General features: G+C 39.6%; 2 protein-coding genes and 2 long non-coding RNA genes across 9 annotated transcripts; 2 read left to right on the top strand and 2 right to left on the bottom strand.

Moving 5' to 3' along the window:
- Positions 1-19,439: 19,439 nt before the first annotated feature.
- Positions 19,440-27,684, top strand: LOC112567054 (probable U3 small nucleolar RNA-associated protein 11). The gene is made up of 8 exons (XM_025243550.1): positions 19,440-19,590; positions 20,102-20,163; positions 21,038-21,140; positions 21,489-21,605; positions 21,943-22,033; positions 22,365-22,435; positions 25,991-26,092; positions 26,853-27,684. Exons 1-8 carry the CDS (start codon positions 19,528-19,530, stop codon positions 26,937-26,939), a joined length of 696 nt encoding a protein of 231 aa, XP_025099335.1. The 5' UTR covers positions 19,440-19,527; the 3' UTR covers positions 26,940-27,684.
- A 1,112-nt stretch (positions 27,685-28,796) lies between these two features.
- LOC112567052 (PC3-like endoprotease variant B) lies at positions 28,797-39,015 on the top strand. 4 transcript variants are annotated; one of them, XM_025243547.1, is made up of 12 exons: positions 28,797-29,166; positions 30,291-30,477; positions 30,912-31,013; positions 31,186-31,383; positions 32,046-32,192; positions 32,665-32,747; positions 33,521-33,609; positions 33,902-34,074; positions 34,696-34,938; positions 35,450-35,550; positions 36,194-36,409; positions 36,847-39,015. In XM_025243547.1, the coding sequence occupies exons 2-12, from the start codon at positions 30,298-30,300 to the stop codon at positions 37,763-37,765; spliced, it is 2,451 nt and encodes an 816-aa protein (XP_025099332.1). In that variant the 5' UTR covers positions 28,797-29,166; positions 30,291-30,297; the 3' UTR covers positions 37,766-39,015. The 4 variants fall into 4 exon arrangements, with proteins under 4 accessions (XP_025099332.1, XP_025099334.1, XP_025099333.1 ...); XM_025243549.1 differs by lacking the exon at positions 28,797-29,166 and adding an exon at positions 29,316-29,470; XM_025243548.1 differs by lacking the exon at positions 28,797-29,166 and adding an exon at positions 29,676-29,909.
- LOC112567056 lies at positions 38,658-44,173 on the bottom strand. 3 transcript variants are annotated; one of them, XR_003099734.1, is made up of 2 exons: positions 42,544-44,173; positions 38,658-41,306 (listed from the first exon to the last, which is right to left on the bottom strand). It is a non-coding gene; the product is annotated as an uncharacterized LOC112567056 (long non-coding RNA). The 3 variants fall into 3 exon arrangements; XR_003099733.1 differs by lacking the exon at positions 42,544-44,173 and adding an exon at positions 41,802-41,912; XR_003099732.1 differs by lacking the exon at positions 42,544-44,173 and adding an exon at positions 41,664-41,790.
- Positions 44,174-58,099: 13,926 nt separating this feature from the next.
- Positions 58,100-59,280, bottom strand: LOC112567057. Its single transcript, XR_003099735.1, has 3 exons — positions 59,199-59,280; positions 58,492-58,572; positions 58,100-58,219 (listed from the first exon to the last, which is right to left on the bottom strand). It is a non-coding gene; the product is annotated as an uncharacterized LOC112567057 (long non-coding RNA).
- Positions 59,281-64,992: the final 5,712 nt, after the last annotated feature.

A 64,992-nucleotide genomic window follows, 5' to 3' on the forward strand; every position in this document is an offset into this window, starting at 1 on the left:
CTTCTGGAAAAGGACTAAACCTTAGCTCATCCTTCAGTGGAGACGCTGGACAAACATTTTCGGCATGATAACTCGAACTAATCCACAGCCCCATGACATCTTTCTACCGGGCTTCGAGTCCTTAAGACCTGGACACTCCCATTTAGACTACCTTTGTCTCTTGATTCAGTCGCACCCAGCGGGCCAGGGACGATTTCACGGCCAGTTGTAACGGTCTCCATCGTGTGGGTCCGTTTGGCGGTTCCAGTTCTTGGCATTATTTCACCATTAGCTGCAAAAGCCACAATCTCGTTTCCTGCTCGTTTAGCTCAAACAAACACTGATTTCCATGCAAATTTCTTATTTGGCGCACAGCCGGGGATTTGATGGAAACTTTTGGGACGGGAGCGATGGCCAACAAAAGAGGATTTTTCAAACACAGACTTTCACGACTCATCACAGGCAGGCAACGCCTAAACACTGGTCCTTCATCTTCAAAGAAAATGTGGTCGATGTGTTGGGGGAAGGGGGAATCCCGGCGTTCGTTACTCGCTAAAAGTGTCAGAGAAACAGAAAAACATTGTCGGGAGCACCGTCGATATTTTCTGGAACGAGATTTCAAAAGCTTCGTCGGACACCCGCCTGACACGGATCGAAGAAAGGGACAACACCATGTTGGTACAAGCCAAATCACGAGAGTGGTTGTCCCTGTGAATGGTAGAGAAAGGCAAGGCAGCGTTAATGAAGCCTGCAGATGTGGAGTCAGAGGTAGAGGCTAAAGTCTGGCATCAACCAGGCCATTTTGGAACCGAGGAAGTCCTGATGGCAGATGGGGGAAGAGAGGAAATAAAATCTGGCGAATGAAGACAGTGCAAGTCTGTGGATGCCCTCGGTCAGGCTGCAGCATTTACTCAAGTCTGTGATTACTGTTGCACTAACGATGACATGTTTATCGATGTCGAGGTCGTCCTCAAAGGTGTCGTGGTCATCAGTGTTTTACAGATTCTGGCAAAACTACATTCGGAATAATAATATTAAAAATTTAATAAGTTTTCGAAATTAGTTGCTGGTAATTAAGCTTGAAAAAGCTTAAGATCGCACATGATTATTAAAACATGTAAAATTTTCTTTTCAAAATTCCGCCTCTTAAAACGTACCAAAACTGAGAAGAGAAAAGAATTATTGGAATTTATTGCACCACAATGTGTATATCTGTAAGTACAGATAGGTAGTCGCTCTTTAAGCACACTCATAAAATGACATTTACATAAATTTGTCTTCTTTCATTTCACATTTCTTTTTTTATTCCATGTCACAAAATTGCACATTTCAAAATTAATGGCATAACTACATATACTGCATTATGATACAAAATCGAAGGACACTATATAACAGCTTTTATTTTAATTGAAATATTTTAAATAATTTAAGAATATTTTAAATAAAATATGAAAAGTAATGTGTGTATCTAGAATACAAAGGTGAGTTACTTATTAATTTTTGCAGTCTTCAGCAAGAAGAAGAAAGGATTTCTAGCAGTAAAAAACTACACCTGTGTGAAGGTGTCACAAGTGTCCCCGGTATCACACATCCTGCAAACTCCCAGAAGCTTCCCCAGGTAAAGCAGCAAGTGGTCCAACTAACTCGAAGTACTTTCGGAAGACTTCGAATTACATTTAGAATTAAACTTGCAATTACACTGAGAGTTACACTGTTAGAATTACTCTCAAAATGACACTTAGAATAACACTCAGAATATGAACTCTGTCTCTGATGTCTACGAGAGATGAACTTCACTATCACTGGTCTTGGTCTGTTCTTCAGTAATTTTCTTCTCTATGCAAAGTTGAAATTGTGTCAGTGTCAATGCCCGATTGACCAAGTCATCTATTATATTATTATTATTATTATTATTATTATTATTCAACAAGCATTACAATTAAGAACAATATAGCGCTAGAGTCACCAACATCTCTTAAACTAATGAATTCTTTAACGAAAAGGTTCCAAACATTTTTATGAAAGGTTAACCAAAACCAAAAGTGTGTCCAAATGTAGCGTCAAGTAGAAAAACAAAATCAAAATTACTTTGGCAAAAAAATATTATGAAAATTAAGCAAATACAAACCATCAAACTAAAATAGTTTCAGTGCAGTATTACCCATATAATTCTAGGTACAAACTCTTTGGCAGAATATATGGGGCTGCAAGAAAACAATACCTGCACCCTCCGTGGCAGCGAAAGGGAGACAATTGAACATCATCAATCTTTTGGTTGGAGATAAAAAAAAATAAATTCATCAGCGGGGCTGACAGACTACATGAATTACACTTGTATGGGTCAGAGTATAAGAAAGACTTGTTTGTACAAAGACCTATTGGTTAGCGAACTTTTATGTAAACTTGTAACATCCCGCAGTAACAAGAAATATTGAGTTGTCTCTCCAATGTTCTATGTATAACTTTGGTGAAATTAGTTCATGAACATGTATGTACACAGATACATAGGCTTTTGTCTAATTCATTTGTAATTTTTATTGTCTTCTTCTGAATAGTAAAAATAAATAACAACCAATTTGGAAATTAAGACTTTTACATAAAAGTAGTTTTAAATCGAGAATGAGAATATCATGAAAACACCTCTCTTGTGTTTAACTTGTGTCTTTCAGACAAAATTGTACAAACCTTACTTCACACAATTGACTATACATACATGATGCTAAGGTAATTAAACTATTTATTCAGTATATATTGGTGTGTTGAGCCTACCTATTCCAAAAAGAAAAAAAAAAAAATAATAATACCAACCTTCTAAATTCCTACAGTGAGCAGATTAGCAAAACACTGAGTGACGAGGGGACAGAAGTAAGCAAGGTTAAAGAGCATGGGGATTAACTTGAGCACTGTTGGGAATGGCATTATCTTCAAATTATAATTGTCAGGTTTAAATTAGTAAATTTAAAAATGTGAGATTCATTGCATGATAATTGGCTGTTTAATCATGCATATTGTGCAAACAAGATTGTCTAGAGCAAATTATTCATTTTGTATTCAGTGTATAGAGCTGCACAATTGGTCGATTAAAAGAGAAAAATGGATATATAGACAAGCAGACAGTTATAGATGGGACAGATAAAGAAACAAAATGGTGGAAAATGCTTAAATAACACTTAGAATTACACTTTGAGGAACACTCAGAACTACTCTCAGAATGACATTGTGAGCTACACTCAGAAGTACTTTTAGAATGACACAGGTACTCTCACAATTACACTAAAATACACTTAAAATGTGAGCTTGTTTCCTCTTTACTTATTCAACATACAATAATAATTATTATTTTATTAATTATCTACCAGTATTCTTAATCGCTCGCTTGGACACAGCCTGAACACACAGAGATAACCGAGACTCTGAACCAAAATGAAGGGAGCTTCACGGGAGGAGGGCAAAAAGGTGTCGTAACGGCACCTTTTGTAATTGTTTCCCTTTTCCTCCGTCACTGCCTGCGCATGCCTGGGTCCTGGCTGCTCCGTCGCGCCTCCCCCAACCTCCCGTCAATGCGCCGCCGTTATGCCCGCGCACGTGCGCGCGTGCTTGCGCATGCCCGGGGCCAGTTACCCGAGTTCCGGAGGCCAGCCAGAGCCGCTTCTGCTGCAGGCGGATGTGTGCTATCTCCACGCCGTCGCTATGATATCAAATTTCCTGCAAAAACACTTCCATATTGTTTGGCGGAGATAATGCCGTCTTGTCCCCGCGACTCAAGTCCGACCACTCCAGACCCAGTAGCAGGACGACGTCTTCGCGGAGGATGCGTCTGTCCCCTTGCTTGCTCTCTCCAGGGGAAAGGGGCTGGAGGTGGGGTGGAGGTGTGGGTGAGAGTGGGGCGCCGAGTCGTGGACACCTCCTGATAGAGACATCTCCGTGCAGCTTGGTGTCTTCATGCTTCTTTCCTTCAGTCCTTTCTGATCCCAGTGTTCCCACTCGAAGTTGTAATCAAGATTTTCCTTCGAAACAGAGTTTCAAAACTCAAACCTCATCTTTCTCTCGTCCTTGCAGAGACTCGTTTCTCTTTTCTCTCCATCTCTTTATCTCTCTCTTCCTTGCTTACTCTTTAGTCCATTTTTCTACGCTTTGCACGCCCTCTGTTCTGCAGCACCCCCCAACTCCTAATCCACCCCTACCCCGCTGTCACCGTCCGAGCCTTTAAAAAAAAAAATTCCACGACGATAGCAGTCAGGTCTAGTCCGGAAGAAATCAATTTCTTTTTCTTTGTGGAAAGTGATGGGTAAATTGGAAATTTATTAGATAACGCAAATGAAGCCGGAAGCTCCCCGAATGAAAGGCGATGATGAAATCGTCATTTGTGGAGTCGACGAGACGCCATGTCAGGAGCCGGTCCCTCTTGTGCTCATTGTCTTGAACGTGTTCTTCTTTGACAATGACTTAGCGTCTGACCAAGTGATGGAGTCTGGAGGAGGCCGAAAGGCGGGCCGGAAATTGCGTCAAACCTCCAGCTTTGCTTTGTAGTTTGGGTGGACGTGATCATTTAGTGTGTCTTGACACACAGTGCTGCCACAAAAAATGGTCTGTGTGCTTCGTTTAGCGAGACGAAAGCGAGGTGGAAGTCACGAGTTCATTGCGTTTTGGCGCCATCGTTGCCAGCGAAAAATAGAACACAATAATCGTTTAACAGTACAGGAGTGTATTCGCAAAAATGAAAATCTTCTCAGTCGACCGTCGTTGTCATCATTATCATCATCGTCATTGTCATCATTTTTTCTTCTCTTCTTGACCCTCCCTAACCAAAATTGCCTCCCCTTTTAAAAGTCTGGGAAAGTCTAAAACCGTCTTACTTCATATCCCATCATATTGGAATGTAAACGGTTTAAATAAAGGCAGTGAACGCAGAATACGTAGGTAAGATCACACGAACATCCTGGCCGCACGACTATTGCGTGTAATGGCTGAGCACCCAGCCACCCGGCCACCCGGGCAACCTTTTAGCTACAGGTGCGATGATTAAATCATACCTGTCTTCTGCGTCAAAGAAGAAGAAAAAGCGAAAGAAAAAAGCTTGCCATTGGTTCTGTCCTCAAAAGGCGTTTGCCTTGCCATTTTCTTTCCACTCCCCATCCCGGGAGTTGCAGGAGGCCTCAATAGTCCATTAACTTCGTAGTTAGACATACAATGTGCCCTGTGAGCTACTTGACCGCAGTTCTCAGCAGGCTTTCTTTCATTTGTCTGTTGGCTGACTTTAACTGGATATGATTAAAGGTTGTTTGACTTGATTACCGCCGAGTGAATCACCGCTAAATGGTGCATGTGTGAACACGAGACACCTCAGCCAGCGAGTTCTTCAAGTGGAGTGTAGCTTTTGCATACATTGTGTGGAGGAAAACTTCAGGAGGTCAGAAAAGATTTTAGTTTTTCTTCGTGTGCTCCCATCCCCTTCCCCCTTCTCTTTCTCTCTGAGCTCGGCAAGTTCTGTCTCTCCCTTTCTCTCTTCTTTCTCTTGAGTTATTTCGGCTTCGTACTGGAAGGTGAAATTATTTATCCTTTTCATGTCATGATTTTCAGTTATTTATGACATTTGCTATTTTTACACTCGTTTTCTTATTTTTCTACGACGATTGTAGAGAGCCGATTGTATGAACAATTAAATCACTTCGGTTTACTTTCATGGTCTTCTCTCTTTATATCTATATATCCATACTTATCTGTCTCTTCTCTATTTGTCTCTCTCTTCTCATTGTTAGTTTTTGGACCTGACAGAATAATGCTACAATAGGGTCTTATGTTTGCCTGAATGCCTCGTCCTTCTGTAGAAACAGGTTTGGAAGACCGGCACATGCCCGCTAATATTAATACAATTTGTAGTGTAAGTCTACAAAACTGCTTCATAATAAAGGCAAAAAAAAAAGAAAGAAAGCAACCATTACATAAATAATGGATTCAAGGTTTTGTAGAGTTTAAATAAATGCAATTTAAAAGCAATCAAGTTTATATTTTTTTCATGAAGCTTGTGTAAACTGATCTGAGAAAGTCAGGGTCGTCGACACCTGGTCCTGGAAGACTAATAGGCGGCAATGGGCGGAGCAAAGAGTACAGCTTCACACCTGTTCGGCATGAAAACCTAGACGGTTGAAAACTGTCCTGCGCTATCTGCTCATCTCTTCCTCACTAATGTGTCGTCAGCTGACGAAGTGGTCCAAGGGGAACGCACTCTGCAAGTCGTTGACGTGGCTTTTTGGCCGCTGAAGTATCGCGAGTTCCATCAGTTAGGGACGACATTCCATTTGCCGCGCCACGCTTCTCTGACTGACACCTTCCCTTCTTTTTGGACCAAAAGAGTGATGATGTGAAAGGGAGATAGCTCTCGTAACTTCCAGTGCGAGGCGGTAGGAGGTACGGGACGGCCATTGTCGCGCGAACCTGCAGAAAATAGACGATAAAGGTCGCGAAGGACGGAGGGAAAAAAATCAAATTTGTTTTTAAGCCTCTAAAAAGATTTTCAAACGCTTTGGTAAGCGTCCCAGCATGGCTTCCACAAAACGTGGGAATTGAAGCTGCCAAACGAATCCCAGAAGCCCTTGGTTGTTGTTTTTTTTATTTTTTTTTTTTTTTTTTTAGTTATCTGCTTAATTAAGAAAGCAAGATAGATTTGTGTGCACAAGCCCTCGTGAACGAGACACTCGTCAATGATGTATACGCTGTAGGCAGGTCGTAAATGTTAAAGTCTACCGACCAATGGGTACAAAAAACAAACAAACAAACAAAAAACAAAAACAACAAAAAAACAACAACAAACAAACAAACAAACAAAAAAGTCAGATAACAGAATCAAACAACATACACAGTAACTTGTAGACATTCGGAAAGTTCGACACTATTACTAAGAAAATACACAACATAAAAATACTAAGAAGGGGATCCACTCGATGCTTTAATCTTAAAATCGCAGAAGATTTTGTCACCGGCCAGCAGTTACTTACTAAGACATCAGCGGTAATCATATATGTCCGTAGTTGACTTGTAAAGGCAGTGCGAGAATCGAACCTGATAAGCAAGGAATATCATGCGAGAACAGTAAACCTGTAGTTTTCTTTGAAATTGATACCATCAAGATAGCTACACGTATAGCTACGAACTATACGTTACACCAACCGTCACTTAAAGGCCCGTGACATTTGCCGGGAGTCACTGATAGAATCAGGGCAACGAGTGCAAGGAGGTGAATGCAGGCAAAAGGCTCAAGAAAGAGAACCTACTCACACAGATATCAAGTTCGTGAAACTCTACTGGTACTTCTAGTAATAATTGTATACAGGCCTCGACTTGTTCTTATCGTTTTCGACGTAAGTCGGATCCTACGTTCATACAGTACTGTACCGTAACACAGTACGTACAGTAAAAATATTGTGCCACTACGCTTTGTTATCCTGTCGCTTTCGGAGCAGATTGTCACGTGCTGGATGGATAATCGTAACTGATAAACCTGAAACAGAATGACAGTTCGAAGACCTAACAAAACGACGTATAGACCGTGCAGAACTTAATGAAGACAAACAAAACTATCAACTACACTACTGGCGCACATCACGACATAGAACCCAGAGACACATCCTTTGGAGTGTGATTTCAGTACGACAAAATCTTACTGGAGAGGAGCTACTGAAGGACACCACCACCAATAAAAAACAAAAAAACAAAAAACAAAAACAAAAAACAAAAAAAAAACAAACAAACAAAACAAACAACAAACAAACAAAAAAACACACACACACACAAATGCAACAACAAAACCAACAATAACAAAGCAAAACAAACCACCATGCATACACCACAAAACAAACACAAAACAAAACATTTTTCTGTAAATCGCTCTCAAACAGCACCTGTCTTTAGTGAGGTATCACCTCGAACAAGAAGCATTTTGCATCCAGACACACCCGATTTCATCTCACATAAGTCTTAATTCAAACTCGTCAGATAAGACCTACAAACCACACTAACGATTAAACCGTTTGATTGTTGACTGTTACTGCAAGAAATGTGTCTTATAGACCAGTCGAACGATACAGTTTTTTTTTTACTTTTTCTTTGTGAAGATGATATATACATTAGCATTGGTGAGCACCAGAAAAATCGTAGAGAGGAACTCAAAAGCAAACAGAAAAGAGAATGAAAAAAAGAAAAAATAGGACAATGAACGCGAGTTGACACATCTACCATCTTCGCCACTCCTCCACGCACACACATGCTTTGAGAACATGCAAGAAATATTCGCAACAAAAACAAGTCAGCACATACACCCTGAATGGCGGATTCAGGTAGGTATTCGAGCAAGCTCACGTGCAATCAATCGACTCAACCTTTACTTAAATACAAACAAAGCCCGCATTCTCTTGTTTCCCTCGCTGCAGCTTGCAAGGATGTGGGAATACGACCATCGGACCATCTCCTGTAGGTACTGGTCACGGTCGAGGACCTTGCACACATAATCACGGAGCCTCAACCACCCTCACCCCCAACCCCAATCCTCACCTTCTCCCCTTTGCCCTCCCGCCGTCAAGACGAGGGTGGGGAGGATTAGGGTGGGTCGTGGTTGGAAGGAAGCTGAAACATTTCAACGAAGCGTGAAACAGCGCACTCGGCTCTTCTCACGGGACTTCCACTCCCCCTGCCCCTGCTCCACCACCTCGTGTCTCCAGTAACGTTTTTGTGCCCGGCCCCTTCCATCACTCACCGCTGACACCCCTCCCCCCACCACCACTCCCCAACTTACCTCCCATCCCCCGCGCCAAGCGGTCGACGCATGCGCGCTGTAAGGTGACGAACGCCGCCCGCCGCTGGTGGTCAGGCGCCTTGTGTCCCATAAGTCACCAGCATCCGCCCTCCCTGCAGGGTCAGGGTCAGAGGCCGCGTCCTCGGATGACCTGCGGACTACCATCAGGTGTAACCACTGTGTCAGAGCGTGGACATGAAGACCGAGGTGTATGTAGCCTAGTGTGTACTTGATGGACAGGACTATTTAGGTGGGAAGTTCGCTGGGATGTACAAAATAACTTGTGCTAAGTAGCTTAAAATTAGAATATAGCATAATGACTGGAGTTTAATTAACGAGGGTTTAACAAGGACTGACTGTACTATGTGGTGGAAATTACCTGAGATGTAGCACAACGGATGCAGTGTTGCATGTTGTGTCAAATTATCTAGGAAACATTCTTGTGTGCGTGATTTGTAATTGCATTTCAGAAAGCTAGCGTTTTACCGCAAATATCCAACAAAAGCGTAGGTTTTTTTTTTCTAGATTACCTTTCTTTCATTCATTGTTTCCTTACTTTAAATATATGCTATCACTTTTAAACTTTTTATTTTTATTTTGTAAATCCCGAAAACATTTGCGTTTTAGAAATGTTCACTTTCGAAGCATAAAAATTCAGATTATAATCATAAAAATAATTGTATTATTTATTATTATATTCTAAAAATTCGTGCCGTTAAATGCAGAAAATTCTTCGTTACATGACCTATTGCATTTATCCCGTTTGCTTTAAAATCTGAGTCTTTGGCCCCAGTAAACTGCTGGAAGGAGTTTTCTCGGAAGGGGTTCTTTGTCACCAACATGTCCAGACAAGGGATTGAAAATCTGTTATGAGATATGAAGTGGATGAAGCGAAACTTCGAGATTCATCTGTAACAAATTGACAAGCTTATTCTTGAAACGTGCTGTGTTGATGTGTCATCAGAAGGATGCGACCTTTTTCTGTTTACCAGACCTGCTTGATTTGTTTACAGTTTTCGATGAATCACTTTGAATTCATTATTGTAAGACTTCATTGAAATCATTTCTACAGGTGTTAGGAAGTTAGACTGGATTTCTGGCACCAGATTCCCAAACGTGTTCACCTTTTTTATCGGTGAGGTAGAGATTGAATCGAGAAGGTTCATCTTCGTCCAGCCGCTGTCAACATGTTTTTTTTTTAAACAAACATTACTTTCCAAAGGAAAATTCAGTATTAAAATTGCTTTTGTCGTGTACCACCACACATTTTATTTCTTTTAATGTATTCATGATAATTTCTTTATATAGATCATAAAATACACACAAAAATTTTGGAAGATTGATGGATGGATTTGCTTAGCAGATATTTAAATAAATGTACACTGAGAAAGTGAGAAAGAGCTACATCATACTTTAATTTTAAAATTCATTTTAGATAAGTATCGCATATAATTTACATGCATCCTTCAATTTATTCCTAGAACTTGTAAAATGACATCATTAAGGCTGTCAAGTGAATTAACAAGCGTCCTAGATATATCTGACACTTACTCAGATTTCTTTTTTCTTTTTTCTTGAGTAATAACTTCCCTATCTATGGTATCTCTTAATATGTTAACAGAGAAAAAAGTGTGCACCTCTCTTTTTAATACTATTCTTCTGATAATGCTACAACTTTTTGCAGATTCTGATATTAAATTCCATAATTTTCAGCCAAATTTGCCCAGTGATGTGCGACATGCTGTTCAGTAATCAGATGTGAATGTATTGCCTCATTATTTACACTTTCATTGCCCAACATTGCATATCTCTCACCACTCACTTTGTTAATAGCTCTCCTGTGTGATTCCCGGGGGCAGCATAAAAATCTAGCTGACATTTTCCAGACAGTGGACTTCAGCCAGTGGGACGAGCATTTTACTGTTATTTGCCGTTGGCACTTTAATTAATGTTGTCGCCGGTGAGCGACGTTGTCTCCAAGATTCCTATCGGGTGGGAACTTGGAACAGTGGGAGCAGAAGCCGCTCTGCACTCGTAAAACAAAGCCTCGGCAGTCGTAAGAAATGATCGGTTGATTACCCACGAACAAGTATCAGATAGATGATAGATCAGTAAACTATGATAAGTATAGTGTGGACGAGCAAATGCGCTGACTGAAGGCAAGTTTAACAGGTTTAACACATTCGATAATAAACTGCCGTGAGGCGATTTACACTCATGAGCTAGCGAAGTTTTCATTTTTTTCCCACTCATAAATGTCTATATATTTATATGACAAGCGCATCCAATTATCACTTTAATGTAAGGAAACATCGATGCTATATTAAGTGTTAATTATACAACCAACAATACATTTTTCAGGTGAGATTTTACTTTGAAACCTGTTTTAAATATTCGATTTAATTACGAGAGAATATATTTCCTAATAAAACCCAAGTTTTGATATTACTTTATTAAACTCTTCAATCTTAAATAAAAAGATTTAAATGGAAAATCGTTAATGTCACAAAAATTAACATAAGTATAGATTGAGAAAATATGTTAAAAGAATTGTATAGCGTTTAATTTTAGAAATAGAACATTCACAGAAGGATGTGAGAATAAGGGAAGAAACAGATTATTTGTGGAGAATGTCTGAAATTATCTCTATGGTTTTGAAGACGATGCAATGAGGTGAAACGGTGCCAGTGAGCTACTGAGAGCAACAAGTACAGGTAAGTAACTCTTACCTGCTCAAAGTCGTTAAGCTCTTAACTCTTAAGCGGTTATCTTTTCCTGATGAATGGTGTGAAGCCTGTGCTTGTCCACCGTGCGAGTATCGGAAATCAATACACAAATAAACTTATCTTTGTTTTTACATATTTGTTAAATGCCGAAATCGATGAAACGATCCCTCTCCTGACTCTCTCAAAAAGTCGGAGAATCTCATATAAGCACCTGTCAACCCCTGTTCTTAAGTTTTTTTCCCCCCGCATCTCCTATTTTTTATTTTTATTTTACATAGGTAATGAACACCTTACAATAACATAAACAGCAAAAAAGCGAAAGTAATCGATGAGGACAACCGAAGCATGTTTCCTCTACAGCCCCTGAAGAGTTATTTGGGTCTGAGTCGGTTAGAGACTAACAGTCGAATTGCTCATGTTGTAACGGTGTTGTTTGTTTAGATGCATTACACTGTTTAGTCAGTAAACCAGGATAACCATAGTTTAGCGGCCGTTGGCGCTGCATGCTGCACGTCTGCATCTGTCATTCTTCTCCCACTCCTATTTACTCTCCCATTCCACGACCCACCCTACCCAAATTCAGTGTACACGTGACCAGTGATTCTGTATATGATTATATGATAAACAATGCCATTAGGAAAGTATGCTTGATGATTTCATCCACTAGATGATGAAACATTCGTCAACCGGTGCATCCAGACACACGTTTCTACAGTGGAAGTGAATGCGAGCGATTTTCTCAGTAACATCACAAGTCTGTGCTGAGAAAATGGCTGACAATGTAGAAAGTCTACATACTACTGAATTGTATGAGAAAAAAATATATATTTTTTTTAATTACAGAATGAACAAAGCCTCCTCCTGTGAACACTACATCACTGTATCATCTCACAAGGACTGTGGATTATATTTTAAATATAGAACCTTAAATAAACATCTTCCAGTTCAGACTGAGCGGTTGTGCAATGTACCAAGATCCCAACGACACATACAGCTTGTGATACTGGAGACGAATTCGTATATATTGTGGTCGATGATTATTTCAAGAATAGACGAAAAAAATGTTATTTTAAATATCCTAACGCACTTAAATACAACGGTCTCTTCTGCTGCACAAAAATGCGTGTACTGAGAAAATTTATCTTATTTATAAAAACTTTTTCTGAATGGTTTCTGAAGTAGAGTCACTGGTTCAAACCTTGCTAGTGCATATTTAATATGAGCATAATTTCTGCTCTTATTTTTAGTATCATAAGTATATTTTCTTTTATATATATAGGTGTATCACTAACTTATATTTACTTTTATTCAAGCTTTGTGTACATTTTTTTCAGATTTATTTGAGGAAGTTGTAATGGTGAACTGCTATTTATGTATAGCTTTAATTTCTCCATACCCCTAAAGGGGTGAGTGAATAAAATGACTAATGATAAGTGCTACACAGGAATAAATAATAAATAAATAAAATAAAAATAATCAAAAAATGAAATAAATAAGTATTAAAAAAATCATCATAGACTGGCCTTCACAGGCACACTAAGTGCACAGTGGACATGAATTATCGTTTTCAGGATCTGAGGAGGGAGGCGGGGTAGTGAGGGTGGAGAAATAAGATCAAAGAGAAGAGAGACACGGTCTGTTCAAATGAGGCAGAGCATCAACTACACCGTGGTTCGTCGATCACAGCCTCTGCGATGTGCACCAACGCCCCCTGCCTCCCTTCTGTACCCAGGGCAGCTGACACCCGGCACCAGAAGGTGTTGTCGTATGGAGGGAGGAGCGACAACAGTGATGTCAACAAATGTATGTGACCTGGGTGGACTCGGCACAATGTAGTATGTGACCTGGGTGGACTCGGCACAATACGGACTCGAGGAAGAAACCGTTTTGGTTCTCAGGCGAAAGATAAAATTACTGTGAGCAAATTAAAGAAAGAGATCAGCGATAAGCACACAGAGCAAGCCTGTTGCAATCAATGCCACATGCATCAGAAAAAAACAGAGCTCTTGGATCAATTGAAACCTACCGTGATTAAGGAGATAAAGAAACTAAAAATGATACACAAAACCCGTCATATAAATATATAAATTCACAGAGATGCCCACCATTATCAATGCCTACACAAGTGTAGTATAAACTCTAAACCATGAAATGACGAAAATAAATGATGCCACTGAGGGTGTACATCCACCGTGATGACAGGGATTTAGTGACCATGGTGTGTATATGTATATAGTGGAGGTTTGCCTTGGATGTCTACCCTAAAAGTTTGCTACTTTGCGTGTACGTGTAATTTAACGGATGTTAAAGACTTTCTAGTTTAGGAAATTTCATCTTTGTAGCACCTCTCCTACAGTCATTTTGAAATTGTTTATGGTTTAAGAGAATGAGAATGTGTGTGTGTGAGAGAGAGAGCTCACTTGGTGGTGGAAAAGGCATTACACAAAATGAATAGCATTTAGTTAAATAAAATATATCCTATATTTTTATACTTTTAATAATCTAAGCAGCAACCAAAATGTGTTTGTCAAACTTTTTCTTCTGTCACACCTTCCTTATTTCTTTCATAACCTATTTCATATAGGTCACTCGTCACCACGAGACTTTCGGAAATCTTGTTTATTTATTTATTTTACACGAAGAAAAAAAGAACGTGAGGTGCTGTTTTCCACTGGCCAGTGGCCTCAACGGTGACGCGCGTATAATCGACTTCATGGCATGAACAGGGCGCTGCTGACAGTCGGCAGATCCCACATCAAAACCGAAGCCCGGAAGTCAAGTCCTCTGCCGCCGTGTTCGCGCATGCGCATATGCGGCCCGATGGCAGGGGTCGCTTTTAAGCCAAAGCGAACTTGTTCGGTTTTCCTCTTGTCCCACGACTGACGGCTTCTTGTCGTGTTCCGCATGGGTCTTGGAACTGGTCCTCTGAGTCGGCCACCTTTGCTTTCGTCACAGCTTCCCGTTTGTCACTGTCAGCTTGGGAACGCCCCTTCCTTCACCCTCCCCCTCCCAGTCGCTCTTTACCCCTCCGTCCACCATCCACTCCGACCCCGACCCCTCTCCCCTCCTGTTGCCACTAGTCTTCACTATTCTTGGGCATTTTGCAGATGGTTGATTTTCGGTGCTTTACACCAAATCAGCGACTTAAAGGTCTTCCAGCCTCGAAGTAAATAAATCTCATCATCTCCCAGTAACACCTTCCCTGCCCAGGTGGCGGGATGTCCACACAGCCTCTGGCGCTGAAACAAGCAGCTTGGTTCTAGAGCATGGAGAAAGTTTAGGGTTAGAAAATCTTATATAAACATGAATTTAAAAGTTAGTTTGACTGGTTACAAGTCTTTTTTCTGTAAACTTTTTAGGGAGGATGGAGTGACAAAGGCAACCTATATGATGACGACGATGGAGGTGATTGAGTCTCGGTTTTGGCGAAACTCATTTTAGGGTTAAGTTCTTTAAAACGTTCATTTAATTAGTTGACTTTGCCATTCATTTTGTCACCTCTCTGCTTTTCACCTTTTTCATCAAAACAAAACAAAACAAAAAAACAAAAAAAAACAAAACATGTAAAAACATCATCTTTAAAATTACGCATTTCTCTGATACCGCTGAGTTCACATTTACAAAAATAAGATAAAAAAAATTAAGAGTGTTTCCTTTACATTCTAGATTATGATGTGAGCAGCATCATTCTCATTTAAGAAAACTCTGTGTTGCTAACGTTTAGTCTCTGATGAAGAGAAAAGCATCGTGAAGAAAAAGTTCTAACCTTTCTTATAGTAGAAAATACAGGTTTTGGCCTTACTGCACATTCACTAAACCACTTGGTGCCTAAACCAACACAGATACTTTATTCTCTTCCCATGTGTCAATGCTTCCTACAACATACTACATATACCGAACACTGGATGGAAGTAAACATTCTTTGCAATGCGGCTTGATCGGGACAAACCGCGAATTGTTTGTGTATCCGTGGCGCTGATTAGCTATCCAGCCTGTCTGCTTCATGTCCGCTTTCTTGCTAAATCACTACATCCACTTTAATAAAATATTGCGTTTGACATTATTGAAAAAATGAAAGAGGAATAAAAATATCTTTTGTCTGAAAGTAAGGTAGCCGAAAAATTACATAAAAAATAACAGATCTTTGATGGGTTTTGTACTCTGGGGACAAAATGTATGCTAGAGACTTGCGAACAGAGTGGATGACTACTGACTGGCTGGGTGGCTGGGTAGTTGACTGGCTGACTGACTGACTGACTTCTTCGTTTTGTTGTCTTCCACGCCCTTTCATTTGTATTGATTCGCACATGTTGTCCCCCTCGTCAGAAGCAAACAACGGTAAGTAGGAAGCAGCCGATTCTCAAAAGGGGGAGGGAAGTAGGGGGTGGGACGATCGCTGGCGTCAGGAATCTCGCAAGACAGGCAGAAAGCGTTGAATTCTAGCGGCCATATTTCCCTGACATGTTTCATGGGGCGGAAGACATTTCTATTCGCTTTGTGCAGCGAAGCATCGGCAGTCCCAATCAGCCTCCCGCCCAGATAACGGAGGACACGCATTAGAGGTGGCACCTATGGGCAGGCAAGCCATCTTCTGTTCAAGAAGCCGCGATGGTTAGAGGGAGAAGGCGAGAACGGACTGCCTGCGCCCACGCAGCAGGTATGATTCAGCCCACCGCAACTTTTAGGGGGCGCTACCTGCGACATCGTAAATTTTGAGAGGAGAAAAAATATGAAATCATGAATGAATATGATTTTCAAGCATTTAAATATAGCTGGTAATGGAAACGAAGTTTGGAAACAATGTAAGCCAATGCTGAAGGCGAAGGATAGCTTTTGCAACAAAACCAAACTTGACTTTTTAATGCAAAGACTAATCAACTTTACTACATGCACACATTTACAGTTGAAGCCGTTTGCTGATTTTGTGATTAAATTACTCTTTGTCTGGCTTAAATTAGCAAAATAAAATAAACCTCTCGAGTTGAATTGGCTATCGTATGATGGATCCACAATGTCACCTGTACCAGAAGCAGGAGGAAGCAGATTTGATGAGACTGAAATGCATCACAAGTTTTTGAAGTTTTTCTTGAACTCGACACCCAAAGCATAGACTGGTTCGCGACTATCAGGAATGCTCAGCCATTCTTTTCTAAGCCTCTCACAGACTACATGACAGAGTTTGACTCGTCAACCAGATGTTTATGGCCTCCTGCGATTTCATCATCATGAAGCTGGAGCATGTCAGCTAGGACACACACACACGTGCATGCATGGTGAACAAAGCTTACCACCTTCTCAAATTAAGGGGTTGTTTCTTTGTGACTATCTATACAATTCCCTTTCTCACTGCTTACCACGTAAACAAGTTCAGACCTCTTCTAGTCCTTCGATCATAAAACTACTGGAAGAGTGTCAAACCACGTATATTTCAACTAACCAATCCCTCCAAGGGAAAAAACAGACCCGACCCAGGCTGCCTGGGTGCTTGGCAGCCAATTCTAGCCTGAAGGTTCCATAAGAATTCAGAAATGGCTTCCAAGTCTTCGGACTTCTTCTAGGCAGCGCAGGTTCCCGTATCGCATCACTTGTTCACCGACGGTTCCCAATTCCCCTCTCCGCGGCTCCGGAAGCGAAGGGCGGGGTAACCGTTATTATTGCAAATCAAATAACAGTGATAGGAAACGACTCGAGAGGCAGGCCGCCACGGCCGGCTGCCTAATGAAGCGGAACGATTGTTTTCTGTCGTCGCTATCTACTGCAGGGACTTTCCTTCCGCCGAGACTTGGCGGCAGTCGAGGGAATTCGTCGACTTTGCTGGGTGAAGATGTTGGGCAGGGGACGGATCTGGGCGGCTATAGGTGAGGCGGGTACAGATGTAGAAACAACAGCCTTGTGACTAGAGACCGCTAGTTTTGTGACGGGTGTCGTTCTTGTGATGTATATCCTGACGAAGGGACTTGTTCATGTCTTCATAAATGTCAAACTTTGAAGCACCCAATAAATAATGAAAAGTAAATAAATGAAAGAGAGGAAGATGTATGTTAAAAATACCAAGAAACAATAATACCTATTGTTAAGATATGTACATGTGTACAGGCTCATATGGATCACGCCTACCTTTTGGTAGCTAGGAAAATAATTTACCAGAATGTCTTGAGCCTAATTAATAATAATAATAATCATAGTAATCATCATCATCATCATCATCATCATGGATAGGATTGCCCTTTTCTTTTTCCTTCGCTATTGTTTGGAGTGGTGTTTCTTGTCGAGGTAGAAAAAGATCGTTCATTTAAAGGCGAAATACAACACTTATTCATCAATTCTTTTCAGGAAATTGTTGTGTCTGCTGACAGTAACATTAGAACACGACACAAAACATCAACACAGACTATAAAAGAATATAAACTTGCTACAATCAACAATCTAATTTCAGTCCTTCGCGGCTAAAAAGACTGAAATAATAATTATAAAAATACAAGTATTTAGAATGGCTGATCTCACGAGTTGAAGGTGTTGAACGAGGCATTCGCTGGTGTGTGCATCAGGAGCAAAACAAAGCAGTACAAACAAGCCAACACAACACAATGCGATTCTATGTTGTTGACCTTTCTCTGTACATGGTTATGTCTATAGGCATGTATTTCCAGAAGTAATATTCACTCAAATGTGGGGTAATAGTATCCTGAACTGATCTTTATCCAGTCATTAGGATACATGTACTCACTAATATTATTAGACACATGAAAATATATTAGACACTCACTGCTATTATTATTCATGTACCTCAGCTCAGGGTTAGTTAGTATTATTACACACTCACTCCCATTGATCACTATTATTATTGAAGATAGAAATGCTGGTTGTTACTAAAATTTAAAATGTGGAAACAAAAGAACCCTCAACCTAACCAAAAAAAGACGAAGAATCCAAAACAAAAAAGGGGGGAGAGGGGGGACCATGAATTGGCTGCCGAAACCATTTCATCTCAGGACCGAAACTGTCCTAGTAAAGAAGTGGGCAAGATTAATGAACAGCTTTTTTTCTTCTTTTCGGCGAGTTCCGTCTGTTTTAGGAGCTCTTTTGTTATCAGGAGGCGATGATTTATTAGGGGAGTTAATTTGGCGAAACATCTTCATCGCACGTGAAGCGTGAAGTTAAGGCACAAACACTCCCCGACTCACCGGTGCGCATGCGCGAAACTCAAGATGTGGGGTAGTTGAGGGAGTGGGGTGTGCTATTCCACAGCCTGCACTACAAATCTGTGGTTTCACGCATTCGATGCCGAGTTCCTCGACGGACCTCTGAAAAGACCGCTGGCCGGCCATTTATAGCCGAGAGGCGGCAAAAGGGTTAAAATTATGACCGACCAAGTAACGATCTCTGGCATAATTAAGCTAAAAACAAATCACAGGAAGGAACAACGTTTTGGGGGAAAACAGAATGCTGGTGGAACAGGCGAGGGAAAATAAAACGAACGAAAGCATGCAGTTGTGAAAGGAGATGCTGCTAGGAGAAGGAGGAGAGGATGAAAGGACCGCGAATAGAGTCGGGATCGAATGTAAAAAGAAGATCGAAACAAATAGAAAAGAAAAAAAGAGAGAGGGAAACTACAGGCAAAATGTTCGTGGGAAACTAAAGTGAAGACCTTCCCATATTATAAGCACAGAAGGAACAAGCGAGGAAATATATTTTACACAATAATGACAATATTAGTGATCAGCATGTAGACTGGCACTCGGAATGTATTTTTAACGATCATACTCTGTCCCTAACTCCACCTGTTGGTTAAGGTTCTAGATCTATTTATTTTGTACTTTCCATTTGTGACAATATTTTTGTCAATTTCATCTATCAAGGTGTCCATGATTGCTCAATATTAATATTTTCTTGAAATTATCTCTTACGGCAAAGCCAGGCAATCAGCGGGTGAGCAACTGCTTCCAAGAGAAGAGAGGGAGTTATCGCCCTTACTGTAATCTTCTCTGTGAGAAACAGCGAATAGTACCAGCAGCGTTTACGCGAACAAGCACGATGTCGGGTTCATTCAAAAAGGCTTTAAAATCGAACCAAAAGGTTCACAGAGAGCGATCACAAGTAAGTATAGTTTCATATGCTATCTTTTTTATCAATCCACAGTGACCAGAAGATGCCAAAACGTGTCTAAAGGATGATTAACAACACTCTCCTTCAACACAAACAGTTCTCAGTAGTCGAGAAGCATCTACTCTTCTCTCTTGCCGTATTAGCAGCACGTACGAAAATAAAAAACCCAACAAAATCATGTTAGCATCTATATCCACGTTAAAACAAAGTATATTCTTCTCGCCTTCCTTAAACACACGCAAGGGGTACGGGGAACACTCGTGCACAATTACTTCCAGCACTTCAAAAATATATCAGAATACTCAAACATTGATATAAAAGTACTTGACAGAAATACAGCACTAGAGGAATGTCCTTTTTTTACACTTACAGATCCAGCAAACCATGCGTACTACTCTTTATAGTTTATTTCTACGATACTGTTATCATTTGGTTAATAATGTCATTTTTTTCTTCATTAAATCTTTAAATATGATAATAGAATGCGCCCTTTTGTTTTCAGCCTGAAGCAAGAGCCCATCTAGGACCTTTAGAAAAAAAGAAGGATTACAAAGCCAGAGCAGAGTAAGAAAATATTGAATACTAAACAGTAGATTATAGCATATAATTGAACATCACTATTCTTGGGATGTAATTTAGTAACCATTTGTTGCAGAGACATACGCTTTGCTTAAACTGCTAGGTATTATTATTAACTCATTCCCTGTAGCAGTTTCTCATCTCCTAAGCTTTCCCTTTTTTGTATACATAAATGGGATAGTTTCATTTTTTGCAGTCTGTTCAGAAATATTACATAAATTCAAATCCATGATAGGCTAATTTTGTTGCCCATGTCTCCTTGTTTTGATAATTTAAGCGCTAAGAGCATGCCCCTTAGGAGTGTGAGTATGCATTATAAACAGTTTAAGTTTATTGTGTGTGAGTGTCTTTATTAAAGTAAATATGGAATGATGCAAACAAAGAGATATCTTACTATATTAATAACCAAAAAGGAAGCAGTCATTAGATATTATTTGAGATACAACTATCACTGTTGAATTATATTTACTCACATCTTGTCATCAAATGGGTTCATTGCATAAATCCATATTGAAATTGGTAATTCACACAGCTGTACACAATGCAATACCATGTAGAATTTATGTTGGTTTTCAAATGTAAAGCTAGCTTTTATTATGGTAATTAATGGTCAAGGAAGGGTAGAAGAAGAATAATTGCTCTATCATCTGAAAGAAGTTTCACCTTTTTACCTGGTGTCTTTTTATTATATGAACTGTTGGAACACTTGATCACCAAATATCTCACACCTAACACCTAGCATATTAAGGACGTACATATACAAGTGGTTACATGTTGGGAAGGTGTTAAAACATTTATATTCTGTTCAAACAGCTGTGACTTTGATTATCTATTTTACTCTTTAATATTTTGTGACCAGGGATTTCCAGAAAAAAAGAGATACCCTCAAAGCTTTGAAGAAAAAGGCTGAAAGCAGAAATCCAGATGAGTTCTACTTTAACATGGTGTCAACTCAAAAAGTTGTACGTACTAATGTTGCTAAAAGTTATGGCACACTTTCCCTATCAGTAGGAGCTTATGTTTTAATTTTTGCTGTACAAAGTAAGTGCTATGGAAGAATGCGATGGAAAGAAATCACTGTTAAATCATAGCTGTTTATTCTTTAGTGTTAGTGATATTGTAACGTGCATACGTGTGAGATACTGACATATGTAGGAATTGTTTTGATTATGTGTTCCTCCTCTAAAAAGTTAAATCTCTAGCTTGATCCGCTAACCTGACTTTAGGTGATTGTTTCTATGTCGATAAATTATGCTTACTATTTGATACGGATTCTCTTATTATATTTATTTTGGTCACCCACAATGTAGGATGGAGTACATAAAAAAAGAAAAGAAAAAGAGGAGACAACAACTGAAGAACAGCAGCTGCTTATGGAAAGAGAAGATCTGCGGTATGTACAGTGGAAGCGGACAGTGGAACTCAAGGTAATTTTTGTCTATCCAATATTTTACTGCTCATATTAAGAACTCTACCATATTGGATTAAAGTTGACAAGTTTTGTCATTTTTCAGTTGTAGATTTTAGTGGTTTACTAAATCTTTCCTTGGCTCTTTCAATAGAAGATGTGAAAGTACTGTACTATTTTATTAGTAACCAGCACTAAAATGGAAAATTTATTTATTTATTTTTTTAGTTGGCATACCTTTAAGAATAGTTTGAAGAGAGCATTCTAAAGCAAACTGGTCTAACAGTGTTGGTGGTGGAAACTTTTTTTTTAAAAGAAAAATATCAGGTGAGTTTTCTTAATTTTTTTTATTTCAGAAAATTGAGAAGTTAAAAAGTTCTCTTCAGTTGTTGGATCCTGAATTTAAACAAAATAAGCACACCATCTTTGTAGACACAGAAAAAGAAGGTAGGTTGAGATGTATTTGAAAATCACACCCATCGGACTAGCTTTAAAAACTTTCATAATTTTTTTTTTAACTGTCAGTGTTTTGGTTTTTACTATATATATAAAGGAACACTGTAACTGCCTGAAAACAGATCTTTTTTAGATTAATTTCTGAACTGATATATAAGAACAGGTTTTATGCAGGTTATATATTGATGCTTCTGTTTAATACAAGTACTTTTATACTATTAAATAAAGCTTAGGGTTATGTGGTTTATTATATCCTAAATGCCATCATAACAAGACTAGACATTGATTCAAAACATCACTGGACCATATGACTGGTTTGCAGTCTCAGAATGTGCTAGGAATGCCGCTTCTAGAGCAACAGTCATACGTAATGCTCCACCAGAGGTCCAGGAGGTTAGTAACAGGTTTTTTTTTAACATGGATTTCATTTATAGAATTTTCAGAAAAGTAAAATATCTTTCCTCTGATTCATTATATGACTTCACATTATGCTGATATTTTCTTCGCTTCTGTAAGCAAATTTTCATCACAGTCTCCACCTTATTTATCATGCATGAGAGAAAGTTAGCACAAAAAAAAAATAGGCTCCTAAAAATTCTGAGATGATAACATGATGGGGTGTGCTTACTCTTGAGTCCAAGAATGTGGGATTTTAGCTGCTACATAATAAGTAGGGTAACAGGTTGGATTCTGCATGTAAACAAGCCCAGCTTCTCTGGGCCATGGCAACTGATTTAGTCTTTTGAAATAAAAGGTCATATCATAGAATGAGCGTTGATTCACCTTTCAAAGGAAAGCATTTTCAGGATTTGGGAAAATTTTTACGTGCAGATTCCCACTCTTTTCTAGATAAGACACAAGCCGGGATATTCCTAATTTGGACAGTGCTAACACACACTGCTCAAAGGGCTGGTGCGCTCAGTGATGTATGTCTAAAATCCTTGATAAGGTCACATTGCCCTAAGACCTCTTTCATGAAGATTCAGCTACTTGTGCAACTGTTGGTTTGCCGTGATATAGCCATAGTTGTTGCCATGGTGTAAAACACAAACAAACAAACCTGCAATTGCTGGCTAAGAAAGGTGATCTCAGAGTCTGTGCTGGTGATACTGCAAGGAATATACGAGGCAACAACAAGCTAAATCTAAGACATGAAAAAGCCAGATATGGCAATACTGATAAAGCCGGTGGACACTAAACCTCTAGATAACTAATTGAGCCTATAACTGTGTAATATAATGTTTGCAAACACCATTTTTAAATGATTGTGTATGTCTGCAGCATTTGGACACAACAGCAGTCATATTTACTTTTCTAAAAGGGAAACAATTTTATTAGTGGAATAATGTGTGGTAAAACATTAAAAAATAGTTTCCAAGTTGCAACAAATTTTTGTACACTAAACATACTGTTTTACCAAAAATAAGTTTATAAAAATAACTGTTGTTTCTACTTATTTCCAGATTTTAAGGTAGACCTTTCCTTCAGTTAACAAGTTCAGTGAATATGAGATTTCTCACAGTAGGAAAACAGTTATAGGCTTTTAAAATATTTTGTATAGATGTGTTAAAATGCTTGTGTTTTATCAACACTGCTCAATGCTAACTGTTAAACTATTGCTGTACTGACATTCTGTGCACATAGCACGAAGTGCACAGCAAAATTTTTGTTGTCATGTGACAGTATAGCATAATAGATATGAAACAATTTAGACGACATTTGGTCATTTTATTGTGAAGTATTGCATAGAGTAAGACTGCCGTACACTGTTATGTTCTAATACCTGTTACCACACAGCATGGAGAGGAAAAAAAGACAATGACTTGTAGTCACCCTTAGCTATAGGTGCACTTCGTGCTTGTCATGATGTCATGTGTTTGGGGATGTTAGTATTTCTTGTATGATTGACCATCAGATCATTTGTAGTCTTTTGTGTGCAGTGCATTAAGCATTATTGTCTGGCCTTTAAAGTAGACTATCAGGTACATACTACTCTTGTTTCATTTTGAGATATTCAGCCAGAAACCATCCACATCAATCATTTTTGTTTATATGATCTGTTTCGGTCTGTTCTCCAAGAAGATAATTCATTGGTCTTCTAAAGGAAATATTTCTTCAGATGCTAACATCAAACCTGTTATTAAATCTGAAATTATGCTGATAAATAAGTTACAAGATTGTGCTATTGTACGACAAACAATAGCTGGGTGTAATATTTGATTATATTTCACCACTTGCCTGATCAAAAGAAACTGCATGATGGTTTGAGACTGCAGAATCTACATACTTGAGTTCTAGCTATCTAATGGCAGACTGTCACTTTCTCTGGTCCCATGCATTTGAGGCCTTGGGGGTCAAATCAGGTTTGTTTATGCACAGTGCTGTTTGAAAGCAGGCAGAAAAGCAGTGTTGTGACAATTGATCTATTGATCCCTTCTTTTCTATTAACTTGGGGAAGGCAATTAAGGCAGGTCCTTGCGAAGTGGCCATGATGCAATTTGCAGAGGCCAGAGAGATGGCTCGCTAGCGGGTGTGATGCTTGCTTTGCCTGTTCTTCAACATGTTTCTGTGTGGTCCATTGTCTGTGTTCCTCATCTTTCATGGTCTTAGACTACTTGATTAAATAATGTAAGGACAGAGAGATAGAAGATAGAGGCAAGGGGAGGAGAGAAAGAAAGAAAAAATATCATAGACTTTCAGGACAGTAATTTTTCATGCAAATTCTAAAGATATCAAAATGAAGGATACTTCAGGTGTTATTAAAAATATGGTACATCTTAATGGTTTGGCTGTTTTGTTCATGTGAGCAAATAAGGCCTACTGCACCGCCGTCACGTAAAGCTGGCCCCTGGAAAAGTGAGGTCTCTAACACCTTACTCCCCAGCGATTTCAAAAGGTTAAGAGATGATCTTAACTTATAGCATTCAGTTGACAGTCTCGGAAAGTAGTCTTTAGCTCACTTTCCCCACCTGCTACCTTTCCCGCTCCCCCCATCCACGTCCACACACATTTCACCCTTTTGGTGCGATACAACAGTGAAATAAATGAAGAAGATAATTTTCAAGCATGCCCTTTTGGGATGATGCTGTCAGCAGTAAATGCTCATGGCTGAAAGGAGTTTCCCCACCAATGGATAATCTAGATTTGGACCAATTTGTTCTCTTGCCGCATTGAAAACAGAATTGAAGTGGTGCACCGCTGCATACTTGGGTTTCGGGGCCGCTCCTGACCTCGGCAGTCAAGAGGAGCAGGTGGCAAGCAATTGGCACAAGAAAGAAGATGTCCGGGGCTGTGTTTATCACGTTACCCTGCTCATTACCCTTTACTTGACGCAGAGGAAGCTGCAGACGCCTGCCTGAAACCTCCAACACACCGGAGTTTGTCTTGCTTGGTTGGGGAGCTAATTGTTGCTAACGTGGCCCTGCCCTCTTCCCTCACCATTCAGCTCCTAGAGTGTGTGTGGGAGGGGGCGGGATGGAGGTAGGGCGGAGTTGGGGGGAGTTGCAGCAGTGAATGCGGACACTTGCTTTCCACACATGATGTGTGAAGCTTTCAAACTGTGTCCTGGGTCTTGGAGACAGCGTGTCTGGAGCTGCTGAGAGCAAAATCAATAACAGGAAAGTCTTAGTAGTGGGTGGGTGTGCACGCGCGCGAACGCAACCGCTTGTGTGCATGATTGAGAGAAAGCAAAGGATGTAAAATGCGGATGGAAGCTTAGCTAAGAGACACACGAAGACGCAAAAAAAGTGCAACCGAAAGATAAGGAAAATTTGGGATGCCAGCACTCCGGATTTACGAAAATGAGAAATGTTTCTGTTTTCTATTGCATTCAGCTATTCCGTAATAAAGCATTTACATGCTGCTGCCCACAAACAAGATATGCCGAAATATTAAAGCATTGTGAAATGTATGGCTTAGTCAAAGCAAAGTTTGCGTCTATCTCAACAGGAAATGGAAAAAGTGTATAGCCAGCTAGCCAAGAGGTACGAGCGCCTTCGTGAACTGACCATCATTTCGCAGAAGCTGGAGATGAATATTCATCTTACAAAGGTAACAATCAAAACTTTGTATAGTTTGTAAAGGGAATGGGAGTTGGGGGAAGGTACGAAAAAGTCATGTGTGTGAGGGGGAGAATATTGGTGTTTTATGCCCACCCAGCAACTAATGCTATCTATAAGCAGCCGACCCCATAAAGTAAAAGGGAGAGAGGAAATGTGGGGTTCATTGATATTTGTGACTGACAGTATCAAAGATCACCATTGTCTTGAATGTGTTGTGCACATATTTAGCGCGCAGTATTGTTATTTCAATTGTATTTACAGGTTTTGAGTGGCACATGTATTTTAATTTTGTTGAGTTAAATAAACGAACTGTCATTTACATGATTTCATACTAATACATTTTTTTATATTCTTTATTTTTAGTGAAAATGAGACAGCAGCTCATTATTTCTAGCATAGAATTAACATTTTTAGACAAAATAAGATAAAATAATGGATTTTCTCTATCATATATTTTTTTCTAATCTATCCCACAGCTTAGTGTGTTTTAATTTTAACCATCGTGCCGATATTATTTATAAGGGAAGTAACTACTGATTGTCTGCTTTTCCATGTCATGCTCGAGTTACGTCTCTTGGATTACTAATTTGCCGATTCGCAGAAATGGGAGAAAAGGTCATAGTAAAAGACAGACATCATGCTTGCGGCAGTATGCATTTCACTTCTAATGTTAAGCTGCTTGTTGACATTAGAGAATTATTGCAAAGTTGGTAAATTTTATGCATTTCTATGGGATCCATTGTCTGCAGGATAAAACATCCAAAAAGAAACTCGTGGCAGCAGAAACAAAGGAAGCTGCAGCATCCTACAGGTGGTGCTTTCAGCGCAAGAGATAACACCGTTCCTACCAGTGGTCAATGCCCATGATTTATGTAGTCCAGTGCAACGAGTGCTTGAGTACTGCCCACTGCAGGGATGCTGCTTTATAACTTGTCTTGATTTGGAGACTTTTGTGTTACAAAGTTGTGACTGATGTTTGAGGTGGTGAAAAAAGGCTGAAAAGAAACGTTTAAAATCTCCATATTTTGATGTTTGTGTTTTTGGTTTGATGGATTTTGTCTTTAAGTGAGTGTGTGAGAGAGCATACGGAAATAACTGCATCAGTTAGCGAGCTCCAGTCATGTATTTTACTGACTTGTTTTTATCCATGTGCACCCGAAAATGTGGTTATTGATTCAGTTTTTGTTGTTGTTGTAATATTTAACTCCCAAAAGAAGTCATAGTGCAAATTATGCCTGTACACTTACTGGAATGGAAAATGAAGTGTAACTCACTCTTTACCTAGTACATTGAGCAATGTGCAGAAGGAAGATTTAATTATCTGAATTAATATTGACATCTGCAACAAAAAGTCACAATCTTTCTTAGATAACAATATGCTGTTAGGTTTTAATCTATCACGTTGAATTATAAATATATTGGTATTTTAAGTATAATCCATTTTGCTTGGACTTTCGCCATAGCGCCACTATGGTGCTCATTCCATAGACCATGAACCTGACACTGCAGGGGTAAGGAAAAAGGCAGGAAGGTATATGTTGTACAAGGTGAAATCCACAAAATAAAAAGCTCTAGAGTCTAGCCTATGCTTGAAGCTTTGTGTACATGGCATATGTATCAGACAAGGCCTTTGTCTTATTTTGCAGCTTTATATTTGTGCGCGTGATGATGTAGACCTTCGTGTATTATTGTCCACGATTTTGCCAAGAAAGATTAAGGTGTAAAATGCTGCTAACATTTTTTCAAATAACGGTGTTGGTGAAACTGGTATAACGATACTGGCCTGAGGTGTGGACAGTAAATTAGAGCAGCCGTTCATAGCGCGTGCAACCCAGCCACTCGTGCGTTTGTCGTGCATCCCTGGTGCGTGCATTGCCTCTTCTTTCCTCAGCTCCCCCTCATGCTTCATGCTTGTGTTGCATGAAATAAACTCGCGAAACTTTATAAGGGAGAAATCAGTGACGGGAGGCAGACAGAGTGATCAAGCTTTTTTCAAACGACTTTCTGGATTGCTGTCTAGCAAATTCTGTTGAATAGCGGGAAGAACAAATACGTAACCGTAACCCTTGTTTTTCGCAGTCGTGCATCCTAATCGAAAAATGCAGACCGGTGTTAAGGTGTTAATAAGCTGTAGACGGCTACAAGCCGGGGGAAGGGAGTACATTTACTTCGGTGTTCCATGGGTGACTAATGTAAGAAGCTCTGTCGATCATCCAAGTCGTTTATATTTATGAGGCACACCCCTTTTTCTTTTAAAGGTTTCTTTCAAATAAAAACAGCCGATGTGCAAGAAAGAGGCGTTGTATGTAGAGAAAGACGTGGGGCTGGCTACCCGACTGACGACAAATCTCTGCACACCCCAGTTTTAGGTCTTAGCTTTGGCACACCCGGTCTTAATACCTGGTGCGTTTTCACAAGGAGCGTTAAGGAGATCGCGCCATTCAGAAAGCCGTGGTTTGAGCCGTTAATTACACACCAAACAAAGCAAAACACACAACATCCATCTAACATAACAAAGTTACAAGACCTAAATTTATAATGACAAAGCAGAGAAAAAGCCTAAACCAGCTTCAATAACTAAACATATTTTGTTTCACCCACACACAAACAGGCTGGCGCACACGACTCAGATTGTGTGAGCCGTGGAGCAGAAGAGCGCATGTAAATCTTATTGGTGAACTTCCTTGTGGGACCTGGCATTTAAAGATAATCGCTAGAAGCCATCAGTCGCCTCTGCCTGCACAATTCCGGCAATTCTTCCCGTGCATCCGGTGCAATTTCACCACGAGAGGCAGATAACCGAGCGTCGTGCTTGTATAGGTGACAGCAACTCCATTTTCCTCTTGCCCTAGTGATGGAATGAAAACGCACCTACGGCCTGAGCACGAGGCCATATTCCGACGACAAACTCGAGTGACGAAGTTCGGAAGTAGGACAGGAGATTTGACACCCGGTATAGGCCGGGTGCTGTCCGTCAGTCAAGCTTGTGGTAAATAATCAAACGTGTTGTCGGAACGATCGACAAGGAGAGTAACGATGATTCCAGCATCTTGAAGACCTCAAGTGAGTGTAAATCATACTTTGATTAAGTGAGTGTTTGATAGTTGAGATGATCACGGTGTTGGGTGGGTTGCTAGCCATAGAGATACACAGGGTGGCGATTGCGACACTGGGATAGAGGCTCTTGGTCTGTGGATGAGATGTGCTGTTTCGTGTGGGCGACGGCATAATTTGACTGTTTAGCTCTGTCATGGTCACGATTTAGGGGTGAGCCACATTTCCTACTAAACTTTTCAGAACTCAGTGCTTGACAAGTGAATAAAGTTTGTTTTGGCAACGATGAGCAAGACGCAGTTACACTATGCAGGTATGAAAACTTCAGAAAACACATTAAAAATATCAATGTTTATGTGTGTGTTCTTGCATGAAAGATATGAGATGGGCATGATGTACAACTATTTATCTCCCTGTGTAGTATGCCATTAGTTCCTTCAGCAGCTCTCTGTGAAGGCAGGAAGAGAATTATAGAGATTATACAGAACAAGTCAGGAAGCACAATCACCATAGGCCCATATCCTGGTAAGCAAGAAAACCAACAAATGGCTGAACTGCAGAGGGTACAAATGATTTAGCAACATCAGCATCAGTCGCAAGACAGCATTATATACTATGTAACTGCATGAAGGAATCTGCAGTCATGGAGATTTTCTTGCTGATGGGGTTAGTGGTAGTAGTGGCTTGTGTATGGTACGCTTTAGCTGAATTCTACTAACCTAGTTCTGCAGCCATACTTGTTATCGGAAAAGGTACACTGTGTTGATTTGTGTGTGTGTATATATATATAATCCAACACTTTTTGAGATTACTAGGGTTAGTAAGCTACAAAGGCCTACAATATAATACACATTAACAACCCATTGAAGTGTGATTAACTTAATCCTGACATACTAAGATGCCAGTTTCAATAAGGCCTGTGCATTAACTGTCGACCAAGAACTGGACTTATAACTTATTTGGTGAAAACTTTCTACTCAAGAAATGTCTATTGTCCTAACAAAGGAATTGCTGCTTTTAAGTATAGTTACATACCTTTAGATTTATTTCTTGTATAACATCAAATTAATATGCATAAATGCAAAAGAGTTTAACTGACTGGGAACTACTGATGTAATGTGTTCTGATTTCAGTGGGGTCATGCTAGCCATGGGGATGTGTCCTCTGCCTCTGATGGTGTTGGCGATGCTTGCTGCTGCCCTGCCAACATCTGTCAGCTGCAATGGACACTTCCTCAACAGCTTTGCAGTTGAAGTCCATGGTGGACAGGAAACAGTGGAGAGGGTAGCTAAAGAACTTGGCTTTATAATCAAGAGACAGGTAAGTGATTACTAGATAAGAATTTTAAAATTATTACTAGCCAATCACTAGAAATTATTTAGTCTGATAAAAAATTTGAATGATTTTAAACATTGATTAGTGTAGGTTTTTTCCTAATTACTGTAATGTTAGACTGGATTGTTGAGATGTTTTATTTTCCATGTATAAAGGTGTCTATTGTATGTCGAATAAAAGCTCATGCAATTAACACAGGAAGTTTCTGAAAGTGTTTGATCAGCTAAAAGGAGACTATAAGTAATCCTATAATGTCTGCACAGAAATGTTTAGTTTAGAATAAAATACAGTACACAATAGCTTGCCCAGACCAAATAAGTGCAGCATTCTGATGTGCAGTGCAATATTTAAGGATGCAGTGCAACACTGAAATATGTATCGGTACTATTTTGATGAGGATGTTTTGCTTTAAATTTCAGTTGCCACATATAGGGGCATATGTATTTGAACACCCATCAGTTAGTAAGCGTTCCAAGCGCAGCGCAGAAAATCATCTTCAACTACTTAAATCACATCCCAAGGTGAGCCATTTAAACTACAGGTGTGTGTTTGTTTTGCAGTTCAATACTGCTGCTGGTGCTGCTGATAATAATACTAATAATGTTACTTGAATGTGAAACTGCATCTGTGCAAACAATAGTAGTTTGATACAATAGTATTTACTTTAAGTAATTTTGCTCGCATGCAATGCAGGTTCGATATGCACAGCAGGAAGTGGAACTTACTCGTGTTAAAAGACGAATAATACATGACAAGCAGCTGGAACTGCCAATACGAGAAATCAAAGATAGCTCAGTTTACCATCGTGTGGAGATGCCACCACTATCTTCACGTGAATTAGAGGAACAGATGTCATTCAATGACCCTTTCTACAATGATATGTGGTATTTGGTGAGCAGAATTATATTCCATAAATACCTTATAATCTCATATAGAAGAGATGTTCTTATCACAGGAAGTGTTCATGGGGTTACTAAACCTTTAAGCTTTTCTGCTGACTCAGGCCTTCACATCAGTTTTTCAGGTTTTTGAAGTTTATTAGTGTTTTGAAAAATAGCCAGGCTGCATGAGAACTTTATTTCCATATTTCCATGGTTGCATAGTAATGAAATTCCTTAACAGACATGATCTGAAATTAAAGATATAAATAAACAGTGCATATCATCATACATTATTTGTTTTAAGTTTTCCCTTCTGATAAGGATTTTGCAGCAGTGGGTGTGCCTGTGGGTGTGTACACAAATTGATCTTTCATGGTTTCAGACAGCACCAGAAATTCACAAAGTTACAAAAGAATGAAAAGCATTTATCACCTTGAGTCTGAATTGCTGTAAAAATGTTACCATACCATACCAAAACTGCCACCTTTGATGACAATCACAGTTGTGATGCCAACAGAAATAAGGATACTGTACTTTACAAATAAATACTGAGAAGCACAACCAAACAAAAAGAAATCTCACAAAATGTGTTTTTGATTTGCAATATGTATAACTTCTTTATTTTGCATGCAAAAAGGTGAAGCTTTGTAATAAACTGTTTTTAATGTGCAGAGAAACCGTGGTCAGAGTGGTGGAGAGAAGTACATTGACTTGAATGTAGAAGTGGCATGGGCCAGTGGGTTCACAGGAAAAGGTGTTGTTGTCTGTATCCTTGATGATGGTGTTGACCATACCCACCCTGACTTGGTTGCAAACTATGTGAGTCTTCGAGATTTGCAGATTACTTGGAAAGATACACACGCTCTTAGGCACACAAATAGAAATAGGAAAATCACGCGCATATAATTATGCATGTACACAGACATGTGACTGTACCTATAAAACACACTTGAGAACATGCCTGTTAGTAAGCATGTAAGGTATCAGTGCTGTGTGTATGCTGTACCTTTCTTTAGATATCTTTCACACGTAGTGAGCTGAATAACAAAGGTTGAAAGCTGGTCTTTTGAGATTCCTTATGCTGTATTGGAATTACTGTGATGGTGTCATGTTTAGTCTTTCATTCCAGGTTTTGGCTTGGGTGTTTTTATGTTTTTATTGTTTCAGATCCATTCATCTTCGTGTTGTATTTTTCTAGGTCTAGCTGTAGATTGTCTAATGTCACTGAAGGTGCCTTGACCCATCTCTAAACTCACAAGTAAAACCAAAATGGTTTTTTTTTACATTTCAGGATCCAGAAGCCAGTGCAGATCTAAATGATGTTGATGATATTGATGGGGACCCAATGCCAAATAAGACTACCCCTGGAAACAGGTGTGCATCAGTCTTTTTTCCAATGTGGCAATGTATTACATGTGATTACACTGCACTTGTGTACGTTCTTCAAACAGTATAATGTGACTTATGCATAATAATGTAACAGATATAAATGAAAAATAAATGCAGTGTAACAAAGTTAACCAGTTTGAATCTGGAACTTTTTTCTTGCTACTGTATATTAAAAGTAATTTTTAAAATGTTCGATGAATTTTTTTTTATGCATACAGAGGATAACAGGTAACCTTTGCACAGTTGTTTGCATTTTGCAGTTTAACTTTGCTGTTATTTTTTTTCAAGTTTATACTTTGCAGTTTGTCTGGCTAGAAAAAGCTTATGAGCGAATTATTTTGTGGGTTAAAACTATTGGGATTTGTGGTTTTTCATGGTTTTTCAATGCTGGTTTTGGTGCAGGTTTAAAACTGTACTGTGATGCTAAACTCACATGGTGAATAGTTGTTTGAAAAATTAAAATAGTCCCAACCTGGTATTTCACCATTATCCATCCAGCACAAATTTTGGATGAGAGGTGAGGGTGGCAAGATAAATAGGCTGTATGATCCTTAACTAAAGATAACTTTAAGGGAAATTCATTCTTCCACATAGTGTGGTGAAAATCAGGGTGGATAAAAAAAGTGGGTGACAGTATAATGAGTTGAGACTGTATATTTTTATTTTCAAAACAAATGCTGAAATTTCATTTTCAAAAGAATTAGACACACACCGTGTATACTTGTGTCTGGACTGTGTTCTAATCCTTTGTTTCAAAGCCATGGGACACGATGTGCAGGAGAGGTGTCTGCGGCAGCAGATAATGATGTTTGTGGAGTGGGAATCGCTTACAATGCCAAAATAGGAGGTGGGCATCATTTCACTTCTTGACAACATGCTCAAGCCAGTATTTTTCTTTATTTAAGCAAAAATTAAAAATACATTCTCTTGTAGACTTTTTTGGGAATCTTTAGATGTTTTTTTTTTCTTGCACATAAAGGTTTTGAAAAACCATTATAAAGCTCTTGCAGCCAGTGCTGTTCTGTATTTGTGTGCATTTTCTTTCAATGAAGGGCTTCTGACTTCTCAAAGTTTACATCTTTTAAATTCACACAATAGTATTTTGCTAAAGTGTTTACTCAGAGCCTTGAATGTCCCAGGAATTAGAGTGCTGGATGGTCGTGTGACGGACTCACTCGAAGGAGAGGCTTTGCAGTTCAAAACTAATTACATCGATATCTTCAGTGCTAGTTGGGGGCCAAATGATGATGGCAAAACTATGGAGGCACCCCATCATTATGCTGCAGCTGCACTGCAGAATGGAGTTAAATATGTAAGCCACACATTGCTTAGTAGTGAAGAGTATTATATGTCGTAGATCTTTAAATTATTTTCCAGTCTGCATGTAGCAAGCCTGGGTTTTTTCCAAAAAGGAGGAAAATTAGTTATTAAGTTTAACATTTATTGTTAATTAGGCAACAGTTGAGCATTAACATTTTTGAAGATGAACTTGCAGACTTTATCAGAAAGGAACAGTTGTCAAAAAACATTAAAATGGAGAGGAAGAGCTCTTTTCATTTTATTCCTTCATGGATCAATTCAGTTGTAGCTACAAATACAAAGTTCACCAAAACATTTGTTTTGGGCTCAATTTACGTCCTAAAGTTTCTTTTATTCGGGCTTAGCATGCAAAATATTCTAGTGTTTCATCTGTGACAGTTCGTTTTAATGGGAGGTAATGTTTCTTCCGAAAGACCAGAATTTACTGGATTTCAGTCCCCTGTCAGAAATAGAGCCCCTCCAAAAAGCTGCTGTCTTTCAGTTAAGACTACTTTTATTTATTCTTTTTGTGGGAGGCAACACTAGTTCATTCACAACTCAAGAACTCTCACAAATAACTCTGATCATCCTGGTGCTGATGATGGATTACCATCTTCTGCCTTTGATTACTCAGGGTCGTAATGGCTTGGGAAACATTTATGTGTGGGCAACTGGCAATGGAGGAATGAATGGTGACAACTGCAATGCCGATGGGTATGTATCAAGCATCGAGACTCTGTCTGTTGGCTCAATCAACGATTGGGGTCATCGTCCATTCTACATGGAGAACTGCACATCCACTATTGCTGTAGTTCCCACCGGTGGCGAGGAGTATCGTGGCCAAGAAGTGGAAATGGGGAAGGTGAAACTCAAAGTGGTGAGTGAATGAAACTTCCTTTTGGAGGATTTCTTATCAACGAACCAACTTGGATACTCAAAACGTTTTTACAAATCTCTTTCATGTTGAACAAGTATCAGCCTTTTTCGTGATATTGGATATCATTTACTTTGTTATATTTGTGTCTGAAAACTTTGTTGAAAGTCTTTACTGGGTCAGAGACCAAGGCTAGGTTATTATGTTTTTTTAGGCCTTGCCTCGAACATTCATTAATAATTCTGGCCATTTACTTAATTTGGGATTACTTGAAATGTTGGGGAAAACAGTTGAAGGTAACAGACTGTTAAGGCATTCATGGCTGATTTGCTGGTCACTTTGCATTTCTGCTGAAGACTTGTGGGACCTGCCAGTAGATGCATGTCTTTGTACCCAAGGACAGCTAATCAGGCATTAGGTACCGGGCAGACTTATTATAGTATGCTTATTGGATGATTTCTGTAAGGACATACAAACCCACTGACATTCATGTGTTTCATGCTGATTAATTAAGGTCACCACTGATATTAATGGAGGCTGCATTGAGAACTTCCAGGGAACTTCAAGTGCTGCACCTCTAGCTGCTGGATGCTTAGCCAACGTTTTGCAGGCAAAGTGAGTATGCTCTCCATCCTACAACAAGGATGCTTGCATGGGCAAACAAAGAAAAGGTCTGTTAAAATGTATGATGAAGTGATCACATTCCAAAATCTGGAACTTGAGGTTCCGTCTATTATATCCACTTAACCCAGCCACCTCATGCGGGGTTAGTCACCCTAACAAGACTGCTATTCTGTAGTGGTAGTTTTATGCACCTTTTGCACAACGATTATCAGTCCACAAGAAACAAGCTTTGCACCATGAGGGAATTCGTATGCACACGCGCACAATTTGATATGATCCTCCATTAATTTGTATTTTTAAATTTCACATATTTGTAAAAGTTAAATTATGATTTTTAAGCTTTAAATGTGTGGCCACTCTGTAATTTTAGACTCTAAACTCTAGGCCTAAAGAAAATAGTGGCAACATTACTGACCTGAAATAACGCATTTGTAAAGTTTTAATAGATTATAAGAGACGAGGAGAAAGAGAATGTGGATGAGACAAGTGGAAGGATTCAAAAGAGATTTCCAGATTCTACCTCAGAAAAATGGAACTGATCACAGACATCACAGACACAAAAAAGTATAAATGAAGCAGTTATCATTACTGACTTATTTCACTGAAATATGACTTTGGTCTGTCCTTTCAACAGTCCCTCCTTGACTTGGCGTGATGTCCAACATGTGGTGGTGCATGGAACACGCATTCCTAGTGTGGACAACAGCTGGACTATAAATGGAGGAGGTCACCACATTAGTCATGAGTTTGGTTTCGGCCTAATGGATTGTGGCAAGATGGTGCAAATAGCACAGGAGTGGAGTAATGTTCCGGAACAGCACATCTGTCAGCACAGTCGTCACAGTGGACAGTGAGTTCAGCCGTTGCCATTCTATTTAACTGTAATGTTCATTTCCAGTTTAAGTATTAGTGAGATGCTACTTGCAGCAATGTATCATATTTATACACCCACCATTGAAAGTCACTTTCAAGCATGCTGCTGAAAATTTTACCTGAAAGATTATTATAGTAACATATTTATAAATATAAAATAAAACAAACTTCTGTTTACAGAAACCTAAGTTTTTCTTCCCTACCCCTTTCTCTCAGACAGTGCTGAGAGAAAAAAGATGATGAGAAAGAAAATTTTCTGGTTTTCAGTAACATACTTTGTGCCATCACCTGTTGTGAATATATAAACTCTTTTCTTGGTTGTTATAAGGTTTGGATGGTGATTTGACATATTTATATCCCTTCTCACCCAAAAAAGAGATGCATAACAATTCACAAAGTTATCTTTAATTTCAGAAAGCTGGAATATGGTGGGCATATTTCAGACACCATTTATACTGATGGTTGCAAGGAAGATAAATCCAAGTGGATTCAGCACTTGGAACATGTGCAAATTTACGTTAAACTAATTACTCGTCGTCGTGGTGACACTCGGATTGTCCTTACTTCACCTTCTGGCACACGATCTGAAGTACTTTCCAAACGACCAAAAGATGATTTTACAGGTGAATGGGAATTTACTTTCATGACTGTTCATTGCTGGGATGAAAACCCAGATGGTAAATGGGTTCTAGATATTTATGATGAACCAGCAGCAAACTCCCCAAGTTCATCAAATGATGGTCACTTCATTGAATGGAAGCTCACACTGCTTGGAACAGCTGGTGATAGATATGGACGTGAACTTTCCAAGAAAGTTCGTACCAGGCATTCTTTCAAACCTTCTGAAAACACGGTGGCCAGAATCAAAAGAGAAGAGACAGAAGCAGCTATAAATGTTCAAGTCAAGAGAGCTAGCTCAGAGAAAATACAGAAAGCTGGGGAGTCCCCTCAAAGCTTTAGTTCAGATGTCGATACTCTTTTTGATCAGCTCAGAGACCTTATAAAGGAAGAGGAATCAAAGACCCATGAAAAACGAGTTCTAAAACAGCAGGAATCATCAATGCTTTCCAAAGAATCTCATGATCGCGAATTCAGTCAACCAAATGTCAACTTAAAATCTGTACCACATGAAAAGAAAACTTTTCTTGATGAACTGCTGAGACAGTTAGATACAATCAGCAAAAATCCAGACCTTGGACATGATAAAAGCTTAAAAAAGAGCCAATCATCTAGATTTAGTGAAGCAATAAAACATCATAAAACTGAAGACTCAGAAGAACAAGAAGTTGCTGAAGATCTAGCTAAACTGATGCATTATCTTAAAAAGGAATGATGACTAACACCTTATAGTATGATGAGGAGAATACAATTTCATAAGTGAAATGCATTGCTAACCATCACTCACCATCTTCATGGCTAGGGCAGCTTTATTATTGATATATTTATTTTCAATAAAATCTTAGAAAGCAATTTTTATTTTGACACCTTGAAGTGGTAACTTGGGTCCAGTTGCACGACATATTGTTAATTTCAAAGACTTCAAGTCTTAAATCTATGTTTATAGAAGCACAGTGCACAATTCAATCTTACGGCTTTTTAAACTAAATTTTGTTAAAAATAAAATAAAACTGCTAAAACCAGATTTTTAGGTTCTTCAGCACATTTTTTTCCCATGCCCTTATGCAATGCATCTAAATGGCATAGAAGCAATTTTTGAAAGGCTTCTTTAGAATAGTTTTAAATTTTAGAAACATGTTATTTCAACTAGCCTCAGAGCAGAAAGGGTTACAAAAGGAAAGTGAGAAAGAGAAGATGGGCTCTGTTTCTCAAAAAACTGGCCCCAAGGTAAATATAGTCCTAAATACCACATTCCACAGTTAAAGGTTATGTGGTAACCATTTTTTTATTCTTAGAGCATCCCCACTGCCACAGAAAACTTTTCCATTTCTTCTACAGTACATGATTTAGTCCAAGTGTAAACAGCTAACTCATGGATATTGTGTTTCAAAATGTGCTCTTATTTTCCTTCAAAGTTTTATATCTGCCATTTCTTTTTTTAAGAGCTTGATCAACCCCCTAAGCAGTTTACAAAATATGTAATTTAAATTTCTATTTCTGCATCAGCACCTTGACAACAGAAAGATTTTCACAAATTGTACTTAATGCATGCAGCAGGAAAAACTGCAAACATAATCTAGCTAGACATCATTCTTTAAACAATTATATTTTATATATGCTGCTTTTTTTTAGACCTCTTTATTTAGTTCTTTAGCATTGACTTTGATTTTATACTATGTAGTTCTCAAAAATGTTTTATAAATTACAAAAAAATTAATTTGAAAAGAATTTCACTGTGTATCAATTGTGACAAAATAGCTCCAGTCTACTTCAGTGTAACCAAAGATTGTAGATTGGAAAGATGTGTCATAATTAAGGCATAGTCCCCCTATAAAAAATAAGGTACAAGTTGCTGCTAGTACTCCATGCGACAGTCAGGAGCAAGGGAGATAACGACACGATGTGTGATATTGTTTGTTGGGGTTTTGCAGAATAAATCAAAGTCCAGTGATGACCGCAACTGAATGATAATACCTTTGTGTGCTTCTCTGTGTCATCTCATGTGTGTTGCAACATTAATGTGTCAAAACTAGAAGAATTATGATTCTAATCAAAGACTTACATAGTTGCTTATATCTCTCCACCTTATCTATTTCTAGTGCTGCTACTCGCTCTATTCCATTTTATTTATTTACCATGTTTTATCTTTACACTAATATGCATGTGCGTAATCATTATTGCACTCTTCATTCATGGAAAAACAAATTTAAATGTTACATTTACACACCTATGCAGAAATTTATTTACAAGCAAAAAAATTAATATTATAATATAATATTAACATAAACCTTTCAGCTAAAAAGAGAAATGAAACGAATGAAGAAAAATAAAAGAAGAAAATCCACTTGTTTAATCCTTGTTACTCCTCAAGGATCATAGGGCCCCAACAACACCTCACCAGAGGACCGGTTTTGGGCTGCACCCCTTCAGTTGGGCCTGTGTGGTTATGACGTCCTTTGCCTTGTTCTCTACTGTTCTTTTCCAAGTCTGCTTTGGCCTCCCAGCTCTCCTTTTTCTTTGAGAGTTCTAGTCAAATGCCTGTCTGGCAATGGTGTCAGCTGGTTTGTGCAGGGTGTGTCCTATCCAGCCCCACTTTCACTTTTTGAACTGACATCCATACAGTTTAACAATTTATATTGAAAGCAAAGTATTTGCTCAAAAATTGTCACGCACACCAAAGTTAACAATGCATAATAATAATAAGTGGGAAGTTATAAAGCGCAATATCTCAGCCAAAGGTGGACTCATTGTGCTGAACAAGATCACAAAAGAGTAACAAAGACATAGAACAAGTTAGCAAAAATAAAATAGTAAAAAAATTCACCTGCATCCTCTTAAACATCAAGACCCAGCATATTGGAAGGAAGAGGAAAAGCTAGAGAGGAAAAAAAAATATGGGCTTTACAACCTAGAAACTAACCTGAATTTTTAAGCTTTTTTCTGAGGCATAGAGATGGTTTATCTCATCAATTTCCTATTTTTATATGCTCACTGATCTCCAAAAGATCTTGTATCATCTTTCAACATGAACTTTAGACATAAATTGAAGAAGAGAAGTCTCACCATTTTGTTCAAAGAGCAAGGTCTGTCAAATGAGCAGATAAATAACTGTTTCATCTTGCATAATTAATTTTCCTACCACTTTATCCATGTGCAGAATGTGTTCCACACTGTCTGTGAATGTTTCCTCCAACTCTTTAATCACATGAAACAACTGTGTGCTTAGCACTGTGAGACTGCCTTCCAGTGAAGCATATACTGTTTCAAGGACAGGAACTGCTCGTGCTGTGCGCAAGAAAGTTTCCCAGTAAACTTGTCTTGACAATCACTGCGAACCTTACCCACAATTTGTAAGCTACACAACAGTGTAAAAGAGGACATTTGATTCTGCCAGCTGCACATGACAGCCTGGTACAAAGCAAATGGATTGTGATACCACTCTACAGAAGTCATTGCACAGGAAATAATCTGAATTATAGAATATTTTTACATCCTTCGTATCCTTTCTCCTGATCCTCTGGATCCGATCTTTGCACCTATGGGTAAAGGAATATTTGACTGTTAGAGGATGTGCTACAATACACTAACTGCACGACGACACAAAAAAATCAAGAAAGGATAAAAGCTAAACCTTTACTGTTTACACCCAAGAACAAGAAAAAACAAAACCAAGCATTGAGATCCATGAAACAACTGTTGTAGCTTGACTAACAACCGCTCTATCAACCTTTCAATGTTTCTTCCTCACTTTTTAAAATTCTCATTCTTCGACGTTACTAAACAGTACAACAGTAGCGATCGACAAGACAGTGGATGAAAAACGAATTTCGACGAATTTTCCAAACTTATGCATCAACTAACAAAATCTTGCCCTCAAAAGAATAATATACTAACAGTAATGGCATGCATCCACAATGCAATTACACTCGCAAAGCCATCACAACTGTGCATATTCCTTCGCGATTAAATGTAAACAATCGTCATGTACCTAAGTGTAGCAGACGAATTTTCACCAAGATCTTAGTTAAAAGCAACGACTGCAATTCAAAATAAAGCGAGTAATAGAAATTCAGGTCCTTGCTTTGCTTTGTGCTTCGAGAAGCGGAAAAATACTTTCCTGAACATTTGTAGCAAGAATTCCTGCAGTTAATCGTGTAACAAAGCAGTCCCGCTACTCCGTTTCTTTGCTGTGGACGCCATCAGGATGATCCCGATACTCCGGAAATGTTCGGACGACTCGTCTGTCTATTGACTATCTGAAATGTAATATTTACATTTTTAGAAGACGAAATTTGAGCTCACGAAATCTTGTCAGATAGCATTTAGTACTAGTTCACATAAGCCAGCTGTCTCCAGCTTGTCATTCAGTTTTCAAACATAGGCAGGCTCTTTCGATAGGTCATTTCGCCCCACCGCGTGAGTCAAATCGACCCATTTCTAGCCATGACCAGTCCCAAGCAACCCCATCGTCTCAATACCGAGACCCGAATCGTCCCAGGCCCAAAGGACGAATCAATCACCGATGACACAAATTACCAACAGAATCATAATATACATGTGCAAGTTCAGCCAGGCCTGACGAGAGAGGTGGGAGGCGGGGATGCTGTACCCACGCGGCATGCGAAGGAGGCCCTGTTTTGATCAGTATTTTTTGTCTTCTTTTCCTTTTCTTTTAGAGGAATGTTGACGTAACAGGCCTTCATCTTCGGGTGAAAAGGATGCCCATAATCTTGAAGAACATACGATAATACCTTAGCAGTTCATGGTAGCACCATGCATGACAAGTTCGTCATACTTCAAAGGGTATGTGAGTACTGCTGATAACGAGATTTGTTTGTGAAATTTAAGAGTGGGTGCTTCTATTTTCTGCCGACGGTACCCAAACCGATGTAGCAAGTGCGACAGCGCGTGTCGAGCCCGCAGTAGCATCTTGTCGAGCACCGGTATGCATTTCCTCCCCCTTAAAGATGGCGTCCGCCTTTGCTATGGAGGTGGCCATCTTGAATCGTAAAGCCTGGTCAGCGGTAATCATTTGGTGGCAAAATCGCTATGATCGTAAGTTTGATGTTTACTTCACTATTAAAGATCGACCAGAATCTTTTAGAATTCAGACTTTTCGTCGTGTTAAGCGATTTCTGGTATAAAACGTAAAACAAGTACATGCAATATGATCCTTATTATTCCCGCGCACGTTGTCGCGTACTGTGCCGCCAGCTGCAGTGATGTTTATTGACACCTATTTATAATTTAAAGATGAAGCATACCAATCACAGATCTATATTTCAAACTAGACTGGAGAAAAAATGTCATTTAGTAAAATGTCTGATTCCCGATCGGTTAATAATAATTGTTAAAAACCTTATCTAACTCACGGGGGAAGCATCAGTTCAAACTTAAAATAACAATAGAGCCTCAAAATAAATGTATTTTTATAGCAGTAAATTAAAATACAAAATCTGAATATTAAACTACAACAAAACATGATGGTGATACCTGACCATGGATTCAAATAACTCATCAGACTTTTTCCTGTTCAGGTACATCAGGTATAGAATACAAGCATCCACTTGCAGGTGTCAGTAATGACATACAGAAGGCATCACATATGTGTGCTACCGCATTCATTATGTTTTATGTTTGCCAGTCAGAAAATGCTTCTGATCCTGCATAATGTTTCATTTGTATTGATTATATCCAAAGTACGTTCTTCCTCTGGACTTAAACATTTGTAATTAGTGCTCATTTCTCCACGGGAGATAGTAGACTACATTGACTACTGATTTAAATATGATTATTTATTTATGCAAATTAAAGCTGTGTGAAAAGGCTTTGTGGTTTGTAAACTGGGTCTTTTCCCCTTCAAAATGCAAGGTCTAGGGCAAGTTAAAATGGGTATGTGCAGTTTATCCAGTCTAGCATTGGATTTACATGTATGTAGGCTATGGCTTTGTGAATATCGTACTCAGGGCCGTGCTTAGGGGTAGGCCGAGGAGTCATCTGCCTAAGGCCCTGCTCTTTTAAGTCATCAAGGGCCCCACACTTTTTATTAAAATTGTGGCTTCGAGGACCCCGCACATGCTCTGCAGGGCCTAAGAATGGGCCTGTTGGTACCACGTACAAGCATACAGCTGATGTAAAAATTTGCTATTGTTACCTTTTATAAAAGTTTAGTAAATGCTAATAAAGTTGTAATATCGATGATCAACTTCCTTGTGTAGCTTTGGTTACATTTCACAAATGTGGCTGTTGGCAAAATGAGCTGAAGCCCATTGCAACAAAGCTTAAAAATTCTGTTTTAAAAATGTTCCTGTTTTAGTGAATGTAATTTAGGGGGTTATATAGACAACTATAGACTTTTAATTGTGGAACCCAGAAGGAGGAGAGAAAGTAGTATAATCTGATTCCTTCAGTATGGCTTTAAAGGAAATACTACTGACTCCCTCAGGCAAACTAGTGGAAGAACTTAATGGTTGTTTAGAATTTGAAAAAACACTCAGGATTTATGACCAATTCTGTTGAATCTGGTAATTATCTTCCTAATGTGAAGAAAAGAAAGTTTTGAAAACTTTGAGGAGTCTTAGAGTACTTTCACTGTGAATTTAAAAAAAACAACAACTTTATATCACACAAATATATGTGTGCATTTGTGCACACGCAGTTTAAGTTTTCATGTAATTGAAGACACTTTTAGTCTCACAAATAATAAATCTGTAAAATTCTATGGCTGTATTTATCCAAAATGTTGATTGTATGAAAACTTGATTTATGTTTAATAATAATAATGTAGACATCTGTGGTAAGGATTTCGCCTGGTAAAAAACATGCTGATCAAAATAGAAGTTGAGTAATCACGTTGTTGACTAGAAAACATCAGTCGGTGATAGATGTGTAATAAAACTGCAAAAAGCCTTAAAATGTTCAGAAACCTGGTGCTAGAAGATGTCTTATAAGACAAAAATAAAAAAACCAACCAAACAAAAAAATATAAAAGATGACCTGTAATTATGAATTGAATTTATGAGTTCATGAGATCCATCTGGTAAGGTGTGCTTAACGTCAGCTCATGAGACTAATATTTCTAAAGTAGCATTGACTAAGTGGATTTTCATTTCTTTTTCAGAGTGATGGCATGGTAACTATTGTGACATCCTGATTAATGGATTGATTCTCTGGAGTTGCTTTCCAGCCTTTAAAAAAGCGGCCACACCATAGCCTTATTTTTTTGGCTATTATTATCTGCTTTATAGCCAAGTAACAAGAGTTTCTCCCTACTTCTTATTGATCACAGCTTATAGAGTATTGGACCATGGCATATTTCTGAACAGTTGAAGATTAAAATGAGTTATCATCATACATGAGCATCCAGAGGTTACGCATGGGTAAGAGTTTGTTAATCATGCAATATTCATCATGAGCAGAATTCCAACTCCACAAGATTCTACAGATGAGGGCAAGATTGTGCTAAGGATAAAGTATGAAGATTCCAAAGGATTTTGTTTTGTGAGAAATCCAGTTGAAAATCAGTCTGATGTGTCACATTTAAGTCAAAGAAGTTTATTAAGATCTCATCAGTTTTCACCAAACAGTGATTCTTCAAAGGATGACAGTGATTTTTCATGCAAGCAGGGTCTTGGCTTTCAGAAAAACCTCCAGGAATCCATATTTTATGCAGAGAAAGAGAGTGACAAAATAGACCTAGACAGGAATGTTGAGCATAGTGCAAGTAGGTATGTTGACAAAGAAGCTGAAAATCTTACACAGTCAGCGATTGAACTTGATGATGATTTGGAACCAGCAGTAAAACTCAATCATTCAATCGGAGCAGAGAGCTTGAGCTTGAAGGAGCGCAATGACTTTAGCAGAGGGTTTACTAATTCACACACTGTAAGGAATACAGACACAATCTGTCCTGACTTGACCTCCAGAGATGTGTCATGGGAAACTGCTGTATCCTGTGGTTTGGATGATATTTTACCAATAACACATTCAACAGATGGCTTGCCTGCGACTTTTCAAATTGGTGATTTTTCTGGTACTGCCAGTGTTGCCAAGCACTTACCTCATCACAAATCGAAAGTTGTGTTAAAACATTGTGAAGGGCAACCTTTTGCCTCCACAAAGCTATGCCCCAAAAAAGAAGAAAGTTCAAGTAAAAAAAGACTCAAAACTGTGTTGTTTGACACAAAAAAGGGCAAGTTTTTCTCAGTACTGACTATTTCAGATTCAGAGAAAACTGCTTGTTCTAAAAAAGAAGTTATAAAAAATACCACTAACTCACCTCTGCATTCTTTTAACAGAAAGAAACAATATGTCTGTGTTGTATCAGAAATGCCACATTTACAAGAACCTTGTCAGAATTTTAAAGGCATGGATCAATCACATGCATTGATAAAGTCACATGTGAGAGAAAAAAGTAGTGTCGACAAAAAAGATTCTGCATTACATTCTTGCTCTTCATTTAAAGAGGTCATTAAGCCACAGCATCCAAGAATTAATTCAAGTTTGAAATCTTATGAATCTGCTTCATCACAGACTTCATATCGGATTGTGGATTGTCCAGTACAGAAGAAGATTTTTGGGAAGCGAAAGAAAAAAAGGGGGTATGATTTTTCAAGACTTGAGAGAAATCAAAACTCAAAAAATCACAGTCAAGAAACAGTTAGACAGAAGAAGGTGTTACAACACCCATCTGAGAAAGGAAAGTGGACACAAGTGAAAACATCAAAGTCTGAGATTCTCTGTAAATGTGGTCCAGCAATTACACAAGATGATACCTCCAGGAAGTTCTGCACAAACTGCAATAAGAGGAGATTCAAGTTTCAATCTGCAACCCAACAAAGACTGGCAAAGCAAACTACAGAGTCCCTGTCAAAGACGGTATCAATGCAAGTCAAGGATCATACATATTGCCTTCCATTTCAGGGAATAAGAGAGTCGTGTTATAATCAGTTGCACAATTTGGAGGTCAAAGAAGAACTGCAAACGCTCTGCGTAGATGTTTTGAAAGAAAATGGGAAAACTCCCTTAGTCTTTCATCCACCATATGAATCACATAGTGTGTGCTGGACTTCAAACAATTCTTGTGTAGAGTCAAGCTTGCACAATAAACAGTTGGAAAATTTCAGCTCCACTATAGAGGTATGTGAAAGGAAAGATGTTGATGGGGTCAGTAAAGAGATTTCCCCAAATGATGATGAAATGAAAAAGCTACAGATTTATTCAGTGCTCCAATTTGTTAAACTGCCATATCCAATTCAATTCAGGCTTGCTGAAACATCCCCTGTGTTTCCACTAAAACCGTGTTATGTGGTGATTGACAGGTTGCTGGTTACAGACTCGGGAGATCTCAAACTATCAACCTCGTGTTCTAGATACTGCAGAGAGGAGTGCCTTGAATTTTTATGTGCGTTTGGGACATTGAGACAGTGCAGCAAGTGTGTGAGTTCCCATAATCATGAAGACAGTGAGGAGGAGGAGGAGGAGGCTTGGTTTCCATTAAAGCAGAATCACTCCCTGGTCAAAAAGCACAACTCCTTAGAAGGAGGTGAAGAGAATGGACAGAAGGATTTGCCTGAAATTTCAGAAAAACAGTTTTCTGACAGCCAGTCAGATAACCTCAAAGATTGTTGTCCAGATTCTCAGTGTGGAGAAAGAAACACAGAAATAAACAATGACAATAACAGCACTGAGTCGAAAATGAAGATCTGTCATTCAAATTTTGAAAGCAGTAATGATATTTTCTATGATACTGAGGCTTCTGAGAGTGAATTAAAGGAAATGAAAGTTGCTTCTCATGAAATCAGTAACGATATGCCATCAAAGAAAGAGAAAGTGGGTCCAGAGGGCATTACAAAGCACCCTGTGTGTCAAACACCATTTACACAAGATTTTGTGAGGAAGGAACTACCTTCCCATTGTAATATTTCTCAAAGGTCGGATCTAAAGGAAGCGGTAATTAAGAAAACTTTAGGAAACATGTTCAGGATATCAAAGTTTAACATCAAATACTATGTTTTTGAAACCGTTGGCAGGGCATTCTTTGTGCCTTTGATGAGAGGTAGAGCCAAGTCGAAACTGGATGAGGAAGATCTGGCGTACGTGAAAAGAACTATCGTCCAGATGCTGAACGACAAGCGAACATGCGCTCGCCATCTGCCATATCCAGAGTGTCTCAAGCATAGGGAAGCTGCTGAGTTCGACCTGTCATCAGAGAAGCTTGAGAAGGGGAACAATTCTCCTGACTTCTCGCGCAGCTTAAGCAGTCTTGACGAAGGCACGCTTGAGACTTTGATAAATAACGGACAGCTCTCCAAGCTTATCCCAAGGACCTCAGGGCAGAACCTGGTGGAGTATCTAGAACAAATCGGACAATGTCTGAACGCATGCTTGATGGAGAATGGAGAAACAGCGACGGACTGGATCAAGGCTATGGCAAAAGATATTGCGGCAAAACAAAAAAGGGACAAAAGACAGAGTGCAAAGCGTCTTAAGCCCAGTAAAGACGTGGCCATTGAAATTGACATTGCTCATGACGGCGGAGACATTGATGTGGGTGAAGAGAACATCTGGATCAATGATCCACATCAGGGGGAGTTTGTTGTTGGAGTTCCAGAAGACTGTGAAAATGGGACGGCTTTGCCAGTATTGTCTAACATACAAGACAGGTTTGAATGCGCTCAGTTCATGCAACCCGAATCTTCAGGACAGAGCCTTTGTGAGCGCTCAGGCTCTTTTGTTTGTGAAGAAGCATATGTGCAAGAAAGAAAACCCTTGCTGGGGGAGCTCATCAGTGCGTCGATGTTTTCTGACGGATACCCTGCTGGACAGCAAACAGACAATGCATTACTATCTTGTGAAGGAAGTCAAGATGCTGCCTCAGAACTTCTCCAAGACCCAGTGATGGCGATGCCTTTGTCACGAGAAATGTTTTGTGAAAGTGGAATAACCCTGGACACCAGTGGTAGCACCGTTTATGTAGATTGCAACCGTATGCTCATTAAATCGGAAATTTCCATCGAGTCCGGAGAGGGGCATGAGCGCTGCGGAGCTCCTGTGAGTGAACACGTCAACAGTGAATTCTCGCCATCAGCGTCAGTGCCTGTATCTCTTCATAATTATTCTGGATATCAGATTGGAGGACTATCTGGTGAACAGCTCAAGCTTGACCAGCAGACGATATTAGAGTCAGAAAAGTCGCCTAATCCAACTTTAACATATGCACTCATAAAGCAGGAGCCCCTTGATGAATGTTTTCCGCTGGCATGGCCCATCTCGCCGCAGGAAGGCTTCCAGAGGCAAGGAATTCACATACCTGGCACCTCAGAGGCAGCATTGCCGTGTATCAGTTCGGTGACGTTTGGTGCGGCAGCACTTGAAATGACAAATAATGCTGAGTGTGACCGTGGCAGTGTCAACGATCTTTCCTCGAAGGCATATTTGGATGATGAAGTATCTCTCTGTGACCGAGAACTTAATAAACCAGAGCATTTAATAGACGTAGGATTTCCGAGCCATTACTCTCAGCTTTCAAGTAAACAGGACCAGTGTGTGATCAGGACAAACAGCAGCTGCTTAACTCAAGAAGAAGTGTATGTTGAAGCGATGAATTTGACCGAACAGCATCTTATGAGTCAGGGTTACCCCAAAGTGTGTCATGCCGCGGTTCCTCTCACAATACTGGATGAGAGGATCGAACTTGTAGGAGAGCAAACAGATGATTTGACTAGTAACATGCCTAGAGATGAGCGGTCGTGTAATATTACTGTCGGCAATGAAGGTAATCATGTTCTACCTACAGCTGTTGTTAAACGAGAACAGATTAGCTTTCCTGCCAACTACACTGACATCCAAGGTATCCATTTCTACGGTCACACAAGTGCCTTTTCTTGTCCGCAAGAAGAGGGTGGATATGTTCAGATCACGCCTTTCCCTTCAGAACATTCCTCTCCTGTGGAAAATCTCGTTGCATTTAATGACACTTATAAAAGTGGAGTAGAGATGGTTCATACTGCAGCATTTGATGCGAGGTGGAATGACGGTTCATGTCCAGAAGACCTTGAAAACATTGACGAGGGATCTGTGGGAAGCAGTCCTTGGGATGAGAACAGTTTCCACCATGACTCATGCGACGACTTTGTTCAGGACGATTCAGACGACGAGTTGAGAGGGGCCATCCAGGCAGCTGTGTCGTCCGCACTGTGCGAGGAAGCCCAGCCCGTCACAAGGGAAAACGCGATCGGAAATGCTGAACGAGAAATGATGGCTCATCAAGGCTGGCCTACATCCTGGTCCGCTTCTGCAGACCAGTATGTAAAGCATGGTAGTTCTGGCAACTCCAGTTGTGTTACTGGTTTGGCTGATGGTGTTATTGAGATAGGTTCACTAATAACAGGCGCAGATCACACGACAATTAAACCATTTGCCATGTGCCAGAAGGAATTGACTCCTCGCGTCAAAAGGGGATCCAAGCGGAAAGCTAGAGGTGGGTCGACGATTCGATCGAAAGGCCGAGGAAGAAAAGCCACACCACCCTCATCTGAGATGATTCCACTTTCTAGCTGCACGAAGTCAAGTCCAGGCGGTCTTTGTGTAGCCTCGGAGGTTGCCACTTCTCCAGAACTTTCTCCTGGCTTAGTTCCATCATTCCTTGGTATTTCCAACTCACACCTGAAGCGGCTGACTCAGCGAGTTAGATCACCTGCTTCTGATGGAACCAAGCGGTCTCAAGCAAAGGGAAACGTTGAACCTTTACCCACAGTTACTAGTGAAATCAGACGTGAAAGATGTGTCGGTAAGAGGGTGACCTGTCCTGGTCGACAAAGAAAATGTCGTTCCTCTGGGCGTCAGAGACGTTCGCAGAGAAATGAAGTTTGTAGCGACCTCACCGATATCCCCGACATCGAAATAGACAAGGCAGTGGAGGAAAACTTTGAAGGCAGTTTATTGACTGAAGTGAATGACGGACGTTATACAGAGGCCGGGCTCACTGTCTGCAACCAGGCAGAAGTATCACCAAAATCAAGACCTAAATCCAGGCCCACGGCACCAAAACAACGGAAAGGTGTAAAGAGAAAATTTTCTGAAGTTAAGAAGGCCTCTGCTACAAATTCCGTCTTCTCGTTAGAATCGCCAAGAGCACAGGTTTCCACGACCGTAGTAAAGGGTTTTTCCTCGCGGTCAGACTTGGATTTGTTTTCTAAAATGGCACAGGCAGCCACGTGCCTGGAAGAACCTTCAAAGACGGATGTAGGAGGTGCTTCAGAACGGAGTGGTGTGGGTGATAGTCTAAATCCCACATCGGAACTGGCATCGGGCGCGAGCTCACCGTCTGGTAATGTCGCAGCCAAGAAGCCCGTGCGTGATCGAGAACGGTCGTTCTTTGACTGCCTGCCGGAGAGCTTTTTGGACGCGTGGAAAGCTTGAGAACCACAAGAAGACAATTGAGCCTCTCCTGTTCAAATGTGTATGCTGTGCGTTCCTCACCGAACAAGAATAGCCGAGAAGAGAGAAAAGGGGGTGTGTGTGCCGTGCCAGCAGCCAGCCCTGTAAACAGATGCCACGTGCAGAGAAAGAACAGCGTGCCCGAGACGGAAAATGAACTCAGGTATTGGTGACAGGCGCTAACCGTTGCGCCATCGAACCGCTTTTGAGAAAAGGTGTGGAAAGGTATGTGAAAAGAGAGACTTTGTTTAGGAAGTCAGGTGTAAACGCACTTGAAGGACCAAGCGCTAGGAATTTGCTTTCGACTTGGAGAAGTTGCGAGACCTAGAGATTTCAAAGATTTTCATTATAAGAAATATTTGATGCCCCTTATACCGCTGACTCCCTGGAAGTATCAGAACTATGCTACTTTTAGCTGTTAAAGAGATGCTCTGGAGAAAGAAGAAACACCACTGGATAAAGAATGATATTGTAGATCCCTGCGACCAGTGGAGGGCCTTGAAGAAAAAGACTGAAGCAGTTTCTGGTGTTGCTTTTTCTTTCTTTCTTTTTCTTTTTTTTTTTTTTTTTTTGGTAAGCTCAAAAAAAAGTATTTTTGAAGAAAAATAATAAGGTACTATAGAATGGTGATTGTGTGTGTGAGCGAGTGAGCGCTTATGTACCTGCTCATTTTATTCTTTTACGTTTCTGCTATCAGTTACTGCGGTTACATTGTCATTCATATTTTGAACAGTAGAGGGTAAGTTTTATCGGGACAAGACTGTTGCCATTGTCTTAGCAGTATTTTGTTACTTTTGATAAGATTGTGCTCCGAGATATTACTCTTTAAACGAAAGAATCTTTTACCAGAGACCGGGGAACTGTCGTGGATCTCACTTTTACGGATATGGGAGAAATAAGACTGGTGCCCAGTAAAGACTGGGTTGTTAAGGTCAACTGTGATAGTTCGCTTTGTTAGGCACCGTTAACGCTTGCGTCACATACACTAGCAGAGTGCATATACTCTTACAATTATACAATTTACTTAAATTGTAAATAATAATACCTGGCAGATTTCCTCTCCCTGACAACTTGTTACGTTGCACAACCAAGTTTATTATTTGTCTGGGATGAGGAAGAACGCTCGGCGGGCTTGTGTATGCCGTCGTTATCCTTGCACGTGCTACACGGCTCGTATTCATTTAAATTGTATATAAAAGAAGCCTAGGGCTTTTGTAGGAAAATCTTCATTATTTTAAAAACAAAATCAGGCCAGTAACTGAGTAGTTGTGACCCCCTAAGCGACATCGTTCTCGGTCGCTGCTCTTATACAGACACAGTTGTCAATAAGTCGATGTAGAGGGATTTATGGGTATAATTTTTTTTAGCAAATAAAGGTTCTTCCTAACCAGACACATTGTAAAATGTGTGGCTAAATTATTGACATTTAAGTGACGGTCATAAACTATAATTGCAGTCGTTTCAGCCTGAATTTTTGCCACATTTTGTCTTGGTGGGTAGAGGGTTCTTGGCACAAGAAATCTGTTATGCATGAAATGCCCGACCCTTTAGTAAAAAGAAACGTGTTCAAGAAGTCTTTCACATCAATCATAAACCACATGTAAACCATTTCGCCCACATCTTTTTTTCCCCCAGCTTCAGTATGTCTCCCGCCAGATTTTAAAGGAAACAGCTGAGGGAAAGTCATGTTAATGTTTAGGAAATGTTTTATTCATGTACGCATTGTCATTGTCTTCTCGTTCGTTAAAGCGTCCAGTTCCTAATGTCCATGCAGGCATGTGAGGAGTTTTGTAAGGCCAGTGTTCCACTTTACACTCTGACTATTCGGGTTTCCTGACGATAGCTTTTAAAGACCAATGTAGATTCTTTAACATGCTCATTTATATTTATCTGTAGTTGACATTTTTGACTGAAAGTGGCAAGTTTTATTTTTGAGAGATTTCCATATAGATATATGATGTCCTGCGTGAAAATGGAGGTATTTTCTCTCATGCTGAGCGGTTATACATCGTCTAGATGGCAATATACAAATGCATTTACCAGAATGACTTCAAAAATATAAACAGATATGACATGTCTTTGAGGTCTTCGTTGTACTGTCATGAATTTTTATGTTCGCGTTTTGTGTGCACCTGTGTGTGTGTGTTTCATAGGTTCAGGATGAAAGACTTATCTGAGTGCAAAATTATTTTTAAATGAGTAAATTTAATTCATTAAAATTCCCGAATTCTGAGGTAATAATTCAGATTCCAACACGGAATATGCGCAGTGGAATGTAGGGAAGATAGCTATCAGTTCTTTAAAAAAAAAAAGGCTTACACCATCCGGCATGAAACATTGGGTTCGACTCATACTAGTGCCAACATGACTACCAAGGTAACCGGCACCACTTATGCTCCTCGCCCTCCCGCTGGTTGAAACCATTGTTCACTGCCATGAGAGAGAAGAGAACTAAATCTTAACACAGACATGGGGCGGACATAAACTGAGTGACTCGGGAAGGAGATGGGCGATGAAAAAGCTTGATGAACTGAGGAGGAACTACAGGAAAACAGTTCAAACAATTGTAGTGGAGCAAGTTTTGAGCCGATTTGCGACTGTCAACTGTCGCCATCAAGGACGGGAATGTCGGCGTTGGGGCGATTTATGCTTTGGAAGCTCGGCGGGTCTCTGCAAATATGCACTCTTAATAGGAGGTGGGCATCCAAAGCTCGCAATGATGTTTTGATTTTACAAACCATGAAATTAAAATGGAAATGTGGTGGAAAAAATAATGAAAAATAATGCTTCACATAAAAAAAAAAAATTCCATTCAGATGCCACATTTTTGTCTAAAGAAAAAAGCAAGTCTTTCGACTTTTTGTCCTTAAAGAAACCACAAGGAGTATATTTTTCTGAAAAGTTCCCCATTGTGGACAGGCTTGCCATGTACCATTTTGAAGGCTTTCTCTCTCTCGCACACACCCACCAAGAAAAAGCTCTGCAGAACACGTACCTAAAATATATATCTAATTGGAAGCTAAAATTAGAACTGTCTTGGAAAGGTTTTGATGCAAATAAGTAACAGCCTTTTCTGCACCGTCATCCCCCAGAAGACAGATCATGTTGCTATTTCTTTTTAAAATGTGATGAACCCTCGTTCAGTAAAATATGCAAAAGAACTCTTCGCCAACAGATACTGTTTGTTCAGGCAAGGAGACAGGGGCAGCGAGGACAGACCCCTCCTTGTACTATCCCACAATCCCCCGCTTTGCCTGGCCTTTCCACCTCATTTATTGAGGGGTGGTGAGGATTGATGTTATACTCCGAGCTAGCAACCCCAAGCTATCAGGGCCAGGCAGGTAGCTAAATATGAGCTGCATTCAGAGACAGAGGTATTATGAAGTTTATTTTCGTGTGACAGCAATTGCACAGAAGTATTGTGCAAAAGTGCAGGTACAACCCTTACCTGAGTTTTCTAAAAGTTAAAACTAAATTTTCCCGCTAAAAACTGTTATATGTATGCGTGCATACACACATACACAGCCTTCCTTTGTAAGACATACCTCACGGTTTTCAAAAATAATGACATTAGAAATTTGACCAAAATACATTGTGTTTGCTTATGTGAATCCAAAAGTCGCCACTCTATACTTGTATTTAACGGATGTTTCTCAAACTGCTTTTGTATCCCATCCCCCACCAGTATATCCTCCACCTTTTGACCCCAACTTTATCATCATCATTCGTTTCCACACAAAGCCCAAAGCACAAAGCCCATGGACAAACTCTCTGCAGACAAGAAGGAACAAAGAACTTTTATATTGGTCATGGATGGGTACATAAAGGGAACGTGTGAAGGACCCCGTGAAGATGCTCGTTCACCCTCCACTTGTAGGCGCTGACACGATGTATAAACCCGTGTGAAAGCCAACCCTGGTGCACTGACATTTGAATGTCAACGTGTAAAGTCCTCGCTGTCGACATTTGTGAGGAGTTGACACATCAGATAAGAACTGAGAGATGAGAGTAAGCTGCTTTTTGTGGCCCCACCATTGTTCGCTCTTGGAGATTTATTTAGTTATTTTTCACTTCATGAGTTTTTGCTGGCCTCTTCTACTGTTATTCACGGTGTTCAAGGGGTAGAAATTTGACTGTCTCCTCTCCTCAGCTTTACCTTCCCTAACCCCCGGACGTGTCAGGTTGTCTTTTCACAGGTAAGTATCTTCGTCACACTGGTATCGGGGTGGATCGTCTGCTTGTCTTTGGGTTCGGACGCCGTTGGTCTCACCTCTAGGTTTTCTTCATCCTCGAAATTTCAGAGGATAGATGGGCAATGGAGTAGATTTATCATGATTTTTTTCTAAAGATATCAATAGTCCAAAGGATACGTACACTGAGTACAAGGAAGTTTACACAACTGAAAGCGGTCCACAGGTCCCAAACGATCTTCAAGTTTCTTCTTTCTTGGAGCCTGCAGCAGAAAGCTGTCCGCCGCCAGGTAAAACTTCTCACCTGGCCATTGAAGCTTGCGCCACCACCCGTGTCAGCTCCAGGGTGCGCCAGTCTAGTGGTGCGAGTTTCTGGTGTACACCACTACCACGCTGCAGGGGAGTGAGGGCGGTGGACAGGAGGGGAGACATACCCGAATAAGACCTCCACAGAGTGCCCGGATGTGAACTGAGGGGGAGAATGTAGTACATGACTCGAGTCAGGTCTTGAAGCAAGCGTTCATAATGGGTGAATCCACTCCCGTAGTTTTAATGAGGTTCTCACAAGATAATGATTGGTCAGTAAGTATTTTTTTCATTTATTATTATCTTCATCAGTATTATTTCGTTCTGTGATAATCTTCATACGCATTTTTTTCTGATGAACTTCAGAATGCCTTAAAAATTTTAGTGATCGCTGGTGTTACAGTTAAAGCTATCTCTCAATTACCTTTTCGGGGTTTTTTTCTGGTTTCATCTGTGGCCAGCTTCTGTATGCCAGGACTAAATGTTTTATCGACTTAATTAAATATTGTCCCTGGTCCAACCTCTAAAAAAAGCTCGAACTTTTTGATTCTACAATAGATGCGTCAATATTTATATTTGAATTATACCCATTACGACAGTCGGGGGACTTCCATACAATGAAGGGAACTCATGCTTTCATTTGAGCAGAGTTTGCTTAGGTTGACATAGTGAAGCTCTTCAATGGTTGCAATGTTCAAGTGCGAGAAAGAGGGATACGAATTCTTTGTGATTGACAACATCCAAACCTTGTATATTAACCCGTTCGACACCAAGTGTATCGTTTTACTAAAGCTGCTGTAAATTTGTTTGATTTCATCTGAAGGCAACATGCTGTTCTTGGATATTTTGTTGAAAAGTGAATTTAGAATAATTATGGCGAGTCGAGAATGGAACGGGCGAAACGAGTTCGCAGAGGCTTTTATTCGAAAATATTCCAAAATGTATTTGCTAAACAGCAAGACATATATCCTTCTTTAAACATATAAACACATTTCAAAAAGCAGTAAATAATAAAATTATTTTATCATGGCTGCGACGCAAAAGAAAAGATTTTATGTCTATTCCAGTTGGACATCCGATCCAGAGGATCTTGTTCGAATTTTCATTAGGAAGAGTCAGAACTGCATCTTTTTAAACCGGATGGGATACATTACTTTCTTGTCAGACAAACGGTCTTCAAACCGAATTACATGTCTACTCTCATCTTACTCTTATCTCTCAGTTCTTATCTGATTTGTCAACACTTCACAAATAAAAGTGTTATGCACTCACATTTTGATGACCCCATCATACAATTATTGATAACAGGAACCCATCTGTAGATGGACGTGGGATGATAATTCACAGGAAGAGGAACAAAAAGTATGATTGTTGCCGGATTCATATTTATATTTTCACGCCTGGTTCTTCACGTGAAGAGATGTGTAGAGCGATGACATGGTGGATGCATCTTCAATCATGATTGATATTTGACTGGACTCTGTAATCCATACCAGCTCATGTACGGGATGGTGGCAGTGAATGGGTTAAACTCACTCACAACTCGTCATCGTCAGTGACATGCCAACCGACCACGATTTAAAAAAAAAATTTTTTTTGAACTAGTTGAGTGTCGGGAAGGGTCAAGAAAAAACTTCACACAGAATCTCTTCGTCTTGTTTGCGCACGACTCATGTAGGTGACTCAAACAAGTTCCCTCCTCATGTTTCAGTCTCAAAAACACTCAATGCAACAGGCTTTTATTATCTTCTTTTGAAAGGGTTGAAAAGTTCGTTGGAAATACAGATGGTATCTTGATGAATTGCATCTATGTATTTACAATGATAACAGTGGCAGAACAAAGACTCGTGTTTTCATCGCTGAACACTAACCTTCGTATATGAAAGGAAAGTTGATTTTTTTTCTTTTCATTTTTTTTAGTGTCAGCCAAGTATTAGTCTCCGACAAATGTAATCATTGTACGGGAGGTTTTAATGTATCACTAGGAAGGCCCATTTTTTCTCTCTCAATGAGGGGGAGAGAGAGAGAGAAGTGGAGGGGGAGATAGTGTTCGTGTATGTGGATTCCCCAAGGGTTTTAAAGATGTTTTATTTTGAAGAATGTGCATATGATCTGAGTGGGTAGGTGAGAGTGCACTGTACTGCACTCTCAGGTAATGTGTTAATATATCTGCTGTACGCATGTTGTATGTAGAGAAATTTGTAAATATGCATACTAGGATATTATTTTAACTGGTCTTGTTTATAGCTATTGTTATATGATTTATTTACTATTTAATGAGTTGATTTTGATCACATGCATCCTTATCGGAGACAAAGTTTTTGTCTTTTTAAATAATCAGTCATCTCTCTCTCTTTCCTCTCTCTTTTATACACTCAGGTGCAAGCAAGCAAGCAAACACACACACAGAGGAGTCATCGTTATTCTGACGCACACAACTGGATGACTGAAAATAAACATGCTGAACACCAAGACTAAAGCATTGTTCATTGGCTCCAGACACTGAAAAAACCGCCTGTATTTTGTCTCCTTCTCTAGTTTCCAATTGTCTGCACCACAATCCCCTTATCGTCCACCGTTAATAAGAATCTTATCGTCATTCTGAACACCTAATTCTCCATGTAGTATCATGTCTTCTTTTTGACAAAAACTTGGGGTTTTTCATCTCCTTGGCCTCTCCATGAATCCACACTGAGTACTGATGTCAGCATCAAACTAGTTTCTCTTTTTCTCTCACGATTGAATGACTGCATATCCCTATTTACTGGTCTCCCTGTTGCCATCCACTCCCCTTTCCAAAAACTTAAAATTAACATCACTTTCCTTTCTTTACGTTCTCGTCTTTTTTTCTTACATTAAAAATTTTCCTGCCAAGGTTTTTATTCTCAGCGCAGGACTCATACTCATCGTTATCTCCGACATACTAGTTGATCTCTTATTGTCTCTCTTTCTCTTTCTCAATTTTCCTTCCTTACAATCGGTTAATTAACTATACATTCTTTCTCTTTTTTAGTTCAAGTCTTTCACGGATACAAATCTACACCATGATGAAAATGGTGAGTATTTTAATTTTTAGGTAGCGAGGCTAGTTTATTTTTTTTTTTTTTTTTTTTGTCTTTCTTTCTCTTTGCCTACACATATTAGTGAAGAAAACATCCATTATCACATCATGTCTGTCATTACAATTTTTGCGTCGCTCCCCGACTGTTGGCCTGTCGCCGCCCATCATTGCCCTGCAAGTTGACACACACACCTGTCTCTGTAAGCCGTGGATTAATAAACAAAATATTTCTGCATTCAAGTGGACTCTAGTATCATCTGTTTAATATCTGTAACCACGGTGTGTGAAGTACCAGCTACTGTGCCAAGACAATTTAATATGACATTAACAGTCCAACCGTCACACTACATGTAAATACCGTTGCTGAAGCTTGACATGGAGTATATTTTAGAATTATTCAGAAAAAAAGGAAGAATCATTGAGATGACAAGCTTAAATACAGACCAACCGACTTCCAAAACATATGTTGTCGAGATCCATCAAATAAATCAGAACTTGTCTCACTGCTATGCTGAAGTGTAGACGCTGTGAAAGTATGAAAGAGTGAAAGTGTATAATAAAACAGTTTTCTAAAGATGTATTTCAACATTAAAGTTCATAATAAGTTCATTTTTGGGAGAGTCAGTAAGTCCATACAGCCTCAGCATACAAAATGGCTGCCAAATGAAATCAGTCGTTTAGAAATTATATCTTTCTGTCGCTGCGTGTCAATCATTCTTTTTACATTCTTCAGTGTGAAATCGAGCACATGCAGGTGTTCCATTATCATGCTTTTATATTATCGGCATTCCAGAAATTACACAGGAAGGAAGCGATCATAAAATTGAACCAAGCTTGGGGTGACAACAATTTATGATCAGATAGGTTCAAATTTTGTTGACTGCTTGCACATGATATCCTTACTATAACACAATTCATCTACAGATTAATAAACTGACCATTGCAAAGAACACTAGAAATATTAAAAGTCATTCGCATCAATAACCAGCTTTCCTCGCGTACACACATATACAAATACATATTTAACTTGATGACAGACCACGCAGTAGGTGGTACAGTCAACAAACAGATGCTGCCAGTGATGTGATGATACATGCCCCACGAAACCAACAGCTGTTTTGTATGTAATGTGATGGAAAAAAACATGTTACCCTATATGAGCTGGATAAATTTGCTACTCGCAGGTAGTGGCAATTCCGTTTTCATAGCCTCCATGTCGACCTCTTAATCAGCGAGTAACTGAATGGATTGTGCTAATGCAGCAGACAGTCTGTTAAAACAAGGTGCAAGTGATAAGACTACAACATCGTAAACACGATAGTTAAAATAATATTACTGGACCGCAAGTCTACTTACCGGCTGTCTCTCTCCGGGTCACGGACATGGGACGAGTCGCCATTGCCCGACGGTTTACTCTCAACCAGCCAGTCACATCGCCAACTATCCTCATTACTATTCTCATAATTCCCCTTGCTTGTGTGCAGCTTTATAAGAGTAAAACTATCGAGATTTGCTAAAGGGATGGAGACAAGTTTGGCAACCCATGTTGAAGAAAAGCTGCTGAAGAAACAATATCCAAGAGGTGTTTTGTTACTGTAAAAGATACATACTAGAGATGTTGAAGAGATCTAACATAAGTCTGGACATCAATTCATAAGACAAAGCTGACCGGATCCATTACAATCTCTTACAACCACACCTCTCCTGGCTACACTTGGATGACTAAATAAATGTTGAAGTTTACCTTCCGTGTCGGTCTCGAACTACTTCACGGTCCTGTCTCTTAGCATCAGAACCGACTCAGTGATTGCCCTGGATACTTAAACATCGTCTGGGGGTTTCAAAGTTCATTCTGGCGATGGGTGAGTCTTTACAGTGTAATTTGAACTAACTGGCATGATGACTCGAGCTGAGAAATATAAAATAATTAAGGAAGACTAAAACATACAACTTTCTTACTCATGTATTTCGCAGTCCTGTAAACTTTTATGACAGTTTGACCGATTTTGTGTTCCGCAATGTTTGGTATGGCTTCGCATTTAGCACCGCTTTTGTATGTAGGTACTAGTTAATATTCATCTTTCTCTTTGTCTGTGTATCCTCCATGCGTACAATAATGTTCATTAAATAATAATGCCCTGTGCCCAGCAAGAAAGTCCCCCAATCCAGTCTTTAAGAAATGCCCCAGTGACAGTAATAGCTCTTGCTATTTCTCATCGAAAAAAATGTTCCACTGAAGACAATCACCAGTGACTGGAGAGTAACATAGGGTTAACTCATGTTCGCTGGAGGGTTACCTCCCCATTTACACCAAAAGCACGTGTGTTCCGCTTGACTCACAGTTTTGTCCATTTGTGACTGGTTCACAGCTGCAGGTTGTAGATCATTTTTATGGAGGTTAATGCGTGCATGCGAAACAAAAGCAGAACTTAGCTCGCTTTATTATACTTGATTTATGTGCTTCAGCAGGCACTCACACCGTTGGATTTGAATGTACATTTTCTCACTCATCGCTCATTGCCCTCCCGACACCTGGGAAAATAAAGAGAGGCTTTTATTGTTTATTTTTATGTTTTATTTCCAAGCCCAGATACACTCCGAGCTCAGCTCAGATTATATCCTATTAAAAATTGACTTAGATGTCTGTTTTTCCGTAGCCAAACTAAGTTTTTAATGCACCAAGTGACTTGGTTATTAATGTATCCCTGATGTCGTGAGATAGTAATTACTGAGGTTTATTTCCATGAACCATGTTTTTTTATTTCTCTATCGTCTAGATCAAGAGCAATTGTAATCCAGTTAAGCTATCACTGCGTAGGGGAGGAAATTAATTTTATGGTCTGGTTGTCGGCTACTAACACAGTTATTTGTCCTTTTTCACTCGAAATGAAATTATTCGAGTGTTTACCATCATTCAAAGGTTTTTTCAATACTGCCGGCAAGGTTTTATTCTACCGCAGAATCAGCCTCTGTCCATGTTGACATAGAAGAACAAACACTTTTTCAGGTTAGTAAGATTGGTTTATGCGGCGGAGGCAAAGGAACATACTGCGATAGCTGCTGGCAATGAAACGAGGAACGAATCATCTGTAGATTGAGTTAACAACCTTGCTGAATTTCAAGGTGACCACACTGTGGTGCTTTGATGCCTTCTTTATATTCTTTGCGAAGAACGAAAAGACCGAAGCTGTGTGGTATGGGAGACTAGAAGAATCGTGAAAGGACGCTAAACCGTTTGACAACCTGGCACACATTTTTCTGTTATGAAAACGGCTTTTCAGAAGCACCTCCCAAGAGAGTGAAATGAAATTGAAAAACATTTTTAATCAAAAAGTCTGAAGGGATATCAGCTGCTTTTCTGTGACTTTGTATGCAGCGGGTCAAGGAAATTATATCTTTCATTTTCAACGCAGATAGATACCAAAGATACTATAATAACGAGCATACTTCTCTATGATGTTACCCACTGGTGCAAAGTCCGAGTTAAAAGTCTAGTGGGATACTTTTTATTTTCTAATGACTGCCTTAAGATGAAATCAAGGTGTTTTGAATATATAATGTTCTAAAAATTACTGGTGCAGAAAACAGTATCCTTTTCTCTGTAGTATCGAGGTACACGCGTATTAATATCACCATGCACAGGTCAAGGTCGACAGCAATGACGTCAGCATTTAATATTTACAGGTCAACGCTCTGCCGTTGTCTCTTTTATAGGCCCTCAGCCAGTCAAGGCAGCTGAGACTATTTTCTGAAGCGTTTGCATCGTGTAAGACGTGGTGTATATTTTTCCTCGACGAGTTTAATTAAGTTTGTCGGCGTGTTTCTTGACAATGGCAGTTGCTATACGCCAAACAGAAAAAGTAGAGAAACAGTATATGAGCGTGAAGCTTGTATGTCCTCCGCGTTTTTTAAAGCCAAAATAGTAGCACGTTATAAACCTCGAACACGTATCGTCCCCGCCCCCCGACGATTTCGCTCGAGCCGCTTCTCGTTCGGCTATAGCGAAATACAAACCCACACGACATCGTCTTTATTAATCCTTTTCAGGAAACACACACACACTTATCGTCTTGAGAACAATTCAGGATGTCATGATCAAAAGTCAGTTTTTTTCCCACGGACTAGTTCACTAGGATTCCGCTGTGGGATTTTTTTTTTTTTACTTTCAAGTCGTATACCAGCATCATTCTGACCTTTAGAAACAGGATGCCATGCTAAGTGTCCGTATTCGGGGGGGGGAGGTCAGTATGTGAACAGCGACACTGAGCGCATCGCTTTCTCGAGCTACGTCATACATGACGCACAGTCACCTGCATATCCCAGCGTCCTCAGCTGTCGCACGGGGTACTCGTACACATATAACTCGTACCACAGTCGAGTATCCTTCCACATAATGTATTTACCTAACTTTCCGATATCTATCTCTCTATAGCAAATTTGACTTTCTTGTCCCTGGAAGACGCTAGCACACAATAAAAGTGTTTCTGAGGACAAAGGTGTGTCTCACTCCCACAGAAACTGCTTCTTCCGTAGAAGCACTCAGCTCCAATGACAATGACACCGATCGACTCTTGAGGTCCCAATGGAGCAATTGTTAAATACATGAAGATGCACTATTGTACAATAAGTTAAAAATAAAAGTCGGAACAAGTTCACTGCGAGTGCAGCGTAAAATGTACATTAGCAGGTGAAAGGAAGGCCAAGTATATATCTACTATAAAACCACTTGCATTAAGAATAATCATGTATGCATCCTTCCAGCAACAGGATACATCTGTTGGCAGGATCAGCTTTTGTTTTGATTGACTCATTGACTATAAACACACGTTCTGCACAGCCATGTCAGATCACAATATATCAAGCTGAGGTTTTACTCGTGGTGTTAGAAGAACAGTCATCACTGACTGGAACCCTCTGTACGAATGAGTTCATCCACAGTTCAAGGATGGTGTCACTGATTATTGCACCACTTGCACGAGGAACATGAATTTGTAACCTGACAAAGTGGAATGGGGGAAAAAAAACAAAGCTGCGAAAGTTTTTTCAGGAGAAGGTCTCCTTGTTCTCATGTTTATAGTAGGCGTCATTCGCTGCTGACTTGAACGACTTCAATAAAAGCAGCCACATCGAAACAGCATTCTTTTGTGAAAATAAATCCCGACTTTTTAAGAACTCTTTTCTCTCCCGTTTGTGGTATCAGACATTTTGCGGGCAGGGATAATGTCGCGGAAGTTTCGTCTTAGATTTGAATTATGTTATTGTGTTACCTCTATGAAATGCAGATGAGAATAAGTAAATCTATTAGTTGAGACTTGCTGGTTTCACCTGAGGTCGATTATCGACGTCACATTAAGTAGAAATCCGTGAGGGTCAGAGTTAGAACAGGCTAGAGGCACTAACGTTAGTGGAACATACTGTGCACGTCAAGTTCGACAGAAAACCTCGTCTGCTCAGAAGTAATCGAATTGTCATACACAAGTCTAAGAGGTTACCCTGGGAGTTAGCTGCTATCACTAAAAGCTTTTTTTGAGACAATATTTTTAGCTACACGATTGTTTATTGGCAGATACATTAACAAATATATTCTCTTACACAACGCCTACAAATAGAGCTGTTTAACGGATCCTTAATGGTCGTTAGTTCAGGTGCTTTCTTTCTTTCTTGCTTGCTTTCTTTCTTTCTCACCCTCCCCCATTGTCCTCGTCTCTGATCCGTCGATCTGTCTGTCCGTCTGAGCCCTCCGTGCCACAGCGGGTCAGGAAGAGAGAGAGAGTGGAGATGACAGCCAATCAGCTATCACCACAAGTCACTTTAGCAATGGCAAGACACTATTGTGAGTGGATGAGATAAATTATCTAGCACACTGGGCCTGGTCGACACGACTTGGCTACGTACGCTAATCGACGGAAGTGGCTGATAACGGTAAAGGTAGCCGCCACTGCGCGACTTGCTGAACGTCGCAGCGTGTTAGAACCGTCGCAGTCTGCAACAATTAAACTGTAATTTAAATTCTTGAATTACAGATTATTTTTTCAGAAAAAAATCTGTATCAAACTTTACGAAGTTGGTTGCTGAAGGCGTTCAGACCGTTTTCTAGACTCCGCCTTCACTCAGCTGTCGACTGGTGTGATGTCAGCCTATGGATAGAGTGAAAAGAAAGGTTTTGTAATCGGTAGACGGATAATCAATAGCAGTATTGATAGGACATTCTACTCTTGACTGCTCCAGAGAGTATATCCTACTAGTTCTGCTCTTTCAACGGTAGCGGGACTATATATTCAGAGAGTTTCTACATGTCTTGGCAAACGTTCGTGTGTGAGCCAGACATCGGATACCTCGACCTTTCTCTACTGGGTTAAGAACAAGTAAGTGGGTAGAAGACGATTTACTTATGTCAGAGAAAAATAAATCCTTGATTTACGTGCTGTCGACTACGCGATTTAAAATATTTTTTTAAAGAGGTTTAAGGTGTCCCTACGGAACCCCGCTGTGTTTACTACCTGTTGTAGTTTACAGGACAGTTTTAGGAAGAAAACATCGTAGTTTATTTTGATTATCTAATCTTTTGTTCTCTTTTTTCCTTCTTATCCTCATCATCGACACTTTGGTAAATAATTTAAAATTATAAGCAAATGTTTTAAAGGAGTCGTAATACGTTGACAATAAAGCAAATCATATAATACGCAAATCTTAAAATATACACTGAAGATGAATACAGCATGCATGCACAGACTACATCAAAAATGCATTAACACACCAATAACACAGCAATAAAGTACAGGATATATATGTATCCGGCAGTCAGGTAGGAGAGGCAGAGAAAGACTAGTTAGAGCACGTGGTCAGACGAGTTTTGAGTGAACTTCTAGAGGCAGCACAGAGAACAAGAGGAAGCGTGAGTAAATTTTGGGAACTTCTGTGACGAGCCCTATACTAGACACCAAT

This window comes from Pomacea canaliculata, linkage group LG6, assembly GCF_003073045.1.
Source record: "Pomacea canaliculata isolate SZHN2017 linkage group LG6, ASM307304v1, whole genome shotgun sequence".
In the NCBI taxonomy this organism is placed as follows: Eukaryota; Metazoa; Mollusca; class Gastropoda; order Architaenioglossa; family Ampullariidae; genus Pomacea; species Pomacea canaliculata.

Excerpts from the sequence above, each read along its gene's own strand:
- LOC112567054 (XM_025243550.1), top strand. The coding sequence starts at position 19,528 with ATGTCGGGTTCATTCAAAAAGGCTTTAAAATCGAACCAAAAGGTTCAC. Across the intron at positions 21,141-21,488 it reads TGGTGTCAACTCAAAAAGTT|GATGGAGTACATAAAAAAAG; the intron begins GTACGTACTAAT and ends CCCACAATGTAG. Across the intron at positions 26,093-26,852 it reads TGAATATTCATCTTACAAAG|GATAAAACATCCAAAAAGAA; the intron begins GTAACAATCAAA and ends CATTGTCTGCAG.
- LOC112567052 (XM_025243546.1), top strand. The coding sequence starts at position 29,783 with ATGAAGGAATCTGCAGTCATGGAGATTTTCTTGCTGATGGG. Across the intron at positions 29,824-30,290 it reads GAGATTTTCTTGCTGATGGG|TGGGGTCATGCTAGCCATGG; the intron begins GTTAGTGGTAGT and ends TTCTGATTTCAG. Across the intron at positions 35,551-36,193 it reads GCCAACGTTTTGCAGGCAAA|TCCCTCCTTGACTTGGCGTG; the intron begins GTGAGTATGCTC and ends TCCTTTCAACAG.